Source organism: Vidua chalybeata, chromosome 1 (genome assembly GCF_026979565.1).
Source record: "Vidua chalybeata isolate OUT-0048 chromosome 1, bVidCha1 merged haplotype, whole genome shotgun sequence".
NCBI classification, from domain to species: Eukaryota; Metazoa; Chordata; class Aves; order Passeriformes; family Viduidae; genus Vidua; species Vidua chalybeata.
This window is the reverse complement of record NC_071530.1, coordinates 46951208-47012155: the sequence shown is the minus strand read 5'-3', so window position 1 is coordinate 47012155 and position 60948 is coordinate 46951208. Positions and strand designations below refer to the sequence as shown.

Below are 60948 nucleotides of genomic sequence, written 5' to 3'. Positions count from 1 at the left end.
TCGTTTTTTGCTGTGTGGTCTGTAACTATCTCAGTCAGACTGCAGGCTCCATAGTAAATCATTATAGTGCTAAAGTATAAATCACAGAGAAATACAGCACCTGTACAGTAGCTAAATTGCACCTATGGTGTTCTATAAATAAAAAACCACCCAGGAGTTAAAATCACAAAAGGGTAAGATGCAGAACTTGAACTAGTTGTGCTGTAGCTCTGTTCAAATTAAGATGCGGTCAAGAATTTTAAACATTATGCTACATATTTTATCCAAAGCATTAGGTAGCACACAGAAAACCTCTTCACTTGGGAAGAACCTGTGATGTATTTCTAACCCAAGAAATATCACAGACAGAGTGGTCACCAGTGAAAATCACTTTGGACTCAAGTGAAAGAAAGGGTAAAAAATGACAATAGGAAGCCATTATAGGACACTGGGGGAGGATGAGAAAGCAGAACAGGAAATGTTTATGTAGATAAAGGAAGCCTGCAAAATAGCTACAACAAGAATCATAGGAATTTCAATCATCCTGTCACTGAGTGGAATTGTAATTAGGAAATATCAAATAAGTGTGAAAAGCTGAAGACTAACGTAGCTCTGAATTGTCTTTAGAAAGTTTGTGAAGACACTCTACATATAGAAGCAACAGCCTCAGAAATCTCACATCCTGGCTTTTATCTCCAAATCCAAAATAGTGCAGAGCTGAAAAAATCAGTTTATTGACCTTATGGGTTATACTACTAGCTCTATTTTCTCAGGCCTTCTGCAGATGGTTGGGGGCTGGTATATTCACAGAGGATGTGGTTCATTTAACTTCTGGGGGTTGACTCTTGTCATGTTTGTGGAGGGCATGAGCTAAAAATTGTTGAGAAGACAACTTTGCAAGCTATGAGATGGTAAAGTGGCTGTAGGTTTTTACTACCTGAGTTATTCTTAATTAAAGTTGGTATAAAAGATAGGCAATTTCAGGAAATGTAGTCATTTCTGGAAATCACTATACACTAAATACTATATACTATACTTTTTAGTATACACTAAAAAGGTTAAGTCAAATTTGTATAAAAAAAAAAAAAGTGCAAAATCCATTCTTCTGCCAGCAGTACCATATTGGCTTCTATGAGGTTTAAATTCTTTGCTGCAAAAGTGCATTTAAGAATGGGAGGCATTGGCAAAGCTTCTTTGTGTTGCAGTTTTAAGAAAGATCAGTTAAGTGAAAATTACTTGCTGTTACTCAGGGCCAGCATATAACAGGTGGCAGTTCCCTCTGATACTGGACTTCAAGAGACTTGAGGAACATCGTCTCATACTAACAGGACTGTAGTCAGGAAATAAGAAGAGCTGCAAGAGTAACCACCAAATATTTACGAGAAGTAATTAAAAGTGTATCCTTCTGGGAAGCTGAATCTCTGAAATTTATTGCACTAGACTCAATTTTTGCAAAGATTAATCTGAACAATCATCTGGTATGTTCTAATTCATAGCACATACATCTGCCATTGTATCATTCTGCACAGCAATAATCACTTTAGTATTTAGCTCTGACTTAATTCAGTATTGCTACCATAACACAGAATTTTCCTTGACATCTGCAAAAAAGGACAACATAATTTCACAGTATTTTATCTTTCTGGCCTTTATTTGCTCTGGTGAAAGATGATATAGCCTGATATTTCTCAAGACATAACTGTTGTGTCTGGAGTAATCTTTGTTTGTGTAACAGGGATAGCACTTGTGAGACTTGCAGGGGATTAAAATGAGCATTTATTTTATAACATGATTATAATGTAATTCACTAAGGTTTTGATGAAACTGTGGGAGAAAGTGCATAGTTAATTGTACTTTTCTCTGGCTCCATGTACATTCTGGTCTCCAGAAGTTGCGCAGAGAGTTTCTGAAGAGCAAACCCTAATCAAACCTTTTCATAGGAATTTTTTGTTAGCAGCCTGCAGAAATGCCTGCTTTATTTTAATGAGCATTCTTAGTAGTATCACACAACTGTTTTCATAATCTCAAAACTCTTATTTAAAGAGCTGTGACAATCAAGCCAATTATGCTCCCATAGACCAATTTTTAGTTATCTTTGGTCAGCTTCCACTAAAAACATATTTGTGTCCCCTTGCTGTCAGCTGAAATTTTTTTTTGTAAATCAGTATTATTTATCTCACTAATTACTCTTTAACTTGCTTTTGCTTATTTTTACAAATTTTCTTTTTTTCCCTCTACTAAATTATTTGCTTTTTTTAGGCTTACTACTTATTGTTTCTCCTGACCTTTGGATCCCTGAGCCTACAAGGCTCTGGGATATTTTTTCCTATTTAAAATACAAAAAGGGACATTTTAGTTTCCTTTTCTTTTCTTTTTTTTTTCCCAAATATTTTCTGCCAACAATTCCCTTTCATATGACTGCTTGATTTAGTTTCCTCAACTCATAGAAATTCAGGTTAAAATAGGAGTAGAAGAGATTCTTTTGGCAGCCTGCCTGCTGAACTCCAGAAATGCCACTTCACATAGTCCATGCTATGGATGGTTGAGTGAGCTCCAGAGAATATAGCTGGGAAGAAAAACCTGCAGCCTGAAGCCTGTTAATTTGAGGAGAGGGGAAGGTATCCTGTAAAGTGCTTCTTCTCGATCATCACGTCTGTTTTATTCTGAGCACTTCACGTTGGCAAAGCAATTCATTCTCTTTACTGCTCCATTAGTTGGTCACTGTGAGAACTCAGCCAGCAGGCACTAGTGCTTCCCGTGAATTTTGTGCCACTGACACCCATTTATTAATAAGCCATTAAGATATGGCACACAGACAACCATACAGTTATTAGATAGCAATGACTTCAGACCTGTGCGTAACTGAGCATTCTTTAGGACAGGAATCTAGCAGGGAAAGGATGGCTCTGTTGTCACTTCATGGTCATCTTCCAAACATGACATTCCTAATTATATAATTGGGAAGCCCTAAACGCATTTTGCTCCTTCATAAGTGAAATTAAACTGCCAGTTTACGCTCCATCTTTGCATGGAAAATGTTAGAATTCACAGCAGATTTCCAGACGTCTGCTTCCCAACTGTTTTTAAAATCTAGGTCATTATATATAGGTGGTATCAGATATGTCTCCATGGAAGTCTCAGAATATTTTAAACAGCAAAATGGGTCAGCCTTCTTTAAAGCTTGTAACCATCTAACACAAGTTTTTATATGTGTACAGTCTAAGAAAGGTTAAATATCTCCCTTGACCCCTCATTGAATACGGATTTTTAACGTTCCATGTTCTCATAGGCAGCATTTTCTAGATAAATTCCTCTGCTATTTCAATCTGTATGATGTTTTTTGCCATCCAGTATGAAATCTATGGCAATATAAATCCTATCTTTTTCCAGACATTGGTCATTTATTTCCACATGCTGTGCAGTCATTCCTTGACTGCAGGCATTTTCCACAAGTTGAAAATTTGTTTCTTTGATTTTGTGATTATTATTGTCCTCATTACATTGCCCCAGACTGGGACTGAAACTGTGATTCCAAAAGATGCCAGGCTCCCTGTGTGCAATTTTACACATGCTTGCAAACAATTTTCAGACTAGAAGGCAACACACATTACTTTAAGCAGTGTAGAGCAGAGGTATGGGGTAGTACAGTGCTGGAGAGGGTTACTAGATGGATGCTGCTGGGAAGTAGAAAGGAGATTAATGGGAAAAGATGGTCACCAAGCAGGAGGGAAGCACAGAGAACATCAGACCCATGTGGTTCCAGTGCAAAAGGATGATGAATGAGTAAGACATTGCTGGGTGAGAAAATCAGTCAACGCTCTGACTTGGGCTTTCCAGAGGTAGAAGCTACTTTACCTGTGGAGCAGAATGTTGAGGATCCTGCCATCACTGACAACAGATGTGTCAGCTTTGGAACCTTTATCCTGGTACCCTTGTCCTGGATCAGGTCCACTGCTTAGGGCCATACTCTGGTTACAGACAGGTCATGATTACACAGGAGTAAAGCCACGGGGGCCCCTAACAGTCCAAAGAAAGAACTACAAGCCAAAAGCCTGACACATTTTCCCACTGCCAGCCCGAGTGCCTGAGAAACCAGCTGAAAGCCAGGCCAGCGTGAGAAGGTCCTCACTGGCCTGAGTGAAATGCACAACATTTGGCAGCTCTATGGGCTATTGAAACCCATAAAAACATTCCCAGTGCTTCCAGAGGACTGCAGATCCTGCCTACAGAACCAGCTTTCCTTGCTCCAGGAGCTCAGATATTACCACCTTCTGCACATTAATCCACCTGCATCTGAAAGTGTTAACTATTTCTTCCTGAACTTTTTACCTCTGCTACTAGTTTTGCTGTATCTTCCCACAACTGCCAAAGAATAAACTTGTCTCTTTTTTTCATTTCTTTCCATTGCAGCCAATATAATCTCCTTGTGCCCATTGCAAATTCTGAGCTCTTCTGGCATCATGCTGGCTTGTGTTTTTAGGACAGAGGGGAAGAGGGTTTTGTGTGGTCATTTAATGCATGAGAAAACTCATTAATAGATTTTCTGGGTAACTGAAATGTTGTTTTTATCTGCAGAATAGAAGAAGCCTAACACTCCAAGTTTCCTCCTGATGCCCTGGCAGTCTCCTGCAATTCCAATTTGGTGTGACTGTTTCTTTGGAAGGGAAGAGTAGCTTGAACTCTGTATTTATTCATTCTCTCTGCTGGAGCTAATCAATGAAGCAATTGTACTTTTTCGGTGATGTGAGTGTTGCCATGTTTTAAGGCGACAGGAAGCCCATCACTTGCACAATTACTAGGCCACAAGGTGAGAATGAGAAGGAAACAGGACAGTGACTATGAATACACAACTGAAGAATCTCACAGTCCACTTCTAAACACAGTTGAAATAACCTGTTCCTTCCCAGTGGGGCATTTGTAACCTGTTGCTGTGAAATTATGCTAATGTCAAGAGCAGATAATTACTTAAGCTAAGCTGTATGAAACAGCAATGCATAGATGGCTCAACCAGAGAGTTACAAATATTTTGTGCAGCTAACAAACACCTTCAAAAAAATAAATAGATGAACAATACTGTGTGCAAATTGAACCATTTGGAAACAACGAAGTGAAAAGATCTGCGAGCACTGTCAGTGGCTCCTTGTATCGCTGGGGAAGAGCGCTCTCCTTGGCCGTGGCAATGCAGTGTTGTTCCCTGAAAGTGGCTAGAAGCAACAGAGCCATCTACTGACTGACAAGGTTAATCACAGCATCTCTGTGTTAACTTGCGACTTCCATCCTAAAATTATGGCCTGTGGAGAACTGGTTTTCAGCAGAAGCTAATTACTGAAGCACACAGTTAAAAGCTGATTAGCAACTTGTTGAGGCTCCCTATTACTCACCACTTTGACATCTGGTTAGGTACCTGGGTGAATAAGCACTCCTAAGCATGTGCCATTTATTTTCCCAAGCATGAGATGGCAACACATCTCGTGGTTGAGAAGCAAACTTGGTGTTTGCCAAACACTGATTACTTTGTAGAAGGCAGAGAAACACTCTGGACATCAACACAATGTTAGTGGAGCAACCTGGCAAAATAAGAGAATGGAAATCTTTGACTTGAGAAATATTGAGGGTCTTTACTTGTGTTTAGGAGCTGTTTGTAGGCTGTGTGCTGATGCAGGTGTTTGAAAATGGAGCCTGACATGCAACACCCTGTGTGCTATGTGACCCAAGGGCTCGCATGTCCTAAGACCACCGAGTCTTGCAGGAAGTCCATGTCTTGCCAAAGACTCTCATTAAAGCAAACAAACAAAGAACCTTTCAAGTTCATGCAATTTAAAATGACAGATGTGAAAATGGAATGAAAGTGCTTGAAATACTGATTTTAAAGACCGTTTGTGTGACAGTAACATCTAGATCCTGGATAGATGTCAAGAAGCTCCCTCTTACCAACCTTCTGTTGGTTAATAAACATATAAGGTTCAGCAGGAACAATGTCTGTGCCAGCAAACTGAGAAAATACCTGGCATACTTACTGCACAAGTAGCTGGCTGAACAGTCCAAAAGGCACTCAGGCAAACGCAGTCAAACAGCAGACTTTCAATATAAGAAGTCTGGCATTGTTATGAAATGACTGTAGGGATCAAGACTGGCCAGAGCAACTGACCCTGCCCAAGCACGCTCCCGACAGCTTGTAGAACCTGGTCTTCACAAATGGTGCATGAAGTCCCATGATCCCCCTTGGGTATAGGAGGAGCCGTGTAACCTGCAGTGCTCCTGAGGAAGCTCTAAGTGCTCTGCTAGGAAGAAGGCTGATTACATACACACATAGGATTCCTTGCTAGAACTGGAGCACCCAGATTTACACGGCTAAGACTTCTCTTTGAAGTGTCACTATGAGGAAATTGTGTCTTTCTTCCTCTTGCAACCACTTAAGCATGGCTTGAATTAAATTTTAACTAGTTTTAATCCCTATTGCTTACACAACCTATAGGCTGAATTCACCCTTTGCAATTTTTAGAAAAAACAAAAGCCAAGACATCAAGAACTGCAGGCAAAATACCCCTCCTAGGTTATTTAATTGTATCTTGCTATTGTAAATGAGACGTGACTATAGATTCTCAGAACACAGTGTAAAGCTCCACATATATGAGTAAGGAGCCTTTGAAACTTTAAACTGAGACTCAAGACTCTTCTTATGATATTCAAGAACTTGTAAAATCGTTCTTTAAATAAGAGTGTGATGTTTAGTGGACAGAGATAAATGTTATTATAAAATCTTCTAGCTGCAAGAACAGCATTTCAGACTGAGAAGGTTATATTTTTCAGAGTACAGATGTCAGGATGACACCTAAAAAGACAAACAAGAATAGAAAAGCATTTGGAAACAAAATATTTGGAAGCAAAATCTAAACCAGCTTGTTTCCACTCAAAAATATATGAGAGTGTCATTACAACAGATATGAGACAATAGCTCAGACATAACAAAATATAAATATACAAAATATATGGATTTCCAGGACAACTGGATCTTGTTTCTGTAAATACCTATGCACTGAAATGGATGCATGAAGTTTCGTGGGACTGCTCATGAGTAAAGTTATTAGCGTCTGTAAGTCTCCAGTCATGTGCTGTGACATCTGCAAACCTGTAAGACTGGAACTTCAAAAATGATAAATCGTTCTAAAGAACAATGGTTTCTTTTCTATGGACTGGATAAAACTTAGCAAGCATTTGATAATTCTTGTTATAAATAATAATAAGGCATATAAAGACAAGAATTAGGGAAGATAGATATTTTACAATCATTAGACTGCGCCTTCACAAAGACACATTCGCAGCATTTCACATTCTCCTGCCAATTAATGAATTACTTGTGTGGCTATTTTCACCTGTGTAGCACTGACACACAGAGTGTATGGCACAGGGGGAGAAAGAAATTCCGAGGGCATTGCTGCGAGGGATACTGCCAGGAGGTAATGGCTACACCAGAGTTGCAAGCAGGGAGGAGCTGCCTTGCTAATTCCAAGCATTTTCATCACTGAGCCCGCCACACCTTGTTCTCATCATGACAATTCTGCCATAACCACTCTCCTAATTCTATGCCTTGTCCCACAGGTGCCACTGAAAGAACATGCTGGGCCATAGCATGCACGGAGTATGGTGAAGAAGGCTTGGAACTGGCAGTGCTGCACTGCTCTGCCCTTGTAATTCCCTTGAGTGTTCTGGGAGCTGGGGAGGCTCTCAGCGACAAACACCTCTGTAGTGGTTAGTGGAGGAGCAATCCCTTCTTTCATGAAAAGCTGGGTATTCACCTACATATCTTAATTCTTTCCATGCATGTCCTTTCTTGCCCTCATCCCCAAAATCTTGTTAACACAGAAAACCAGGAGTTTGGTCTTAAGTCTGGAATTTCTGTACAGCTAGCAATCTGAGTGGATGCGCAGTAGTGCAGATCAAGTGATGTCTGTCCTGATAACTGGCCAGCACACATACAAAGATCAACTGTCCTTGAAGTGAATAAAAACCCAAGGTATCTGGAGCATGTCACACTTACTGTGCAGGTACCATTCAGCATTTGTCAGGAGATGCCTGCTTCTGCCTGTGTTGTCCTGAGCTGAAATTATAGATGCTGACACAAACTTTACACAAGAAAAGGTAAAACAATTTTAAAATATCTGATAGAGCTTCTGTAATGTAAATCAGGAACCTATTAGGTTTCAGAGAAACTTCTTCTTTGAGCATGAACAATTTTGGCTACCATCAAGTCTCTTAATTTTTTTCCCTTAGGTTTTTAGCCCTGAACACACTCAAAGAAAAAAATAAGACTATAGGAAGGAGTGATCTTTTCAGTGGCAGTAAATTTTATATTGATGTTGATTCAGATGAGTCCATTACTGCTTCCTTGAGGTGAAAGGGATGATACTCTTATTGGCAATGCTTCAACATAGCTTGTATGCTATGGAGAATTAAACAGGCATTTTTCCAGGCTGCACTTGCTCTGTTCTTAGCTGGGGGCCAAATTACTCCTTTCCTGCCATGAACTATGCCCTTCCCTAATCAAATGCTTCCTGACACTGCCCTCAAAACTGGGGCTTGGGAGTATCTTTAGATAGGAAATTCACAGACTAATTATAAGCTGTTGTAAAATAACTAGGAAAAAAAGGGTCACACTTTGTTTCTTATTTTAATTAAGTATTGCTTTGTTCTCAAATTATGAGAGATCCTTTTGAGTTTACTGCTTCTATGGTTATGGACCCGGAACTGTGGGGCTGCATGGGCTGTGCCATGATGCACAAAGAAGCCCAAGTTCCTGCAGACAGTTATGCACCTCCCATGTTTCATACATGTCCATAAAGCACAACCAGCTTGTTGCTTGGTCTACAGCCAGGCACTGTGGAGAATAGTCTCTGCTCCAAAGGGCTTATAAACCTCAAAAAGAAGTCGAGCAAGTAGCAGAAAACAAGGAAACATTTAGAGTGAGAAACACTTTTTCAGCTCTCAGTGTCATTTTATCATATACTACCCTATCAGTGTCTTTGTGGGAGCTGACTGCAATTTCTTTCATGTGGGCAGACTGACAGGTCTCTTAATGTTAATGGGGTGTCACATGAGTAAAGAATGCTACTGATGGAAGCAGAAGCTGGATCACAGCACTGATCTCATCAGTAGCTTCTTGTGGGCAGTAAGGTCAGAGGCTTTTTCAAAGTTAAAAATCAATTGTATCGGTAGACTTTCCTGTATTTACTGCCTTGCAAAGAGATTCTTTGTAGAAATGCTGATTTGTCTCCAATTTTTCTTCGTAGTGTCTTAGAATTATTTGAAATTTAAAAAGACAAGGAATTTGTTAAATGGAAATAGTATTTTTTACAAGAAGAAATGCTCTTCTAAAAAATCCTCATGATAATAGCCAGTTTTGATAGATTTCCAATGGCCATTTTAGCAATGTTTTAAATTAAGTATTTGAAATAATTTTTCTTTTTCTTTCAGAAGCCCATTTCCATGTTGCCAAATGTTCACCTGCCACCCCTTGCAGACTTGTGGGGCCTTAAATTGTCTCATTCTTTACATGATTTGCAAGTGAAAACAAGTAATTCTGTATTTCCCTCTCAGTCTGCTCTATTTGAATTCTCTGGTGGCTAGAAAGGAGAAAGATTATTAGCTTTCTTATCAGTGAATATGTTTATAAAGTTTCTCTCTCTCTCTCTCTCCTAATAGCCCTGTAGCTCTTGCAGCCTTCAAATAATTTCTGACTGCTACCCCTTGTGATGTTTGATGGAAATTTGCCACTGAGTTAAAAGTTTAGAGGAAGGATCAGCTGGTACATATAGAAATCATAGGTGCATAAGTCCTGACAAAAAAAACTGAAAGCCCATTATTATATTTAAAAACATATGCATTTCAGCTTGTTTGCTTACAGAAATATCAGAAATATCACTAACAAATCACATACTTCTTGTCAAAAGACATGTAGTCAAACCTGTTTGTTAGTGTTGTTAATATAGCAACAAAAAGGCTTACAGAGACATTTTTCCTGATGGAAATCCATTATGGAAATTCCTATAGTACTGTTGGGAATTGTAATATTTCTAATACTGAGGAGATGATACACACTTCCAGAGTGAGAAAACCCATGTGAACATGACCTTTCTCTTAGTTTTCTTAAGGAATAAACCACTCTGGCTGCATGTATACAACTGAACGGAACAAAACCAGCACAAACCCACTCTTTCTTCCCCATCAATCAAGTTTTCCAAGTCATTACCTGAAATGTAAATTCTGTGATTTATGAGAAAAAGTCTTGGCAAGGACTAAAATACTGATTTTCTCAGTCATTTGTTCTGGAGAACAAATGTGGGAATCCTTGTGATTGTTTCATGGTAAGGCAGAGTTTTTAAAAAGTCTTGGAGAAAACTGATGTGTCTGAGCATAGAGATTCTCAAGTTCTTTCTGGTTGTCATCCCACATACAGGTCAGACATTTCACATGACCCCTACTATTAGTATAAATAAAAGAAGAGGCTGAATTTGTTAGTTGCAACTCAGCTTGTAACTCAGCTTGCAACTGCTGTGATTTTACTTCATGTTACAGTGCGTAAGTTGTGCCCTGCTGGCTTCTGCAGAGGTACGAAACAAAGAAATGATCCAAGTTTTTAGACTGTATACTACCTTATCAGGCGATAAATGAATTAATAAAAATAATCGAGAAACAGAGATGGTATTTTACTGCCAATAACTTGAGATTTTGATCTATTCCAGCATGATAAATGAATATCAGCATGGACTGGAATCACAGAATCACAGAATATCCTGAATTGGAAGGGACCCACAAGGATCATTGAGTCCAACTCCTGCCCCTGCACAGGACACGCCAACAGTCACACCATGTGCCTGAGAGCATTGTCCAGGCACTTCTTGAACTCTGTCAGGCTTGGTGCTGTGACAACTTCCCTGGGGAGCCTGTTCCAGCAACCAACCACCCTCTGGTGGTTGCCCAACCTAAACCTCCCCTGCTACAGCTTCATGCTGTTCCTTCAAGCCCTGTCATTGGTCAGGAAAGAGACCAGTGCCTGTCCCTCTGCTTCCCCTTGTGAGGAAGCTGATGGCTGCAATCAGGGCTCCCCTCAGTCTCCTCCAGGCTGAACAAGTCAAGTGACCTCAGCCACTCTCTGTATGAATTCCCCCTCTAGACTGGTCACCATCATCATGGTCCCATTTGGATGTTCTCTAATAATTTTATCATACATGTATCTTCTGTGTGTTAGTTAAGAGCTTGGAGATGCAGGATCTTGTAGGCTATGAATTTCTTCATGGATAGGCTAGTGGCTGTATAAGAAGGCCCAACTCTCAAATCAGGTACCTGCTTTAGACATTTCAAGAGTCAGCAGATGACCCCTCAGTCTTTTATAACCTTTTAATGCATTAATTCCTTTACAAAAAAGAAAATTTTTGGCATTCTTAAAATTTTGCTATAATTTTTCCTCTGAACTACAGAGATGTCACAGATGATATGAATATGTAAAAAGATTACTGTGCATGTGTCAAGATAGGTCAAGCCAGACAAGTATTAAGAATAGTGACATAATTTCTTGCAAGTTAAAATATCAAATGGACTTTTGGTGTCATATGATACTTCACAATGTATATTCATAAGACATTTATGCCCCCATGGCAGGGGTTTGGAATGATCTTTAAGATTCCTTCCAACCCAAATCATTCTATAATTCTATGAGTATCATTTTTTGGAGCATAAATTAATGCTGAACCATTTTTACAAGGTTTTAACTTTTAGTCCTAAAATGAGATTGTTGCAAGTGTCATACTGTCCCCCGAGGGCCTCTGTACAGCACAGGGATCTGCTCACAGAGCTGGCACACCATGCAGCTTCTAAATGCCACCACCAAAGAGATCTTACTGTTCTCAGGTTCTAACTCAGGAGATTTCTCAGTCATCCCAAGTCTGAAATTTTGTATAGTAGTTAAAATGTGTGCTGTAGAAATACTGTGTGTATTTACAGACCACCAAGTTGTCAAGCTATAAAATTTCAACCACTCTGAATGAAAAATTCTGTGGACTATTTGCCTTGCTTTTTGCATATTAATCCTTCCAAGTCCCCTGATCAGCTAGTTGATCCTTATGTACAAATATTTGCCAAGTGTTTGGAAATTCTAGTTTATTCTTGGAGATTCCCAGGAATTCCAAGTAACATGTTCTGGGAGGGAACTGGGAAGCTGGTATGAGCATGTCAAGCTCATTGTCACTGAAGGTGTTGTCAAGTACCAGTTGTCCACATTTACAATTTGATAAACCATCTCAAAGACAACAGGTGCTGTAGGAACACACCTGAGGTCTCATGCTCCATCTCAGACATACAGAAAGGTAATTAAAGGCATACAGAAAGATAATTAAAAGACAATGAACATAAAAATAAGGACTGTTTCCTCTGCTTCTGCAAATTCTAACATTAGCTGTCTGCATCCGTGTTTTATTTAAACAGGAGAATTAGGTCCTGGGGACTAATGATATTCCTTCAGGCTTTTCTTTTTATCTTTCCCTTCAGAAGCTGGAGTTCCTTATGGTCCTCTCTTCATTAGCAAACTTCTTCATGCTTCTCTCCAGCTTAATTAAAGGTCTGAATCTTTGGCATTAAAGGGACACTATCAACTGGAAAAATCAAACCTGTCTGAAACCCTTGAGCCTTCTGTAGCTACATACAGTGTTTGATGACAGAAGGGAATAGAAGGAAACATTGTTTGTTTGTTCAAGAGACAAACTGGGGTTTTATAAGCATTTTTAAATTTCTGTCGAGTGAGGCCAACTTTTATTGTAAAGATTCAGTGGAAGTATCATGAACTGAACTTTTCCCTTATTCATTGTCATTTTATCCATTCACTTTGAAGGTTATCCTTTAAGGTATTTTCTTCCCAACAACCACATTGACGATTAAAAGTTTGCAGTGCTAACCTGGAAATTCAGAAGCTTTTTTTACGGTTTTAGACAGAATTCTTGAGCAACATTTGGGGTCCATATTGAGACAAGTGTTATTTAATATCTCCATTAATTATATGAATAAAGGGACTGAGTGCACTCTCAGCAAATGTGCAGATGACACCAAGCTGAGTGATGCCGAGATGCCATCCAGAGGGACTTGGACAAGCTTAAGAAGTGGGCCCACAGGAATCTCGTAAGATTTAATAAGACCAAGTGCAAGGCGCTGCACGTGGGTTGGGGCAACCCTCGGTATCAGCACAAGCTGGGGGATGAACTGATAGAGAACAGCCCTGGGGAGAAAGACTTTGGGGAGCTCATGGATGAGAGGCTGGACAGGACCCAGCAATGTGCATCTGCAGCCCAGAAAGCAAAACGTGTCCTGGGCTGCACCCAAAGCCAGGGCAAGGGAAGGGATTCTGTTCCTCTGCTCTGCTCTGGTGAGACCCCACCTGCAGTGCTGCATCCAGCTCTGGGGTCCCAGCACAGGAAGGACTTGGACCTGTTGGAGGGAGTCAGAGGAGGCCACCAAGACAATTAGAGGGATGGAGCAGCTCTCCTCGAAAAAAATAGCTGATAATGGGGTTGGTCCAGCACGAAGAAGAGACAGCTCAATCTAGGGTCACCTAGTTGCAGCCTTCCAGTATCTGAAGGGAGCCTACAAGAAAGATGGAGAGGGACTATTTACAAGAGCATGTAGTGACAGGACAAGGGGGAATGGATTCAAACAAAAAGAAAGTAGGTTTAGATTAAATACACGAGGAGGAAATTTTTTACTGTGAAGGTGGTGAGGCACTGGCACAAGTTGCCCACGAAAGTGTGGATGCCACATCCTGGGTACTGCTCAAGGCCAGGCTGGATGGGGCTCTGAGCAACCTGGCCCTACTGCAAGATGTCTCTGCCCTTGGCAAGGAACAAGAATGATCTTTAAGATCATTTTCAACCCAAACTATTCTGTGATTTGGTGATTCTTTGTGATTCAGTGGCCTCCAATCTGGTTATAAAATAGCATTTCCTGACCTCACAGGAACATTTGGGATAACTACACTGCGGCATTCCCACGCAACGGCGACGGAGACAAGACACACAAGCAGCAAAGCTTTAATTCCCATGCTGAGAAGCATTTAAGCTTTCCAGTGGCCGAGACCTTCTTGTGAATGAGCACAGCGACCTGAGCAGCCGGTGACACCCACACCCCGTAGCGCGGCCCACGGCCACAGCCCCCACCCGCCATTGCGGCCCGCGCGCGCCCCCGGGCGCCGCTCGGCGGGAGCGGCGCGGGGCGGGGGCAGCGGCGGCGCCGCTTCCGGCCTCCATTTTACGCGGCGGCAGCGGCCGCAGGCCGAGGCGGTGCCGCGGGTGCAGGGGTTCGGCCCGGACGGGTGTGTTCCGGGTGCCGCGTTGTTTCTTCTTCTTCGGGCGTGGTGGATGAGGTTGTGATCTCCTGTGGCTGCGGTTCTCGGAGTGCCAGCACGGGGATGGGCTCCCCCAGCTCCCCCGGGAAGTTCGCCCCCGGCCGCTGAAACCGCCCGGAGGCCTTTGGACGCCCCCCAAAGGTTGGAGCGGCGTCGTGTCCCCAGGAGGGGGAGAGCGGGGCAGGGCCGGCCGGGCCCCGCGGGCAGCATGGACCAGAGCGTGGTGGAGCACCCGGTGACCCTCATCATCAAGGCCCCCAACCAGAAATACACCGACCAGACCATCAGCTGCTTTCTGGAGTGGACTGTGGGCAAGCTGAAGTCCCACCTCTCCAAGGTGTACCCCAGTAAGCCGGTGAGTTGTTGGCCAGCCCTTTTCCCTCGCCTTGATGGACGTGGGGACAAGTCCCCTAAGGCTTGTTAAATAAACAAACAAGAGCCCTGCTGCTGAAGAGTGTGACCTGCGTAAAGGCGATGGCCGGCCCTCTGCTTCCAGGAAAGTTGGCAGTGTAACAAATATGAAGCTGCTCTTTTACATCGTGTGAGAAGATCGCAGTGTAGCATCCAGAAAGGCGATATCGCTAAAGATGCTTACTAATGCTTCACTTATCTTTTTTTTTTTTTGGGAACTGAGATTTAGGTATCTCAGTTAACTGAATTTGAGACTGATTTTTGTAAATCTAAGAGCACTGGCTAAGAGTTCTGTCTGTTCTAAAGTACAAGCAATATACTTAAGGTTAACACGATCTAGGGAGTTCATTGGGATGTGGAGCAGATAGATGTTTATTCATAAAATTACTTGAAATTATGTAGTTGAACAACCTCCGAAATTATTTCCTATTTGAAAAGCCATTTTTCTTGAGATTGTGCTGAAAATTCTGCTGTCAGGTGTTATAAAAACTTGTATGACAGCTGTGACTGTATTTTGAAACTTAATACCTACAGCTTTTTGTGTTTCTGAGGGGAATACGGTTTATTTTGGAATTACTCTTAAATTGTAAATGTGGCAATTAAAAGGGGCTATGAAAAAGCATAGGCAATAGATGATAATACTGTATATGTGTAGAACGGCAGTCATGCAGAACAGTATATTTAAAAATTTGTTCCAGAGAACTGTATGAGAACTGCAGCAGTATGTGGGGCCTACAACCAGGCTTTAGAAAATATCAGAAGAAGGTGGCATTTATATTTTAAATTATTTTTCACCTAGTTCAGTAGAAGAATTACTGTCATTGTTGATTTTTTGACATAGGAAAATAAAATGGTTGCTTTGTCTCAAAAAGGGTTCTGCCTTTTGGAGAAAGAAGAAGAAAAGCAGCCAGCAACTTGGGCTGGTAGTGACTGGTGTCACTGGTACATTGACATCTGTTAAACAGTTGTGAGAGTTTGTGAATATAGTTACTGCTGTGGGTAATTCTCTGCTGAAAGAGCCTATCTTCTATGGAAGACAAAAATACCACTCCAGCTGATTGCTACTTTGTCCTCACTAGAATTTCCTCCAGGGAGTGTTTGTGTTTAAACATAGTTTTCTTACTTGTCCTATGAGTGATCCTGCTAAATTGAGCTCTTGAATGGAAAGAACCTTAATGAACAAGAGGTTTTCGTGTTGCACTGTAGGCTTTAAACAGTACTATAGTGTTAAATTTCAGTTTCCTGAAACATCTTTCTTCTGTTGAAAATAGATTCCTCAACATACCTCTCAGTATTGCATGACCAGTTCAGCATACTCAAGTTTGTTCTGGGTTAAAGAATGGGGAGTTTCTTTAATTACTGTCTCAGTAATTCCAATTTAATTTGGATTTACTGCACTTGCAATTAAACCAATAACTAAACACAGTATTTTTATTTCACAGGACCTTTCAAATTAAAGTAGTAACATGGGAGAGGAGAAGGGTGTTAAATAGGATGGCTCCTATGTATAGTAAAATTAAAAAGTAGATTTTTGTCTTGATATATTTTGAGTGCTACTGCATTTTTCAAATGTAAGTCCTTTTGCTTTTAGGAGCTCCCCTCCCTTTTTTTTTTTTTTTCCCTTTTAAACTAGATCAGTGTTAAAAGCTTGATTTCTGTGTTCCCTCAATATGATAGGTCCTGGAAATAATTTCTATTACAATGCTGTTTTAAGGTGGTGGGAATACACCAGAACGCAGAGACTACAGGCCTTGCAGTGTTCTTGAAGTCAAGAGTGTAAAATAGAAATCAGTTGCTTTCATTGCTATACATAGTATTGCAAGTTTTCTGTGTGACTTGAACCTCATTCCTGTATGTGCATCTGCAAATTAATCAGTAAATTATGATAACTGTAAGTGTCCTAATTAAATTTACAATTTATGTTTTTAGAAAGTGAGGTGGTTAGAATAGGCAAATGAGAAGTTAGGTCTTGAGGCAATGTTGTTTGGGATTTTTCCAGATTATTTTGTGTAAATTAATTGCCTAAATACATACAAATTTCAAATACAGGCAGATTTAGATTGGTTTAGTTGTTATTAAAGTTGATATACTTTGCAAAGTAAGTACTTGAATAAGCTAAATAGGTTCAGAAGAGTGTTAAATTAGTTTGTGAGTCTTTGCTAAGATTCACATTTGTCAATACTTTTGCTTCCTGTCTGAACCAGTTTCACAGCTAGAGTACTGTAGTTACAATGTCCCTAAATGGAATACTTATGTGGAATAACACAAGGCTGTTGTAAAAACAGCCTGGGTGTCTCAGTCTGGCAGATCCTACCTTCAGTGCATTAGCTGCTGCATTGATTACACCCATAAAGAGTAATTTAAAACTGCTGTTTCTCATTTCCCACAGTACTTGTCATCTAGCATTTGCCTGCAGTTCTAACTAGATGTGGTTGTCTGGATTTTTATTAGCTATGGAAGAATGGGAGTGAGGCTTGGTGAACTAAAATAATACCTGTCTGGTAGCTGCAACTGTATAGGTCAGAGATTGCCTGTGTTCCTACAGAATAGTGCTACACTGACTTAGGTTTGGTGTTTGGTAATGTGCTGGGCATAGCTAGTTTGGACTAAGCATTGCAAAAGAAGTCTTGCATGAAAAATGGAGGAAAAAATTCCAAACCAGTAGCTCTGGTGTTCTTAGTTTTGAATACATACATTTTGGATTTTGATCTGCAAACTGTCTCCCATCTCACTCTAGGTTCTAGAATATTTTTTTTTTCTTATGCCATGTGCTTTCTTCTGAAAATGGGGCTTCTCTAATTATGTGGTTTGAGGTGTTTTTCCATCACAGTTCAGTGTTTCAGCTAGCAGTGAGCATCCTGTTCTTGAAGCAGGAGGTGTGGTAGTGAAATTTCCTCTGGCAGAGGATGAGTTGAGTGCCTTTTCCATTTACTTTGGCATATATGTGAGCTACTGTGTTTCCACATTTATTACCTCTTCTTCCATCTGCATTAAAAAAAATAAACGTCCATTTCAGAATTGCAGGCTTTCAACCTGAGAATTGCAAGTGATAATCCTTTAGTTCTCAGGTAGGTATTTAATTTATGAAGGGAGGAGCATAGGGTTTAAGGCCTCATCTTCCCTATTAAAGTACTCAACATGTGTTTAACCTTTTCTTTTGTGGTTTTGTAGGAAGTTGAAATGCATTACTGAAGGCCGTGTAGTCAGCTTTGAGGGGCTGTTCTAATTTTGCCAGTTTCACCTCTTTAAAATAGTCATATTTAAAAATTACTTGTATCTTGTTTGAGAAGATTGTTTAAGTAGAGGGGATGGAAGAAGGACTGGTTCATGAGGTACTGAAGAGAACAATTGAAAGTAACTATGTAGAAAGCTCCATTAGGAGTGCGGCAGGCAAAACAACACTCTAGTGCTATGCTGGATGGTGATTTAAAGATTTGGAGTTTGAGGGGTTTTTGCTGTTGGGCTTTCCTTCTTTTAAGTGCTTATCTATTCTTATTAATCTCCAGATAATCTGTCTCAGGACCCAGAAGCAAGGATTTTTAAAATTTTTCATCTGATTGCACTGGTCAGTCTAAAGCAAAAAGTTTCCAATTTACAGGAAGTTAAAGTTTTCTTTAATCTTGATGCTTAAATTCTGATTTTTCAGTCCTTTCCCAAACACTTGAATGCAAGCTTGCATTCTGCTGGTAGCCTGTTCCAGCTTGAAGGGAGCAACGAAATAGTATAGCTCAAAAGAAGTTACTGACATGAGTCAGGCATTTTTTGTTGTTTTAAATGTAAATAGAAATAGTACAGCATTGTTGAATGTATTGCAGTATTTTATCCATTTGAGCTGCAAATAACTAGTTCCCCATGTTGGGAGACAAAAATACTGTCCAAGGCCACTAATTAAAAAATCAGAAAAGTGCAGAAGAGTAGAGAAAATTACTCTTAAATAGAAGTGATAAACAGTTCTGTGCAGTATGTGGCAGGTTATTTTTTAAAAAAAAACATGTATTTAATCATGAATGGCTAGTATGGTTTGGGAAAAAAGTTAAGGATTCAGATTTCCTGAGTACTTATTAGCATTATTTGCTTTGAGTATCTCTAGTTTGTTCTAATGATATGACCATTTTTTTCCAGGTTAAAAAAAACCCAAACAGTTTTGTAACATTTCTGTATTCTGCTAAATTATTTGGGATCTGTAGAAGGCTATTGAAAGAAAAAAGTCAAAACTTTTGTGAAAGTGTTGCCTAATCACAGAGATCTGGGGCTCAGCTATTTGTCTTAGTGTTAGCATGAGCAAGACTGTAGAGTGGGCAGTAGAAGGCTGGGATAGGAAGAGGAGAGGTGTAAGGCTTGGTGTTTGCATGATGGGGAAATTCTTCAAATAGTTCATGCTGATAATGCGTGTCTGTTCCATTGCTGTTAGGCTAGGTTTCTTTGTTTAAGCATTTGTTTGTTTTTCTTTATTTTGTTTGACTGATTAAACTCCTTGATTTAGCATACTGGACATCTTGCTTCCAGATAGGGATGTAAAATAGTTTCCTTTAAAATAATTCTGTTACTTCTATTGTGTGGATAAAAAGTTACTAAAATATGAACAGTATATAATTTGTTAAAAAAAAAATCTTTGTTTACAAATTTAGATTATTTTAAACTTGGAAACTGTAAAAATAGGAAAAAAAAAATAGCCAAGTTGGAAGGCTACCTTAAAAAATGCTTTTGCTGCTTCTTGCTTTTTAATGATGTCCTCCTTGTTTTTTGTAATGATGTTGGTTTCAGTTTTTTGGGTTGTTTTTTTTTTCTGCAGGGCGTTTGAAGGTGGGGGAAAGGACTAATAACAGAAGTCCTTTGTTGAAAAAGACTGCAATTTGTGCTCCTCTATGTATTTTAATTGGCATTCCATTGTTCTGCTAACCTTCTTTGCCCCAGCCACTTGTCCATCTATATTTTCAGAAGGTGTATGGGACCAGGAGCAGGGTAAAGAACAAATCACTAAAAGACAGGAATTATTGAATATGTACTCAGAAGTTTTCTTGAAAAGCATTTACCCTTGTGGCTTGTTATGGCACTCTTGCTGAGTGCTTAATAGGATAATTCTTTTTCAGAAGTAATTTGTGAGTTGGACTTGTGAAGCCTCTGAAATGTTCTTAAGTATGTCTGTTGGTGATTGGACTTAGCATTTGCAGATGAGAAAATTCCTTTTATCTCCACCTATATACCTGTGCAGCAGGAGAAAAGCTAAATTACTTTCTTTGTCCCCATCTCCTAGTCTACAAAGGATCAGAGACTGGTGTATTCTGGCAGACTGCTTCCTGATCATCTGCAGCTGAAAGATGTTCTCAGAAAAGTAAGCTTTACATCAACACCATAAAATATTTGATCAAAATTTTTGGGAAATAGGAGTTTATATTTGTTATTTAACTTAAAATTTTCATTGTTATATTGAGAGATGTAACCATATAATGTTGATATGTTCCGGAACATGTATTTTCAAGTATGCCTTGTGTGTGGGATTATGATACTTGTGGATTGAGGAGGCATGTTTCCAAATGGTGAGAGAGCAAGTAGGCTATGCTAAGTCCAAGCAAGTGATATGTTGTGTATCACAGAATCATGGAATGATTTGTGTTGGAAGGGACCTTACAGATCTTCTAGTTACAACCCTCCTGCTTTGGGCAGGGGCACCTTCCACTAGACCAGGTTGCTTAGAGCTCCAGCCTGGCCTTGTCTTGTTTGGACAGTTACCACTGTCGCATAAATGGAATAATACAACATGTTTGTGTTGATTTGAGACATAATTTAAATTCTCAGAGGTTCAAATCCAGAACTTAAGTCAAAAGTGTAAGCACTTGTGTAACCAGGTAAAGACTAATATATTAATTATGGAGAACCAAGAATTCTCAATTCCTGAATAATTTCCTGGGAAAGCTGTTTGTTGTCTTGGTTTTGATTTGGCAGCTGTTAACCATTCCTGATGATGTTTGAAACTTTGTTAGTTTTTGCTCTTTTGATTTCATACTTTTTAAAAAATTCTGTTGATTCCTATTGGAACAAATAATTCTATTAGTCTGATTTTGGATTCTTCAGTCAACATCTAGATCCCAATTCTGAATATGTGTGTCATCTCATGCAGAAGTGTTGGAATACATGCAGTTGGTTTTCAAACTGGCTCAAATAGCTTAGATTGATACCAAGTAATAAGGACTTCATTGAGTTAGCAAAGTTCTTAAAAATGTGTAGAACAAGACATTTAGGTTAGATTATAAAGAACTTTTGTTTCAATTTTGGTGGTGGCAGGAAACATGGTGCATTATGTTGAGTTGTCTAAATTCTTTGTAAACAGCTCAGGATGAACCAATAGCTGTTACTGGGGAAATACATTCGGTCCTTGCACAGTTTTTAATCCTATGAAATAGATGAACTCTATCTATAATACAGTAACTGGCTGTTGGTAAGGATACTTTTTTTGTACTGTATTGAGGCAAAAATTAATATACAGGCTGCAAGAGTGTGAGGGTCACATTTTAAAACTTCCTGTGGAGGAAAGTCTCCAAACACGGGTGGTGCTTTAGTGAAAATGGTCACCTGAATTTCCATATTAAGATGGAGAAACAGATACAGAGGGGTCTTGAGTATTGCTTCAGCAGACTAACACTTTATAATCTTTATTCTGAAATAGATTTTATTAAATGGGACTAAATTTCTTACCAAAGAAAATGTTTGCAGTTTACTATGTATAGGTTTACTAGAAAACTGAAGCTGGGCTATTGCAAACCAGTGTATGCCCTGTACTGTTTATATGTTCAAGGAAATGCTTATGGAGTTTATCTCAAAGCTTAGTTTTGCTTGCTAAGGACAAAATTAAATCTGAATTCCTTAAATTGACTTGGCCTACTTGCGGCATGCTGGCTTTAGAAAACAAGCCAGAAAAACTTTTTTATATGCTGGAGGAGAAACTTTGTAACTAAAGTCTTACTTCACCATACAGGGGCTGTGCTTGACTTTAAAGCATTGGCATAATGCTTTAATGCCATAATGGCAGTTACAGACCTTGGGTGTAGTTAAAGAAATTTGGCGGATTTGGAAACACACCAGTCTTTAGCATAAAGTTAGAAATTTGTGTTGGAAGAGGAGGAGTTTTTGTGCTTTTGAGAGCTTTTGGAAAAATATGATTAAGTTTAAGTTCATTCTCCTTCTCTGCCAAAATATTCCTACTGGATTATCTATAAACTCCTAATATTATCTGAGGACTTACTAAATCGCTCAGTCTATCATTGTGATACTTGCTCCTTGATACTAACCAGTGTCATTTCACCGATACAAAATGCTTCAAGGCTGAAAGTTGTGGCACTCTTCTAGCACAGTGGTGTCCAACACATTACATATGAATAGAAGTATGTTACAATAAACTGCCACGTTTAATAAAGGTGTATGCTGCAGGCTAACCAGTGGTATGCCTACCTTCCCTTGCCTTTCCCTGGGGCATAAATTCTTATCTAGGAAAAAGGTGATTAGTTAGGTTCAAGGCTTTTGACATGGTCAAAGTGCTGATCACCTGTGTGCAGTGCTTTCTGATCCTTGCTATCACTGACTGGTAAGAAATTACACTTAATGTAGCAGTGAGGCTTGTGCTTGGGGTTAGAGGCCAGTACATGGGGAGGAGTTCAAATGACTGAGTGTGCATTGCCTGTGCTAGCAGTAATGCACAGTGATGTATAAAAGCATTTTCTTAGTTTTCTCTATTCCTAAAGATCAAAACCATAAAAATGGGTAAATGGCTGTTATAGCACATTTATATATAGTTTTAAAAAAACCCTCCAAATGCAGATTTTCTGAATGTCATCTCATTAAAAATGGCAGCTTGCCTGCACCATGCTGATTTCAGAAGAGGATAGAGGGGTGTTTTTTTGCTCCTCTTGTTTAAAATTTAATTACTGAGGAAGCTGCAGTGTGCAATTTAAATACACAGCCATGGCTGTTGTGTTGCTATGGCCATGGAAGGGGGTGTTTTATACAGTGAAATAGCTTCAGACTGAAGTTATGGCCTCCAGACTGGGGTTGAGCATGCTCCTGCAGAATTGGCATGGCCTTGCTACATGGCTTCAAGTGGTGGCATGCATTTGCTTCCTCACTTTCAAATATTTAGGGATAGTCAAGCCCCACCTAGCACATTTAGGCATACTTAAGCCCCACCTAACACTTTGAATAGCATTCCCTTAGCATGGAATATCTGCAGGTGCCCTTCAGTTGCATGTCAAGCTTAGCTCAAGCCTAACATGCAATGGTGAATGCAATGGCTGGCACATTGTTCCTGTCTTGGTCTGCTTGTGGAATTCCAGTGTTTACATTTTTCATGTACCCTGATGTCTCTATTCAATAACCTTCTTCATAGATTTCAGTGCAAATGTAAGCATTCTTAACTTCAGGTAAACTGAGCCCTGTAAAAGGCGTGAGATTTTTCCAAAATAAAACTTAAAGCTTGTGATATGCTTCTTCATGCTTCTCCTGAAGCCCTGCCATTGGTTCTGCTGTACTACAGTTTTAGGGAAAACTGGGATAAAGTCAATGTTCCATATGTTATTGTGGACAGCTTCTAAGAAGACGTTTGTTGTGAAACAGTAGGATTCTCTTGTGCTGGTCTCAAGTGTTGCTTTATGGTCTTTTTTGTATAATGTTTCTTTAGTGCTTGCAACTTTGAATTTTTAAGGACTTTTTTTTTACTTGTAAGTTTCTCCAATATTGTTGCTTTAGCTCTTCAATTTCTTTAATTTTTAGCAAGATGAATATCATATGGTTCACCTGGTATGTACATCTCGGACACCCCCAAGTTCTCCAAAACCCAGCACCAGTAGAGAAGGTCACGGAACGTCCACCTCCAGCAGTAGCTCAGTGAGTTTTTTCATACACAGGACGTAAATTCCTGTTATGCTAAGGGAACTTGCCGTTAATTTATCTTTTAACTTTTTATATTGGTCTGTAAAATGGTGTGTTGAAAATAGAGCATGCCATATGAATTTGTACAATTAGATTTTATTATTTAAGGATGTAATTTTATTTAAACAAATATGACCTTTTTCAAATTGTAATAGTTATTTTTATTAGATTATAAAGCACTACTTTTCCTAAGCTATTCTTTCTTTTTAACACTGTATTGACAAGTACACTTTCCTTTCTCTCCATATCCCTGTATCTTTGGCAGAAATTGCAGTGTATTCAGAATTTTAGGAAAACTAAATTGAGATTTGTTTTGTGAAAATTTGAGAGACCAGTCAAAGTATTGGCTGTTGTCATGAGATACAGGTGGAACTTGGCCAATTTTTTTTCTATTTGATAGAAATTGGCCAGTATTTATGTATGAACATGGAGCTAGTCATAGCGTTTGTAAGACAGTCAAAAGTAGGAAGTGTTCTTAACATTTTTATTAGTTCAATTGTTTACAGAACATGTCTATTTATGGTGTTTTGAGCCTTCCCCTCCTCACACCCTATGAAAATGATGATGATCTTTGATGGTATTGTGTTTTAAAAGCAGTTATGATTTCTGTTGAAAACTTGGTAGTTCTTTTTTTTTTTCCAGAATTGGCAATATCACTAAGCAACCCTTGAAGGTTAGTCTGAAAGGGATGTATCCAATACCAGTGTAGGTACATTTCATCTGAGATGTATGGATTGTCAGCATGTGGGAAATAGCCTTTGAAGCTGTCTGTCTTCATTCTGCTGTTGGTAGGGCCTGTGTCAGGCTGCTATGTGACAATCAGAAACACAAGCAGTTCAGACAGTGGTAGAGAGGGTACTGTGGCTGCAACATCTTTTCAAAGGCTTTATTTATATTTCTGTCTACAGGCAGGACACAGGCAGCCAGCTTGCAAGTGTTTTATTGCTGTGTACATTAGTCGTCAATGTTGTATTTGAATGACTGTATTGATGGCTTCTTAAAGCAGGCAGTATGCAAAGTGCTAAGTCCCTAATACTTTGGAGAAAACAGCCTAAACCCAAAGCCTTCTGTTTGTTTTTTGTTTTTATTCCTCCCCACCCCCACTGTCTAACAGTAAATTTTACTTGTGTTCTTTGTAGGGCAGATGGGATATGGATGTCTTAAGTAATTGCACCTCCTCACTTCCTGAGTTGTCATAGTTAAAGAGGATTTTTTACTAAGTAAATATTATAGTAATTCTTAGCAACAGGATTTGGGGATTTATTAAAACTGAAATAATGCATCTCAATGGCCCCATTGTAATCTTGTTATGGTGATGGTTTAGAAGCCAGGTAGGTATCAGAGGTCTGACACTAGTTTCAGCTGTGTTCCTTGGAGCCTAAGTATTTCTAGCTGTTTCCCTATTCCCCTTGATAGCCCCCTTCCAGTGTAAGCGCAACAATTTGGATTGGGCAGCTGGCACAATGAAGAGGGTGAAGAGTAGAAGGGGTAACTAAAGATAAGGCTAGAGGAATGGTATTTTAAGCCACTGTCTCTGAAAACAGTCATATCCTGAAGTTGTAATTACTTCTGTTAACAATAGCCACTAGAATTTTCGTTCCTGCTAAATATTCTTTCAATTAGATTTTAGTTTGCTTCAGCTTTTTGAAACTATGATTCCCAGTGACTTGTGGTTTTCTCTGGAAACTATCAAGTGTTGAGTCTTTCTGAAAAATACTTTCTTTTTTTTTCCCTCTTGCACCTGAGTGCAATTTTGAATTTCTGTTTTTACTAAGGCTTGCCAGAACCAATAAAACCACAGAAGACTTACCCAATATTTACACTCTTAATAAAACTTGTGACAAAACATTAAAGCAAGTAGTTTTTTTAAGACACAGTAGTAAATCTTGTAACTGTGGCAAAAGATCCACAACCTTGATTTTATTTATTTTTAAGAATTTAGACCGTTCTGGATCAACTGCTGCCTCACCCACAAACCAAGAAGCTTCTTCTACATCTTTGAACACTAGTGCAGATGGAGTGAGGCATCGTAATCTTCCACAAGCACACAGCAATCCCATGTCAAGCCACCAGTTCCCTTATTTAATGCAAGGGTAAGTGAGACTGAAGCAATCCCCAGTGTCTGATATTCTTTACAGTGCTTTAAATGTTCAGTTGCAATTAAGTTTCTTTCAGTCTGGAAAACCATCTGGCTAGTTCACCTTGAAGCATAAGTCACATTAGAAAAGTTTTCATATGAAAATTAGTGTTTTTAGCCAGGAGTCAGTCAAAGAGGAAGCGCTCTTGGTGTTCCCCTTCAGGCTAATTTTTTAATATTTTTCTTTATGCTTCCTGCCCTCAATTTTCTTGAACAAGTGCAGCTTTAATATGTCTTGTAGATGTAGTTAGTAATGTAACTGATAGAATTATTACTTCTGGTTGTCCTTTCTGTCCTTTATTTTAGCAGTCAACACTAAATTGTTAGCAGAATACGATGGTTTCTAGTTTTTTTACACCTAAGAGATGTAATTGTTCATTTCTCCGTATTTGATTCAACTGTAGAAATGATATGCAGGTGTTTTGGGTACTTGTGTATCTACAACAGAATGTTTAAGGATTTTCATACATACCAGTGAAAGGTAACCAGATCTAGATCAGGTCAGTTATTACATAACTATTAAAATTCTGTCTTTTCTTTTTGTGCTTAAGAAGCAGCTTTAGAAATTTTAAGCCATGTGACCTTAGCAGCTGCTTAAACATGTTTTTGTTGTTAGTAGCAGTACTAGTAGCTTCTTCCAAGGGGAAAACAGGAGGATGGTGTGTTCTGAGATGATAGCTGTCATTTCTTCAGGGAGCACTTTGAAGTTTCCTTTCTGACAAGGTGTTCTCCCAGTACTGTATAGATTCTAGAAACCTACTTTGGAGAATGTTGAAACAAAATCCCCTAAAATATGAATGTGCTAACAGTAACATTGTTTCAGTTGCTGGAAAGAAAACAGATGCCAAGAGCTGTTGAAACTTGAAAAAGTTTTGGTTTAATTTACATGCTCTCATTAGAGTTAACTGAGTCTTTACTGTTCTTGCTAGTTTTCATCTTGAATTTGTTAATTTTTTTTTATCATCTGAAATGTACTATCTGCTGGCAAGAGTGGGTGGAGACTTACATTATTCTGATTGAATGCATCTTCATAGATGTGGTCATACTTACCTTTCTGACAAAGCTAGGTGACACCAGGTTGACTGTCAAGACTGCTGTTGGTATAATGTGAATTAATTCCAGAAGCAATTTATTATGTGCTGTGTGAATGACTAATCTCTAAGATGTTTTAACATTTTTCTAATTAGCTTTTCACGTAGACATTCTGAGTGAGTTTGTTACATGTGGTGAACTGAATAGGCTGTGGACTTCAAAAAGGCAGCAGAACCATTTAGTCTTTGGGCTGAATTAATTTGTGTCAGTTTGGGAGACATTGCTGTCTTGGAAGGAATAACTTATATTAAAAATACCAAGTCTATGACTTGCTATGTCTAGCATGTAATGTGGATTGAGAGGAGTGGATTTGCAGGCTGAAAGAAGTGCTGAGAACCTGACATGACTGTACATATTTTAGTGGTTTCAGTCCTACTTGGACTATTTCTAGCTTGATTACCTGGAATAGGGTCCTGCTTGCGTTTGTGGTGCATTAGCATTAGTGCACCCAAATCACATATTTCAATTTTGTGTAATCCAGAAGGAATCCAGATGGTGTTCCAAGAGCATTCTGTGGTGCAAACAGAACTGTAGTAAGAGCAAGTGACTGGAGGTTTACAGGAGTGCATTCCTAATCTGAACAGAAATGCCAAAATAAACAAACTCTAAATAATTCTAGGCCTTTTTCCTTTTTTTTTGAAAGTATTTTAATGGAATGCTGTCAGAACTTGAAGTAGATCTTTGTAGACTGTTGGGTATTGGCTCTGCTCAACTTTAAATAATCTATGCCCAATGCCTGCTGGAGCCTGCTTGCTTCTTTAAGAACCCTTTTTAATGCTTCAGTAATCTTTTCAGATGCATCTGCTTTTGATTTTAGGCACTGCTGCTTCTATTCCAGCAGTAAGAAATGCCCTCTCTTTTTTTAGCTGTCACTTAAACATAATTTGGGGCAATGGGATCTAGCTTTAATGTAATTTATATGCAGATCAAGACTTGTTAGGAAAGGGAAGATTCATAGCTGAAACTGGTGTTACTTTGTTGATTTTTCTTTTAATTTTCATGACCAAACAATTTTTATTCTAGCTGCATGATGAAATATAGGCACTATTGATAGGGAAGGATCTCCAGCTGTTTGATAATTTATGTAAGGGTCAGTTTCCTTGGGTATTTTGCAATACTTGATTGATTTGTACAAATAAGTAGTGTGGATGTTAGATGATTAAATTACAGTTTTGATGTTTCTTCAGCTCCTGGCTTAAAGCTGCAGTGTGAGAGTTGAACATACTTTGGGAAAACAGCGTTTAGTTCAGATTGTTGAAGTATTACAGTGGAAAAAATTAAAACCTTCTGTTGCTTTTAAGCTTTTGCAAATGCTGTTTTTAAGAAATCCAAATTTTGAGGTGGGACTGGACAAGTAGTTTATGTATGTACCAGGTGAGTCTTTAGCTGTGAGGAGCAAGCACAGCATTGTCTGCCCCTGTGGACTTTGTTGGGATCAGGGCCTGTGCTGCACATGTACCAACAGAACACATGGGCTCAGCCCTGACAGGGTTCGCATTTGAGACTGGAGAGCGCTTGGAAGCAGTAAACAGACAAGAGATATCAAGGCAGTGAAATCATTTGTCAAGTGTGGGTGGCCCATCTAGTGAAATGCTTTTGTATTGTGCACACAGTAATGTTTGAAAGCAAACAACAAAATAACATACTGACAGCATGCAGTATATTCTAGCACATAAATACATTGCTGCATCAGTCACCTTTGGCTCTGTATTTTCTTCTAAGTAGCAGATATCATGGTGGAGGATGCTGAAATACCACCTGAAATTGATATCCCAAGCTTTTAAGTCTGAATAAAAATTCTTGTTTTTTCACTAGTAGTGAGCAGTATCTTTGTGATAGCCTTACCTTCAAATTCAGTGCAGGTTAGTTCATTTGGTTGTCCTCCATAGACAAAAAGAAGTCGTTTTGTACTTTTTAGCCATCCTGAGGAGCACTATGTGTCTTTTCAGAATATTCTGAAGCTACCTCTACCATTTGAACTGTTTTCTGGCTTATCCAACTGTTCTTCTATTGTCTGCTCTGCTTTGTTCTCCAGTCTTGGAATGCCTGTACACATCCTGTCTGCTTCTTTGTTCTTACACTGCTGCCATTCTTTTGAAATACTCTGCTTCCTACCTCTTTCTCCTCCTTTTGGAAAAAGAGGAGGAAAGTATTGTGCTACTTTACTTTTTCCTTGTACAGCAAACTGCCTTGCTTTGCTGAGAAGATCCTTTTCCTCTGTGGAGGTTCTTCTCACTGAAATACATTGTTACAGTGTGAAGTGATGTTTCTGAATTTCATAAGCTTACTTAATATCATGGCAGCTGTAATAGCTGTATAACTGACAACATCTGCCTACATTTGATTTTTGATAAGCAAACAAAATACTGCCGTACTAGTTGGCATTCTAAGCCAGAAGCCAGTTGTAAGCGAGTCTACTTTTGCTCAATTAACAGAGCCAAGTCTTGAAAAATCAAGTCTTGCTTCTCAAAAAGTCACGTCTTCTAGAAAAGCTGTTGGGGAAAAAAAAATTTAAAACCCACCACAATATTTGAATGTGAAAGAAAACATGACACAACTGAACTTCTGTGGTTTGTCTTGTTTGACTGGCTGCTTAATCTCCTATTAATTAAGCTTTGAGACATCAAGAAAGCAGCTTTCAAAAGAGTGAAAGAAAGGCGAGGCTCAAATCCGGTAATATTTCTAAAAGATGTATCTGTGAGGGCAAGCTGTTAGATAAAGGCCTCTCAACTTTTTTTGAGGTCAACATAGCAGTTACAAGGAAGAACCCTAAAATCTGTATCTGATGAGAAAAGGAAGTGGCAAATTCCTTCAGAACTCACCCTGGCAAGTTGAGTAGTATTGCATTTTGGTGACTGAGGTAGAAGTGAGTGATCCTGCCTGTTCAAAACCTCATGTGATGCTCTACCTGCTTGAAATTGAGACACTGCTCAGTGATTGGTCTCAGCACAGTACTTAATGACACTCATGTAGAATATTTAAATAATCTTTACATTTTGAGGTCAAATGTTTTGTGAATTTTGGAGGAGGCTTACCTGTCCAAGTGTTTACCAGTTCCAGGGATAGAAAAACACATTCTTATAGCTTGCAACTGTAAATCATGATTAATGTTTTCCAACAGTAGTTTCATGGCATAGCTGTTTCAACATGTTAATTATGCATAAATAAATAGCATCAGCAGGGCTGCTAGTTAACCCTTTCAGCATTTAAAATAAACCTTGAATAATGCCTGTGAGTGTCTTAGTTTGTGTTTGGTATCAGGAAAGCACTTTTGCTTTTTTTTTCCCCCTAAACTGCTGTCAAAACAGATTATAGCTAAATGCAAACATAAGTTTTAGCACAGGTCATGGAGTTGCATGGCAGGTTCTTGTTGATAATTACAGTGAAATACTTACTCGTGTGTAACATGGAAAAAAGATTTTAATGTCTTCCTCCCATCTTTCTTTCTGGGCATGTCGTGTATATCTGAATGCCTGGTAGACTAATGAAATCTCTTGGTGATATCTTTGCAGGGAGTGCCTTACTTAGGGAACAGGTGTAGTCTGCAGTACAATTACAGCAGTCTCAGCTTTTGCTACCTGCAGTCTGAATAAACTTTTCTTCATGCTTTATACTCTCATGCTGTCCTGAAAGATGTCCTGGTTTACTACAGTTCACTACATCAAAATCTTTTGGGAAAGAGTTGGAAATCTTGCCAAAACATGCTATATGCTCTAGGAGGTAAGAGAGGATAAGAAGTCTAATAGCAGACAAAACCAAACATAAAACTTAATGTGCAGGACTTTTATCTCTCTTGCATGTGAATCAGAATCACATATGCTCAAAATATTGAAGGGGGGAAGTAAATCCTTTACAGCGTTCTTAATTGCAGTCTTCAGAAGCTGTATCTGAAAGATTAGTTTGTTGTTTTTGCTTATGTTATTTCTTCACATCTCTGATCACAGTGATATTTCAGGTATTGCTTCTAAAAGAAAGCTATAGAAGATAGTAAGTTTTCCCTTTTGACCTCCTGTAGACCTTTAAGGATGATCTCTCAATTTAAAAGGAATTGTATGAAAGAATTTCTGCAATTAGCACAGTCTTGAAAAATTTCCAGCATTGTTTTGTCCCAGAGATGCAGCTAGTGACATACTAAGTACAGAACCAAATATTCTTCCTATGGAAATAACTTTGCTTATTCATTTCTTTTATGAAAATGTAATGCTTTTTTTGGAATGGGTTGGATGATGTCACTGTTATTTCAGTGTGTTATTTTAAGGGAACAAATGAGAGGAGAAATGCTACTTTAATTGTTTTTTAATAATAGCACGCTTTTTAAGTGTCACAATTCAGAGCTGAATATTTTTCTTTAAATCGTTTTCTAGCAACATAGGCAACCAGTTTCCAGGCCAAGGTGTTCCTGCTGGATTTTCTGTGTATCCTGCATTCAGTCCCTTACAGATGATATGGTGGCAACAGATGTATGTACGTCAGTACTACATGCAATAGTAAGTCTGCATTACCTTAGTACTGAGCTACACTAGTGAAAAGAATATATTAAATGTTTTTTTTCAGGATCAAAATGTCTGTGTTTATTTTGTCTAGCTCTGTTTTATACTTAGTTTTGTCCAGCAGATTATGAAATCTAGTCTTGGATTAGAATTAAATTAATGTCTTAGTAAATAAAACTCAAGGGAAAATACAGTTTATTTTGACATGTATTACATCTGGAACTGTAGCAAAGAAGACAGGCTTAGTAATTATGGTGCATGTTTTTTGACAAACCAGGTTTATGTTTAAATTTTTAGCCAAGCTGCTGTTTCAGCCCAAGTGACTTCCAGCACTGAGTCAACAAGATCTGCAGTTGCCCAGGCTGTAAACTCAGAACATGCTCCTGCAAATGAGCCTGCAGCAGTGCCAAATGTAGCCGTCCAGGAAAACAGGCCTGTAAACCAAAATGTTCAGATGAATGCACAGGGTGGCCCAGTAGTGAATGAAGAGGACTTCAACCGGGACTGGCTGGACTGGATGTACACGTTCTCTAGAGCAGCAATTCTTCTGAGCATTGTATACTTCTATTCTTCTTTCAGTCGGTTTGTCATGGTAATGGGAGCCATGCTGCTGGTTTATTTGTGAGTACAACAGTTGAGTATAGCTGCAGATCTGAGATGTGAAGTATGGTGCTAATGTTTATTCCATTTAAAATAAAAAAATATCCATAGGCAAAAATTCACACACTGCTCCTTTACAGTAGGGTGTGTCTGTTAAAAAAATAAATTTAAACAAGTAGAGAAACTGATGTGAAGAAAGAAGTAATTATCAAAATATTTTTACAGTGAGTTGGATACCTCTTATATCTGAAACACAATGTTCTTGCATATTGGTGATATTAATAGATCACTATTGTTGAAATGTAGCATTTTGGGATGAAAACTTAGAAAGCAGGGGTGTGAGGGGAGGGAAACTCATATAGGTCAAGCATTTACTTGAATAAACTTAAACTTTCTGCTTGGATATGAAATTGCAGAGCACAGCTCATATATATTTCCAAAATAACTTATGGGATGTGTGCAGTAAATTTTTTTAGGCAAAGTTAAGGTAGTGGTGCTATAAAATGGTGGTGTCCTAGATCTGGTAGAATTACAGAGACATAAATTTTTTTTAACTGCACATCATAACAACCTAAGTACATTCTGTGTTTAGTTAAGAAATACCAGTACTGTTGTCATCACTTCCTTTTGCATATGAAGGTACCTTGATGTAAATAGAAGCGGAATACAGAAGTAATGCTTGGTATTTTGGACTGATGTCAGTCACTGAGAGTTTTCTTACATTGTAGTCTCAGTCCTAACTGGGACTGTTCTTTCATACAGGCCACGGTAGTTGAAATCAGAATATAGATGCTTGGAAACATGGGAGAGACTTACTTTATTTACACTGGTGATGTGGTTCAAGCATTAGCTGAAATTTAAATTGCTATTTTTTCACAGAAAATTAAATTTAAACTAAGAAATTTAAGATTTGCTTTGAAAACACTTCAGTACTTAAAAATGGGGCGGAGACCCATATTTTACATATTTAATCACCCAATTGTGGTACATTATTTGTCTTCTGGAACTGAGGGCTGCAAACAGCAAGACCTTAATGCAAACATTGAAGAATAGCCATTCAGTCTAGAAGGATGAATTACAGAAAAATAGATGTAACCTCATTGATTTGAAAATACTTACAGAATTTGCTGCAATAGTTAGCTGTAGAAGAAAAATCTTTTTGTTCTTTTCAAAAGAGAGGTTTTCAACTGTTCCGCTTTCTTATGTAGACACCAAGCTGGATGGTTTCCCTTTAGGCAAGAGGGAGGCCAACAACAGGCAGCCAATAATGCAGAAGTGAACCGTGATGGGCAACATGCAAATAATCCTGATCTTGAAGAGATGGTGAGTAAGGGCAGACATGTCTTTTGAGACTCCTATGTATTATATTGTAAAGTATGCTGTAGTGCCTGGACACAAAGCCAGCTTTTGTGGAATGGAGTTGGCTTAACTAGAAGGCTTTCAGCATTGTCCTCAGGTTGTGCCTGCTGCTTAAATTCTGTATTTTTCCAGTCTGAGAATTACTTACTGTCTCTACTTCAATCACAGACTTTCTTCATGCTAGTTACTTCAGGAGGTTGTTCTGAGAGAAGTCACTTAATGTAGGAAGGTACTGCTGGTTACCTTATGTCAGAATTCTGAAAAGAAGCAGTTGAATTGCTTCAATTTCTGTTTTTAAAGGAACGACTTATGGATGATGGGATTGATGAAGACAACGGAGAAGATGCAGGTGAAGATGGCAATACAGAGCAGCAGCCTGGATTCATGGCTTCTGCTTGGTCCTTTATCACAACCTTCTTCACATCACTGATCCCTGAAGGGCCTCCACAGGTTGGCAATTAAAGTGGAAAAGGAACTGTGTCAGGCAGCCTCAGTAGCCATACGTAGAAGTGGAGCAGATTCTAGAGAGTGTTCTAAATACAGTGCAATTTCTGAAAATTTATAATGTTATCTTTTTGATCATGGTGTACAAAAACGTGTATTTTTTTTCTTTTGGCTTTCTCATGCATTGAATATTTTAAGCACAAGTGGACTACTAAATGCTTTCTTTAAGGTTCTTCTTTTTCTGAAGAATAAAATGTAAAGATACTGGTCTTCCATGTTTTGTTTTAATTTCAAATGTGTGTTACTCTGAGGCAAAGAGCTTGTATGTAATCTGCACCATTACCTCTTTAAAGAGCTGTTAAAAGTATGAATGTTGACAGACCTTTCCAATGCTCTCTAGTTACTTGAATAACAGATCTTGTATTTGATGCAGGGTATGAATTCTCACATGGGGTTTGGAATTTACATAATTCCTGAGACAATGCAGTAACACAAGGGTTACTTGTTAATGGCATGTTGTCTTCATGTCAGAACGTAGTAAGCTTCTTCATTTAAAAAGCTGAGAGCTTTTTCTTGAGACTGTACTGACATTGATTAAAGTCTGAGGTATTTGACAGCTCTTCAAAGACAATTGGCAGTGATGGGATAAACCTTAAATGTTTAATACATACAGTACTTTTTAAGGAGAATATAGCTGTGCTGGGGCAAAACATGTACATTAGGTTTTTTAATAAAAACTGTTATGGTAACTCTTTTGGATGTTTATATGCATATTTGAGTGCAAATGGCTAAATTGTGCCTCCTTAAGGATGAGGATATGATTAATTTGAGAGTGTAATAAAGTTATCATGGTGGCATTACTGACATTGACCAAAGTGATGTGTTTGTAGCAGTGTCTATACAGTTAAGAATGTGATCTCAACAGCAGACTATCTGTATTCTTTAACATCATTAACCTAATTAAAACTGAGAAAAAGAAAATGGTACATGAAAGAGTAGCAGAGTGCTATGTCAAGTTTTTGGTTGCTTTCCTTACATCATAGTCAAGAAGGTACATTTGCATTTGTTCTTAATTCTGAAGTTATCGCATGCTCTCTAACTTAAAAATCTCTGGAAAGATTCTCTTACACTACCACCAAAGTAAAGCCTGTTTGACTTCCAAGTACAGGGTAAAGCTCTTGAATATTCTGAATGCGTGATAAATATGGATTTATTTTTCACTTGCTTATGTTAAACTGCTATGTAGCAAAGTTTTAAACCCAAAGAAAACCTTTTAAGTTTCACAAGTTTGTCAGTGGAGAAATAGGGACACAAGTCTTAAAAGCATCAATTATGTTATTTGCTGTATAGGTAGCAATGATGAATAAGTCATTTTTAGTTATGATGTTTTCTTCCCATTTTTACTACGGAAAGCTGTTCTCAGTTTAAGTTCTTTACTAGATATATGTCAAATGTGTAGACCTTGTCCATGAAACATTACCTTTCTAGTTTGGCAGATGGATCTAACTTGAGTAATATTTAAGAGCTGCTACAAAAACTTATTTTTAAAGGAGTGTCACAAGTGTCTTGTATTCACAGGCCTTACTTCTGAAGTACATTGAAGAAGTTTCATCTGTTTGACCTGTGTGTTCTCCCTCTCACTTTTACCAAAGTTTTTCTTTTACTATTTTTCTTTTTGTCCTTATGTTAGCATGCCTGTAAGCTGTGCAGTTATGACCTGACAGTGTGCAGCTATCAGCACCCATTTGTCGCTTCTTACCAATGTTATTCAGGTTGGTTTATTTTCCATGCTGCAGGAAGCAGTTGGTGGCAGCTCTCTGCTGTTAGCAGACTAGATTAAAAAAGCTGCTCTCATGCTGCTAGCCATGGTTTGGTTAAAAGGTGTAGAATTGTCACTGCTGATTTGTATTTAGACAAGGATAAATTTGATGGGTTTCACAAGGTTGAAATAGTGCAATGAGAGATTCTGGTCGTTGGTTGGACATTGAGGAAGATGTTTTGTGAGCTTTAACCAGAACACAGAGCTGAAGTGGTGCATCAGAGCGGCCACACTTCTGTGAGATCATTAAATCTCCCAGCTTCCACAACTTACCAAGGTACAAGCAAGGAAAAGCAAAAATATGGCTACTGAGGAAAGTGAGTGAGAAATAACAATGAGATAGGAAGCATTACCAAAGAGTTGGAGGCAAAGGAAAGCTACTGGCAGAAGCAAAAATAAGATAAGATTGTGATCATTATTAAATACAAAGCAAGCATTGAAAAGCAGATTGAGGTAAGAAATGTACAGTTTTTAGAAAAGGAAAGAAAGTGGTGAAAATTAGACAAGGTTGTTGTTGCATGTTTTTCTGAGCAATTTGCGTGTAAAATTGAATATCATATGAAGTGACAGTTCATGATGGGAGAGAAATTAAAACCCTAGGAAAATTGTTGCTTTTTCTTAGTATATCCTTGTAGAAACTGTTCAGTAGCATAAAACAAAACAGTTATGTAGTACGTGGTTCTAGGCAAAGCTAGACTCAGAATGGTATTAAATCTGTGGCACGAAATGTATCAAAAGGCATGAGGATGAAAGCACCATAGGATGTGTCCCAGTTGACCTGTAAGTCATGCACTTTTACAACTTTGCATTTGGAAAAAGTGATTAAAATTGATTCTTTCCTTTACTTTGCAGGAAGACGTGAAATGACAGATGCATTTAGATTCCTCTAAATGTAGATTAATAGTGAATCTGTGGCATTATGTGCAATACCTTCATAGTGTGTTAATGTAAGAGACTCATATCAGAAAGAGACACAAGTGTAGCACATTCCCTCCATAATACTTCTGCTGTGAAGACACAGATCAAATCAGCAGTGCTGATGGAGCAGGTGTATGAAAAGAGCAACAAAGAGCTATTCCTTAGCATGATTTCTTAATAGTGCACTTTGCAGCTCCTGTGTATCTATACATACACGTGATTGACTTCTACAACCCAGCTTACATTGAGTTTAGCAGTGCCACTGTTGGCTTAAAAAGTTGTCATAGTTTAATCCCAGTGGGCAACTGTACTATGCAGCTGCTTGTTTCCTTCCCCCTTTCTTCCCTCCCTCATGGAATGGAGAGGAGAATCAGGAAAAAAAGTAAAATTCACGGGGTAAGATAAGAGCAGACTAATAATTGTGATAAATTGAAATACAATGGTAATACTAATAATTGTAGTAAAAAGGGTACAGAGAAAACCCAAGAAAAATGAGGCACAGTTGCTCACCACCTGCTGATGAATGCCAACCTCTCCCTGAGCTTCACATGGCACCATTTGGGATGGCTTCCCCCAGTTTATATCCTGGACATGATGTTCTTTGCTTGAAATATTCATTTGACCAGTTCATGTCTGCTGTCTGGGCCATGTTTCCATGCGTGCCTGCTCCTGGCAGAGGGAACAGAGGAGAACTTGGGAAACTGAGGAGACCTTGGTTTAGAGTAAGCACTGCTTCGCAACAAGAGAAACATCAGTGTGTATCAGCATTGTTCTCACACTCAGTCAAAAACAGCACTTCTTAGTACTGGCTAGTAAAAAGAAAATTAATTCTCTCCCAGCTGAAACTGGGACATAAGTGCAACATAAAGTCAAACTGGAGAATTCTTGGATACAAAATAGTGGACAGAGGGATCTTTTTTTCTCCTATTGTGAGCTTGCCATCTCTTACTTATGCTACTGCTTGGTTGGGAGACATTGAGAGTCAAAATTGGCTTTCCAGTTATTCCCTGTTGCCCTTAAATTCAGGTGACTCATAGAGACGTTACCACCTCATAGTCCAGGAAAAGTTTGCTTCAGTCTAAGACAATACTACCTTCTTACTATTGTTGTAGCAAAGAAAGAAGGGAAAAAACCCAAACCATTGTCAGTGATGTTTGTAATCTTAATAGTTTATGCAAAATGACTGACACTTCTATCAGATGGTATGATTAGTCATGTTTCTGCTGCTTGTTTCCTGTACATACTGAACATTTTCTAGTGTAATTCGTATTTAGCAGCCTTTGCTGTTGACAGGAAGCAGTTCAGAATTTATCCCAGTGAGTGTGAACTCTGACTCATTTTTGGTTATATTTGGGTGAGTGCAGACCCAACTGCAGCCCAGCTGGATGCACCCAGGTTAGTAAGGCTGGGGGCCTGCCTTTACTCTGGTGCCAGCCAGCTGCCAAAGCCTCCAGGGTGCGATGGGAAAGATTTGATGCTGCTGGCATTCAAGTTAAGGGGGTTAATGCCAGCGTGGCTGTTTTGTGGGTGAGGTACTGTTCTTTCAGATTCCAGTGTTAGTATAGGTGGGGCGATGCAAACTGGGAATGAGTTACTTCATCCATCACTCTTAGCCTTCGTTTGTTTCAAATTTTTAGTCAAACTAAAAAGGTAATATAAAGTTCCCTTTGTAATTCCCACCCTCCAAAAAAAAAAAAAAAAAAAAAAAATAGTATTTGACCATTCTGCATGGTGGTGGCTCTGCAAGAATGCTGGATCTGGAGTTCAGCTGCAGCTTCTTGGCTGGATTTACTCACTTGCAGCTGTCTATGCAAGCTCTTGCTTTTGAAGGAAGCTGGGTGACTAATGTGAACACTTACCAGTTTAGACTTATTTAAAGGACAAATCAACCTAGTAGCACTGATTTCCGGGGAGGAGGGAAGCACATACTGCACCTGAAGGGACTGTCCATAAAGAGGCTAGGACTGCCTAGCTTCTTTTGCATTTGCAGAGGCAAGCAGTGTCCAGTGGGAGAATTCCCATGGAGCAGCATTTGCACTTCTTTACCAAGACAATTTTTCTCCTTTTTATCAGGATTAATTTGTGCTTGTTTTAGACTTTGTTTAAACAACATGAGGAAATGTTGCTATATAACAATAAGTATTTATATTTTTTTCCTTTCATGCGTGTCAGTGATATTGATGGATGATTCTTGCAGAGTTTTAGCTGTCCTAGGAATAAACTGCAAAATTACTGGTAATTTTTGGAGTAGAGAGCTTATACCAGGGCAGCTGCAACTAGAGTTTGCTCACACAGTGGTGAGGTGTGTTTAAGCAGGGGAAAACTTACAGAGACTGTAGACATATTTTTCCCTAGCCTTGCAGAAATCTAGAGAGGGAGAAGCTAGGTGTGAGGGGCTCGTGAGACAAACGTAAATTAGGTAGTGGATGCCTTCAGTTTTGAAAGATGAGGGGCTTTTTTTGTGCAAAGTATGCACACACAGTTTCTTTATGGCTTTAGAAAGACTGCTGATCTTAACTGCCGCTTGGAAAGCCAAAACCTGGTCTTTGTGTCAAAATTATCGTATTTGGGTGGCTTTCTTGGAGTGTTTTGTTTAGTAACTTGGTGCAAGGTCAAACCGTAGCTATGAAATAACCGCAACAATGTGAAAATACGCTGCTGTAAAAATAAATGAGCCGCTTGTCTAGCCGGTGAGCCACTTGACGCTTTAATTTGTCAGCCAGAGATAATTAAGGAAATGAGTAATCGACAAAACAAGAGCACGTCATTGGTGACGGGGTAACTGGGGTTGTTGAGGGCAGGGCCGGAGCCTGCGCGGGGCGGTGGCGCCAACAAGCTCCAACGAGCCGCTAGATGGCGCCGCCGCCCGGGCTGAGGGGGCTCGGGGGCAGCGGGGCCCGGGAGACCGCGGCTCCGGCTACTGCGGCTCCGGCTACCGCGGCTCGGCTGCGGGCCAGCCCTTCGCTGCTGCAGGCGGAGACACGGGGCTGCAAGTGCGGCTTGGGCCGCGGACGGCGGTCCTGGGTTCACTTCGTGTGTAGGAAAGCCCGTTGTGTGCTCGTCCCGCGGCAGCAGGTCACTGTGGTTACTGAACGTGCAGAGCAGAGGTTATGCGCTTATAAAGGTTTCTTTTCACTGTTACCAAGACTCCTTGCTAGCAGAAGTGTGGCATTCACCTTCAGGAGACAGCTGATGCTGCCAGGGAAAGCTCGGTAGCTTTCCCTTCAAAAAAATTGCATCCCTAGCACAAACCCTCCTGCGGTACCCTCAGCAGAGGTGAGTTCCTGCAGCTGGAATGAGAGCTTGCTCACTCCATGAGTCCTGCTTGAGATAAGTGGATGAAGTATTGCGAGGGAGCTGCCAAATTGCTCCCATTGTTAAAGCTTTTCTCTGGCTCGAGGGCATCGTATTCCAAACATGCCTCCAAACAGCCGTGTCTGTAGCTTGCCTGTTCCCGAGCCGCTAGATTCTCCCATTCAGGTGCTTGTGGTAATGCTGCTTGTGTGGTGAAGCAGTGCTGTAACAACCTAGGCACCCTGCTGTCTCCATCTGGTTGAAAATACCCAGCCTCCAGATTATGTGACACAGAACAGGGTCTGGGAAATGTGGAATCATCAGTTTATTGAGTTGTAGGCTAGTTTTCCAATGCTGTTGATTTAAAAGAATTTTTTTGCCCTGTGGCCAGAAGGTTGCGGTGCAATACATAAGTTGCAGCATGAATACTGTTAATTAAAATGATTATACAAGACTTGGCTTTGATATATCTTAAATTAATTTTCCTACCAGCTAGATGTAATGCAAAAGACATTGTGGGTCTTCCTAGTAAATAAGCTCTGATGTAGGGATCCATTTCCACTTTATAATAAGTATTTTTTTTAATTGCTGAAGCAAACATTTGTCTTAACTCATCTGAATCATTCCCAGGCGCTGCTGTGGAGGACAACTGATACCTTCTTACTGCTGCTTTGCCAATTGCATTTCTCTAGTGTGGGCTGGAATTTCTATGGCCTCGGCCCGAGGGCTTTTGGGGCCCTTTACTAAGTCAGTTGACAGGATCTGCAGAAATCCAGTACTGCAATACCGGTGACATTACCCAGTGACATCACAGCACAGCACTAGGCAGGGGCCAAAGCTTGTAGAGGTAGTCAGCTCATAAGGGGATCAGTTCTCTGGTCTCATTCCCAGCACAGGCACATGGAAAGCTCAGCTGGTACAATGGAGGGGGCAGCATGATGTGTCATGAGAACAATATTCAGCAGCAATATCTTAAGGGGATGTTGCTGTCAAAGATTCTGTCTCATGGGACTAGAGTTAGCGTTCCAAAGTCCTCTTCAGGAGCTGCGAATGCACATTTTTAATGCACTTAACTGGCTGGGACAGCACGTTGGGTTTGAATTTCTAGGGAAACATGTAAGAGTAAAATGTAGGCAGAACCCTAAAACGGTTGTCCCTCTTCTTCATCTGGTGTTTGCACATCATATGAAGCCAGTTAATAAGCTGGGTAGATTTGGGCCTGTTTGCACTGCACAAAGATTTGGCCCCAAAATTATCTGAGCTATTACAAGCATCATTTTACTTGCGTATGAAATATGTTATATCATGTATCCTTCAGTTTCTCTCTTCCTTGGTTTGTGTGTGTACAGTGATCCAATTTCCTTTCATTTTTCTCTGTACTGACTTCACTCCCCTTTTTGTGACTGCACTTTAAGGAGCTTCCATGTGTAAAATGTGAGGCATAGATTAATGTGATAACCATTCACCTAAAGTTTGCTTTTCTTGTTTTGACATTTCTTTGCTTCTGGGAGAGTGGTGTAGCATGAAGATGAGCAGTGGTGAAAAACAGATGGTGAAGCTCAGGGAATACATTGTGAGGAAAAACTATTGGGAAGGTCTCTTCCTCTTTTCTGTGTGTTTATAAACATTCTGAAATGCCTTATGTTTGTTAAAGAAGGAGGTAGAATTTTAATATTTATTGAAGGGAAATTATATCAGATTTTTTTGCTAGCCAAGCTAACTTTCACTTCAAGTGGTAAAAGTGACCATCACTGAGGGTCTGCAGTGTCCCAACAGTACAAACAATAGTAAGATCACAAAGACAAGTGAGTTTTCAGATCAGATACTTGAGAGCACAATTAGCATCATTGAAACGGGTTTCAGACAGCTTTGTTGATGCCATGAGATTTTACTTTGTTCTTAAGCTGAGAGAGAGCCTGTTGCCTTGCTATCCACAATGCAGATGATACCACATTATATTCTCTAGCCCTTGTGATGCCAGAAGATAAAGAAATTAGGTCAAAGAACATCAAGGGTGAATTATCCTGATTTTCTAAGTTTTCTGTAGAGTTTAGTGCACTGCCCTTCTGTCTGTGTAGGATTTTCCATTTTTAAGAGGAAAAATTGGAATTGCATGCATGGATAATGGTCATCTCCAAAATCAATTTGATTTTGATTTTAATGGCTACACTAATGTTTTTGCCCATTGTAACTTAATAGCTATAGTGATCTTCCTTGTAGGGATAACAGACTGACTCATTCTGTATATTCACACAGACATGCAAGCACCTTCAGTCACATGTATATCCAAGGAACTACTACTCAGTTTGGTACAGTGTGTTCACCAGCAGGATCTGCTGCAAGATGGTTTATGTGTAGGAGAGGAATCATGGGTCCTAGACTGTCAGATTTTCCCCCAGGGCATATGTATATGCAGTATAATGTATAAATATACAAGCCTTTCAGTTTTTTTTTTAAAAGACAACCATCATGTCAAGGACAGCAGGGTATTAACACAATAAAATCATATGAACTACCAGTAAAGGACCTCAGTGGGATTGCAAGGAAGCTGGGTTGGCACTTTGGGAACAGAGATGATAAAAGAAAATCCGATGTTCAAAGAGGTGCACTATTCAGGACAGATTAATAAAGCTAAAGGTGATGATAATTCTCTTTTCACAGTATGACAATGAAGGAAAAAGGCATAACGCTAGTGAAATGAACACACTTTGGGTTAAAAATTTATGGGAAGAATGGTGAAATAAAAAAATCTGCTGGTATAATGCTTTGAGTCCTGCTTGCAGATACTCAGCCTTAGATTTACAAACAGGTGGGTTTCTATAATTAAATTTCATCTGTAAAATCTAGGTGGGAAAACAGTATCTAGGACTAGTAGGATCCAGATAGTCTTGTGCCCAGTAATTTGCAGATTTCTTTGCTAGTCGTAATGGGAGTCTGATATTGGTACTACAGACTCCAGCAGCAAAGAAGTCATTGTCAGAATCAAACCAAACTGCTTGGATTGACTGAATACCCATGGAGTTCTTTTAAATCAAAAGGTTGTTAAATAAAACTAAGGTGCTTTATTTTAGGAGACCAATCTTTGTGAGTAGGAATGAACGGATCAAAGGGAACTAATGAGCTCAAGGATTTGTTGTCAGAGGTGTCTTAGAGCTGCTGACATCAGAAGTACAGAACTTGCCTTGACTTTGAATAAAGACAAAATTTTTGTAAGAAAGTGCTGGAGAGACAATTGGAACATGAAACATTGTGTCTGGCGGACCAGATTTTATGGTCCTTTGAGACAATTTATTAGTTTAGATGGTTAAGATAGGGATGAATACAAAAGCCAGATAAAGAAGAGATAATGGGAAGCTTTGCTGACGGGGGGTGGGGGAGGGATTACAGGGCTGGAGACGTGTTTTAAGCATAGCCCTGAGGAGAAGAATTCATACTGAATAGTTCAGTTAATGATCTTGCATAAAAAATAGCAGTGTTTCTAAGGACAGATTACCATGGGCAGTGAGATGGTAACGGGTCACAACCCTTCCCCGTGGACTTTTGCAGTGGTAGGTTATGGTCATAGTACTTCTAGCCAGGGCACGTCTGTGACCGGGCTCTGGAGTGCCAGTGAAACTTGGTACTGACATGAAGTTACAAGGCACCAGCAATATGAAGAGGATGGTGATAACAAGAATTACTCTTACAAACCAAAAGCATAGCATTTGGAGACAGCAAAGGAAGAGTATATAGGACATGGTTCATGATCAGATGTTTACAGGGAGTTATGGGTACAAAGTAACCAGGAAAAAATATCTACAATCCTGATGTCTTAAGGTACCTCAAATGAGGAATTGGCAGAAGGGTAGGAATTACTAACTCCACCGTTCAAGGGGTTAATGTACACTGCTGTGGGTAGTTACACGCTCTCATTTTCACCACAGATAATCTGCACAGTGGAGTGGTGTGGAGGAAAGAGACATCTGAATGACCAGGAGATTTTAAATCATCTAAGAAGGTGAAAAGTGAGAAATGATGAATGTTGCCTATGAACACATCAAGGAGATAGCAGCTGTCAGGAAGAGCAGCTCTTTGGCGTGAAGGACAAAACTGGCCTAAAGAGAAATGGTTGTAATTTCCAAGAGTAAATTTGGGCCAGAATATAATTATTAATCATGGAAGTGGTATCTTCCCAAGAAGAGTGATGGGGGTGAAGACCACGGGTAGGTGTAAGGTGGTGCTCAAGGAATCCTGTTACAGGGTGTTGCATCCTGGGATTGGGTTTTAGGGGTTCTTATTTGTGTTAGTTAGCCGAGTCCTGTGTACCCCTGCGCTTCCCCCGTGTCGTTCCCCCCCCCACAGTTTCTGACCTCATGCTGCCTGCCATTGGGCAGCTCCTGTAACCACTCCCCTGTCCGGCCCCAGGAACCCCATGTCCGCCACCCCATCCCCACAATCCCACTCAGCCCGAGGCTCGGTGTCCGCCTCTGTGGTTCCCTGGTTGGTTGCTGTCTTACGTCATCACCGCGGCACCCGCATGGATTGGGGTGGGTGTCTGCCCTTCCTATCACATCCCCTATATCATCCCGCTCCCTCCCGGGTCCCAGCACCATCTCCCCCACGTGGAGTGGGAAGCGCGGGTCGCTACCCCCCCACTGCAGCTCTCCGCGACAACAAAGCCTTCCTCCTTTCCTTCGTGGGTCATTTGGACATTCCTTCCCTCTTTGCCTCGGACCCTCACGCGGGCGACAGAACCTGGCAGACCCCGACCGGCATGCCAGCAGCAGCGGCACATGGGAGAGAAGCGGCAGACCCGGAAGTCCAGGCGGGGGTGGCACCAAAGGGCGCCGGAGCTGCCCCGGACCTGGGAGAAAGAGCGTGACGCCGCACAGGGGAGTTCCCTTTCAGTTCTCTGATCCAGTACCCTGTTACCAGCATGTTTTTTCAGGGTTTGCATTTTGTGAGGAAGCATCCAAAGTAGCAGGACAATAATGTATTGATGCAGCAGTGCCATACAAGACCAGCAGGTCCAGAGATGTGATACTTCTTCTTTGCTCTGCTCTTGTGAGAGCCCACCTGGAGTACAGACTCTCGCTCTGGGGTCCTCAGCACAGGAATGTCATGGATCTTTTGGAATAGGTCCAGAGGAGGACTACAGAGATGATCAGAGGGCTGGAGCACCTCTCCTATGATGACAGGCAGGGAGAGCTGTGGTTTTTCAGCCTGGAGAAGAGAAGGCTCTGGGGAGCCTTGGAGGAGGTTTCCAGTACCTAAAAGGGACCAACAAGAGAACTGGAGAGAGAATTTTTACAGGGATATGTAGCAATGGGACACAGGGGAATGGCTTTAATCTGAGAATAATTTTGATTAGATATGAGAAGGAAATTCTTTGCTGCAAGATACTGGAACAGGCTGTCCGGAGAAGTTGTAGATGGATGCCCCATCCCTGGCTGTGTTCAAAGTCAGGTTAGATGGGGCTTTGAGCAATATGGTCTAGTGGAAGGTGTCCCTGCCCATGGCAGGGGGCTGGAACTAGATGATCTTTGAGGTCGCTTCCAACCCAAACCATTTTATGATTCCAAATCCCACTGAGCTCTCAGGGCACATGTAAGAGATGAAGTGTAGTTATCAGACTTGGAATCTGTCCTCAGCAATGAAAGTAATGCTTGCCTCTGTGAAAAATAAAATCAGATTCCTGAAGACTCTTGGTGAGCTGGACTTTATTTTTATACCTCTTCCAAATAATTAATGGTTGCTTTGAAGACTTCAGGGAGCTCTCATTCCTTATACTATCGTCACTTTCAAAAGAAGAAAATTCCACTGGATGAGTCTGGACTCTCAGATGCTTAAGAAGAAAACATATTGGATGCCAGCAGTTTAAATTGGGTCATGTCTGATCAGAAGATTTATTCCTTGCAGCAAAGGCTATTACTAATAATACTGTGAATGACTCCTATTATACTTTAAAATAGTTTCCTTGGTCTTTGAAAAATGCAGCTCTCAATGTCTTGGAAGTATTTTCCTACCAAAATGTTCATAGACAAATCTCTTCTTAGGTGCAATGCCTATGATCCTCTATCCTTAATTCACCCATTAACCTTAATAATCTGAATAGAAAGCTGGGTAGAAAAAGGTGGATGCCTGGCTATTAATATCAGAATTGCAATGCTCTTTAACCTCCTGTGTCTTAAAACACTGAGAATAACTGAGATTTCACTGAGATTGCACACTAAACTTGAACCATACTGCTTAAATTGTTCAAAGTTTAGAGCTTTTAGTAGAGAGGGGTAAACCTTGCAAATAATCTTTGGATTCTGGAAACAGGAGTGTCCCCACTCCACTGGGCTGCACATAAGTTGCAGACAGGGCTCTCAGACTCCTGCCACCATGTGCCTGTTTGTATAGGAGCTCTCTTCCCTGGGTATTGAAATGTTGCTTTAGAGGCTACTGAGGTGATGGAGTCTTGTGTCTCAGACACAAATAAGAAAAGACACAGATAAGGAAAGCCAAAGAAACATAAGAGACAAGAAGGATGTAAAAATGCCATAATGAACTCGTGTGTCTTGAGAAAACCTCTAATCTAATGAGAATGGATTTTGTTTGAGAGATTGTACTGGTACAATTAATTATTCATGGCAGCGACATCGTTAGGATTTCATTTTATTTAAAGGCCTCTAAGTGACTTGGAAAATTGGGTTAAGCTAAAAAGGAGTTTGAGGAGAGAGACAGGGGAAAGCTTTTCCTTTTATTGTCTTTGTCTAATATTTTTTACATAGCTATTAGAAATACAAACACAAATTATACTCAATCTCTAGCATTCCTGCATTGAACGTGGGCATAAATTTGAACCACATAAATACAATATCTGGGCCAAATGGGAACCTAGATGGCTTTTTGTGGGACAAGTTAGATACCATTAAAGTGACCTACTGTCACTTGTTGGGGACTTGCTATGTTTCAGCTCTGTACATTAACACCAGCCTGTGATTGGTGGCTGCAGACTTGGGCTTCTGGTGGAGAGAGGGTCTACATGGATTTTCTGTTTGTTCTGCAGCAGCATAAGTGTGGACACAAACAGAGGTTCATGGGGCCATTGTCCTAAAACTGGAATGGCTTTAACTGAGGTACATACATACAAAAGACGCAAATCTTCCCCTTGGCTGCAGTAGAAAGCAAAGGCAGAAATGGCCCTAAAAACCAGTAGTAACCAGACCTCCCCTTCATGTGCAGTATCTAAAGCTCTTTACACTTGACCACACCACCAGGCGTATTGCCCCTGTTGACAGACAAAAGCACTTTTCAGGGTGGTTTCTCACCTCTCTGGAGTGGACAACCTGTACGCCAGCCCACATGTGGTGGGGTGGTGTGCCTACAGACAGCCCTGTTTTATGGCCTGAGACCATGTGCCCTGCAAGGCACAGGTCACGGGAACAGGTCAGGGTACTCCTCTCTCCCTCCCCTCACCCCTGTTAATCCATACCTGATTCCCAGATAGTTACACAGCCCCAGAGCTGCTAGATCTTGTGCACTGTTGAGAAGATTGGGTTTTTTTCTTAACACATGAATGCTTAGCCTGGGAACTATGCAGGCATCTGAGTGTTTAAAAAGTCTGGTTTCTTTTTCTTTTCATAATGTTTATTTGTTCCTTCTCTTGTAATTCTCCCTGTTAACTCATGGACATCATTCAGGGACAGATTTAAAATGAAGCAGACAGACTCCAGTTCTGCTCCGTCCCTGAAACAGTGGAGATTTGTTTAAAAGTGCTATCGGGAGCACACTTGGTATGACTGGAATGCTTAGGGCTTTATTTTTTATTTCACATCACTTGCAAAGTAATACAGCTATAGATTGAGATGTTCATGTGGCCCTGGTGGTACCATCTCAGTCTTGGTTGGCTGAGGGTTGTGTAAATTATTTACAGCAGCTTTACTGAGGATGCTCACAAACAATGGACTGGCCACTGGGAGGAATGTGAGAGCCATTGGGCAATGGGTCTTAAAAATGAAAAAGTATGTCTGCAAGTACTGGTCTGGATCCAGTTTCAGGCTTGCTCTGAAACCCAGAAGCAATTACTCTTGCTTAGATGTCTGGAAGGATTTGTTTCACAACATTTCTATCTAGTTGACACTAGAAGGGAAAACTCCTATTGAAATTTTTTAATTAAGAAAGAATTTCAATAAGAAAAATGCCATTTGTTCTACAATGCCCAAGTGTAATCTTACACAAAAATCCACAACAGTTCTAAGCTCCCAAGCTCTCATTCACCTGAAACCTAAGCTAGGTTGCACCAAGGTTTTGGCTGGCATGAGTGGTACCACCTACGTCATCTTGAATCACAAGAAAATGTGGCAGTTGTCGTTGTTTTGCCAAAGCTGTGGCTTGCCAGCAGCATCTCCCAGGTGATGTCCTGGGCACCTTGGAGCTGCAGCCTAGACAGGCTGGGAAGTCACAGCCCTGCAGTCCTCCCTGTTCTCCTGTACTTCTCTGTTGGTGCTCACTGCTCCTCTGAAGCTGGATGTGCAAACACTTCCCAGAAGGGCTAGAGGCCAATCCTTCTGAATTTTGGAGTGCCTCTAATTGTTGCTGCAATAAAAAGAGACGGAGAGTGAAATCTACACCTCACAGATAGAGACTTTGCATAACCATGTGGCTGCCTAAAGCATGTGTAGGCAAACATTTTGTACTGGTGGTTAATTGATTTCCAGTGAAGAGCTTGAGATGCCTCAGCTAAAGGAATTTCAGGTGGTATTCCCATTGTTATCTTGTGTTCTGTGGTGTATATCATGCAAAGGTGGAGGTCTCTGCTCCTTTTGGCAGTGTACTTATGACTACTTGCTTTCGTCTGGCTGTATCTGGAGAGCACTGGAAACAGCTTCCCACAGAGTCTCATCTTAATCAGTGTGAATGGGTGATTATGTTGGGCTGTGAAGCCTCTCCCTCAATTCCTTAGGGCCCTACTCTTGCTGCTTACCAAGAGAAAAACTTAGTTTCTCTTTTAACACCGGTGTCTGCCACCTCCCCAACTTCCAAGAGATGAAATATGGCTGCAGCCCAAGTGTTTATTTAGACTGAAAGAAGAAAGAACCACAGAAGAAAAAAATCTATTCAAATAATAAGACTTTTTCTCCTGATGGCTTTTTGATGACGTTATTTTGGTGGCTAGATACTTGACTTTACAGTATATAAATATTCATTTGCCTTCCCATATGAGACGAAAATACAAGTCAAATAAATTCAAGTCAGTTTGATACTCTCATTTCTCTCCTTTTAAAAAGTTCTTTATTGTTTTTGAACTAAGTAATATATATTTGACTAACCATTAATTTTTCCCACAAGTAACCTTGGATAAATAAAATAATTTTTAAAACAGAGGTGAAAAGTAACTTCTCGGTACACAGAGAATTTCTTCTATCAGTCATTATCCACCATGGCAAATGTAAAGCTTCATACTGTATGTGAAAGCTGACTGGTCAATCCTCAACTCATGAACATAGTTTTCCTTTGGTACTGGTTCACACAAACTTGAATTGCTCTCCCTGGGACTTTAGTGGCACTATTCAAACTGTTGAAATGCAGCAATGCTTTTCTAATCATCCATTATTAAATCCCAGTCATCCAGATCCTTGCTAAGCAAAACTTCTGATGATGTCCTTTAGCTGTGGCCCAATTTTTATCCAAGCAAATTTCAAAACCCCTCTTCAGTTTATTAGAGCACTGTGTTGGCAGCTGCATAGCAGCCTTGTGGCTAGGCAGTGCTCAGGGCAGTGCAAGTATGTGCTGCTTTACAAACATAGATACAAACTCTACTACCAGGCTTTCAAGGGCTTGTGTTTCTGGGCTCAATCATCCTGTTAGTCAACTTCAGGGAAATTTGCACCCTTAGATCCTGCTGACTTCAGTGAGAAACAAATACCTGCCTTGGTGTAGATTTAACATTTTTCCTTCATTTGGGATGGTTTTTGACTATCCTGACCTCTGAGTGGTTGTTTAAGAAGACAACCCTTTCTTTTGGGAAAAAAAGAGGCTTTGGGATCTTTTGTCTTAGTGCTTTGTAAGGAAAGATAGTAGTTCCTTCTACATGGTGCTCCCATCAAAGGGGAACACCATGTTGTTCTAGGGTGGGAACTGGTGCTTGCTTTGGTTCCCTTCAAGGGTCCCCATACTGCAGGAATTTTAATCTTTTTTCCCTAGCAAATCAGGAAAAAGCCCTTTTAAGGTTGACACCGTGTGTTTTTCCTCAGAAGAAGGAACATACGTGTCAGAAAAACGTCATCCACTAAGTTCTGTTGTCCTCAGTATGAGCTGACTTGAAGCAGCATCAGCTGGGAGAAAGCTGGTTCCAAGCTACAGCTGCTGTGAATTAGCACAGGCCCAGCAGGAGCCCAGGGAAGGGCTGTGAGCCTTGGGGGGCTGGTGGGAGAAGGTTTAGTATTCTTAAGTTTGCAGTGGCTGTTGGGTCAGTTTGGTCTGAGTTAGTGTAAGTGTAAATAGTCAGTAGCTAGGAAGATCCTTGTCTTTAAGGACTGTGTTGGTAAATACAAATTTTGAGCATGTTGAAGCTCCCTGAACCAGCAGTAAATACAGGAGTGCTGTGTAAGAAAGGATAGGTGGAAATAGCTAGATGCATCTTTTAATGGATGCTGTTCCTGTGTTTTGGGTGGACTGGTATGACTACAAGGAAAGTGATCTGTGGCTAAAAGGTAAGTGAAAAACTGACTTGCCTTCATAGATGGTGATAGGAAGAGAGGAGTGAAAGTTTCAGTAAAAGAAAGAGGGAAAGATTGTGTGCAGCAAAACACTATTGAAGCTGAGAAAGGAGAAAAGAGATGTCAGCATCCCTAAGCCAGAATCGCTTGCTGAGACCTCTTGAAGGCATCTGGATATCTACCTCCCATCCCATCTTGATGCCTTGAGTAGCTAGTGAAAACTTCATACTTGGGAAAGAGCAGCTTACAAAGCTGTGCTGGGGGCCATTCACTTTGCTTCAGTAGAGCTAGCTGCTAAAACATGTCTTCAGTGAGCTCTGTTTGGGCTGCCTCCTCTCCTGGGAGTTGTGTTGCCTGTGCTGCACTGGTTGAGTGGTTCCCTTGTTCCTTTCCCTTGACTTTTGCAGGCTTGGGCCTTTCCACAGAGCTGGCTGCTGTTTGTTTGACATCACATCCCTGCAGTGATAAGCATGTATCTGGTTGTTTTGTTTTGTTTTGTTTTTTAACTGGAGGTTGTTTAAATACCATCAGTGAAACACTCTCTACTGTGGAACAGGAATAACAAACTTCTGAAAGCTCCAGACTCCTGCCTGGTGCCAGGAGAATGAGCGATGAAGAGCTCTGCCGGCAAATCCCAGCACTAACAGGGCCTCTTGATTTGGTCCAGTGAGTCTCTGTATGTGGGTGTTTGGTACGGTAGCATAATTTTAGAGGTGTGAATTGATTTGTCCCATTTTCCCACCACATGTCCCAGGACACTGGGAGAAGAAATATTAGCTATTTGAAGGAGAGTGGGAAGAAAAAAATTAAGTGGCTAGATTTAATGAAAGCACAAGGCCTGTTACTTTTTCTCCATCCTTAATTATTTTTTCTGCTTGTTCTACTCAATTAACACATAGGAAGGGCTCTGCAATTTGGTTCCTGAGTCTCAAAAAGTTTCAAAGTAGGCTTCCTCAGTAAATGTTCTAAAGCTTTACTGTACAGATGGGTAGCCTATGTTGCTTCCTGATGTTGGATGTTGTTCTCCTAGTTCAGCACATAGATCTGTGTAGATTACTGTACATTTTGTACTCTTAGCAGCTAAACATTTTGTCCTGAGAAGTAATCCTTCTTCTCAGAGCCAATTCTTTTCCCAGTTGGACCTCAAAGCTAGACTTCAAAGCTTCATAGAAATTGGGTTGAGATCCATCTATGTTATTCTTAGATTGTAAGAGCTGCTGTATTTGAAGTAGATGGCAGCTGTTCTTGAACTGTAAGCTGCCTATCCAGGAACCAGCAGAGTTTAGGTCAGAGCTCAGCAAAGTCCAAATGCTGAAATTCTGTTACTCAGCTGAATTTTAGGTTGAAGTACCTCTGCACTAAGCTGTGGTTACAGTGGTGACTGTAGTGTAGGCATAACACAGACATTCTTGAGTATCCTATTAAGCATCAAATACCATCCAAATTTTGGGTTTATATCATCTGGGCACTTTTTGTGTCAGAGCCATGGTGCTTTGAAGTTCCAAGAAAGCCTCACAAGGTTAATGTAAGTCTTCAAACTCATTGTATATTTTGCTTCTAAAGTGAAAAGGCTGGGGAAAGGGGAATTTGATGTTTTGGCATGGCTTTTCTGTGTTGGTTTGTTTTTTTTTTTTTTCTCCCCAGTAACAGGGTCATGTGCAAGAATAATGAGTATGTTGCTTTAGCTTTGTGTGAGGGAGAGGATCTGGCTGTCCATAGCTGTGTGGCCCTAAGGATCAGTGTACCTATGCATAGCAATGCTGTGGAAGTACCACTCGTTCTTTTTAGGTGATCTTATCTGGATGCTGAAGAATGGGGTCCCAGCTTTGGTTTTGAAGCAATAGCATTAAATTGGATCTCTTTGAATATAGCTCATATCTGGCCAAAATTTGGTGACTATTTCATAAAGTCAGTGTGAATTTGTGCGTATGTGCACCACAGTTTGTTGTTCCACAGCAGAATCGCTGCCCAGAAGGATTTGAGTTATGTACCAAGACAAAGGTAAATAAATGCATATACACTTCATCAGACCTGAATTATTCTGTTAAAATATGAGCTGCCTCTTTTTAGAATACCACCAAATTGCTGCTCCTCTTCTAACTTACTTAAGAAAACCATTACATTATACGGAGAGAAACTGTGTGTTATTTCCCTAGTTGACTTCTGGCTAAATTTCTTTGCTTGGTTTGTACCCTAAACAGCTAAATGCTTAGTCCTTAGAAATAATCCTCCCTCTTGGAGGCAAATGCTTTCCTTTCAACACTGTTTCCTTCATAACAAGGCAAGGGTGGGATTCTCAGCCTCAGGCTGATCTGCAGCTCTAGACTGAAACTAAATACAATGCCCTGGGACCAAGTCCCATCATCTGCAGAAGCTGGGCAAGAGGAAATGTTTCTTGTATTAGCTCAGCTTGTGGCCACACTGGGAGAATTTGTTTTCACACCAAACAGCTGGCTGACTTCTCTGCTGGGGGGAAAGGAGAATCAAGGACTGATCTCTGAAAGAAAAGGTTTTGCCTTAGCAAGAGTACTTTCCACAGGCATGCTGTTATTTTTCTGTTGGTATGCATATACAGGACTTGCCTCCCTGAAACACAAGCGTAAATGTTTTGCTGGTGGTGCACTTCTGGGTGCAACATCAGGGTTCAGGAGAGCTACTTGTATGTGCTGTTTGTTGTCTTTAAATCATTGCACAAGTAGAGTGGTGCTTGCCTAGCTTTTATTCCCAGAACATCAAATTTGATGGCCCTGGTGACAGGGTTTGTGTAACTTATGAATCCCAGCCTGTTTGCAGAGTGTCGCTCAGCATGTACTTTTTTTTCAGGTTGACTTCCAGGTTCAAAGAACAACATTTAAAATGCTGGTTTGAAAACACCGTGCACCCACTTGATGATTATTCTTTATAACCTATTTCCCCTGAGTAGTTCAGTGCTTTCTTGCCAGGAACAGCCTCTATTTGGTTCAGGTTTTGACCTCCCATTGTGCAGGGAACTTAAAGTCCTCTTGGAGTCTTGGAGCTCAGCCTGGCATAAGCCTAAACACAGAGCCTGTCTCTATGTGGGGTAAAGAGACTGTCACTCTGGGCTTGTAAATCACCACCCATCAGGAGCAGAAGGTGAATGCTCTTGTTGTTGTTGTAGCAAATATTTTGAGTGAAGCTTTCACATGTCCTTCTTGAGTGATGAGAGAGGATATTAGACATGCTTGGTTGAATTCTGTGTGTATGGGGATTTTGGATGCCTGCCGGTTTGCTAAGCACGTTCTTTAGCCTTTATTTTTTAAATTATGTTGCATCTATGCCAGATAGAAAGTACTAATTTGTGCATCATCATTTGGAGTATCAGCAATTCCTGGTTATTTGTGTAACAGATAAAGTATCTGGGGATGGAAAAGTATCTTCTTGAGATGAACAAGATACTTTGTAATAATTGGTTTCCTATGAAAAAAAGCAATAGGATGACTGGAAATTGTGACAAAATATTTTCATTACAATGCATAATGCCTTCCTGAAACTACAGCAGTGGTTTTCACTGGTTTTGTTAAAAACATTGCTGTTAAATCTTATCCATTGGGTTAGATAACAAAGCTGTGTAGTCTGTAGAGATTTCTAATTTTTCAGACTATATCAGAATTATTGCTGCCTTGTTAGAATGTAGATCAGTGAGAATTTGCTGCGTCTAATAATGACAAATCATTTCTAGTAGCTACTTTCTACTTTTTGATAACAATTTTAGACTGTCTTCTTGACCAACAGACAGCATAGCCACTTCCTAACTCTAAATGGTACAGTTAAAGAAGAAAATAATCTTGCACAGCCTTGTAAAAGCTACCCTAACTTGGACATGGCTCTTGAGGTCTGGAATACTGAGCCACAGCTCAATGTCAAAATCCTGGCCTTTGGCATAATGACTTATAAGAAAAAGGTACTTAGCTAAGAGTAAACAGGAGACACATATATGGAAGCTGGCAAATGTCTACTGCCATTCCACTCCTTGCTGGCGGTGAGTGAAAATGCCTGTGAATGGTGAACAAGAATGGCATGTTGAATATAGGTTCTGCAGTCACATCCAGTTTCTGTTTTTTTAAGCTTTTAGGGGTGTATTATTTTTTGCTAGTTGGTATGTATTCAATTTCTTCTATTTCTCTTCTAAAGTCTGCTCAATAAGACCACAAACTACTGCTGAAAGAAAAGGAAGACTGAGTCAGTTGTTAACATTAATTGTCTGCTGTTTGATATCCTTAAGCTTATTGCCTAATGGCATGTATGTGGGTTTTAGAGGATAAGAGGGATTGTGAAGGGAATAAAATGGAAACCTCCATGGAAATAAGATTTAGCTTTAGCATTCTGGCTGAGGAAAGAAGAAGTGATCATATTAAAACTTTTGCTCTTCAATCTCTGTCTTGATCTATCATATCCACCACTTTCTTTGCAATGATACCACCTGAAACAAGTATTTTCTGAGTAAATCCATGTAATGTTGATGGTAGAATAGAGCAGAGCCCAGTGTGATGCTGGTTCTTTAGCCACACCGCCTGTCAGTTGTCTGTGCTCCACTGGGTTCAGTGGTCAGGACTGTGAAGTGCTCCCCATCAGCACCTGTGGGTTTGGCCTCATTAGGGCTTCTAGAAAGTTTGTCAGTCTAACATATAGCTTGTGTAGGATTTTGGAGAGCTGACCCTTCTTGAGACCAAATCCTTCTGGGGTGACAAGATACATAAGCACAGCTACAATCAAGATATCTGTAACAGAAATAGCACTCCCTTGCAAATTTATCTGGGAAAAGCACTGAAGTAAAAAGCAAAGTATCACTCTAGTAAATCTATGCCAGATGATTTCACTAGGCTTTTACCAACAGTGGATTTTGTTAGGGCTTTGCCATAGCAAGTAACAGTGCTCTCAGACTGAACAATAAATTAGCCAACCATTGCAAATATGCAGGTGTATTAACTGCCTCATCTGGGGAGTAACTTCTGATTGTCTTGGGGAAAGTAAATGTGTTGATTGCTCCAAGCAGTGAGTATTTGCAGAGCAGTTATCAGCCTCCTGCAGTTAAAGCAGAACAGGTTGCTGAGATGCTTGGATATTGTCACATGATCTGTACCACCTACACCTGGTGCTTTAAGATGGGAAGTGTGGTGTTTCAGAACAGGATAAGAATAGTCTAATTCTGGCATGAACTCTGTCTTTCATTTTCTTCTGTATAAGAGGAAGTGAGATTTGGAGGAATTAGAGCAGAATCTTCCTCCCCAGTACATTCTGCCAAGCTCATGCAGGCAGGATAACTTGTGGTTTGGCTTTCCTGGGAGCTGAGCTGAAGGCAGGTACCATGGTAGACCATACGTTGTCTTAGACAGTGGCTGGCTGATGCCCTTTCTCATTATTTCAGCACAGACTTGTCAAGATGGACTTCTGCCGTATGAAGAAGTAGCTGTGTATTTGATCCGTGGGGAAATAAGTTGTTAGCTCCTCTTTTGCTTTGAGATTCAAGCCATAACCAATCCATAACATCAAGGAATGAATTAGCTTTAAAGAACCTCTACTGAATGCAATGCTCAAAAGCACATACAGTTGAAGAAACTCACACTTAATGCAAGCCTTCCTTCTGAACATAAGAATTTAGGAGGTGCGGATGGTTCTGATATGCAATTATAAACAAATAGGTGGACACATGTTTGAAAATGAAGTTTGTGTTAATCTGAAGTTAAGCTTTTATAGAGATATGGAGTTACATTTTACACCTTGCTTTGGTTTCTACAAATATGTTGAATATTTAGTGCAGCCAAGTAGCAGAAGTGCCAGCCATTAAATATAACTCCTTCTAACTTGTAGTTAATTTAGTTAAGCACAATTCTTTCCATCACTTTCCTTTTTGTTTTGCTGTGGGGAGAGGCTATACTGGTAGTTAGTCGTGAAATGGGTCACATTAAATGGTTCAGTGTCAAGGATCAGAAGTATTAGAAACCTAGACTTGGGTTCTGATGAATTTTGTGAAGCTCTTCTACAGGAGTTAATGCACTCTCCTGCCAAGTGTAATGTGGGCACATTTTAGGCTTGAAGCTTCCAGGAGCACACCACAGCAGTTCTCTGAAAGCTTCTGCTTTTGTAAAAACACAGCAATTCTTTAGGGATGTGTAGGAAGAGTCTATGTTTAAGCTAGCACTTAACACTGGAGTAGCCCCTGCTTTGAGTTTTTATTGTGTTTAGGGACCTACTGTTCCTGCAGGCTTAATAGCTTTGAAACTTAGTCTAGAGTGTCTTGAACTCTGCCCTAGGTAGGAAAGCCAAAGGTGGCACTGAAATGTTCATTTTCTATATATTTCTAAACTTAACAAAATAAACTACAACCTAGATAGATCATTGGTTTTATGGCTTGCAGCAAAATATAATAAATGTAAAAAAAATGAATAACCATAAGCTTTAATATTATCTCACACAATTGTATTACTGCCCAATTACTTTTTTGACCTCTTTGGAAACATGCTTCTCTTAAAACACATTCAGTCTGCAGTTCTCACTGTCCTCTCTGTGTCTTTTATGTCAAGCAAATTGATAACTCAGTATTACATCATGCCCTGGCTCCAGTTTGTAGGAGCACAGCAAAGTGAAAGGTGCTGTGTGTCTTGAACAAAGAGTTTGGCTGCTCAGTGGCTGCTTGCTCAATTTCTTAGACCTGAGAGGGCTCAAGACAGCTATCTATTTTTCTGAAATTATTGTGCAAATATGACAATTCTCATCTGTCAATGGCTGAGTTTTTGAAGTTAATAGGTTGTTCTTGTGATAAATTAAGCCTTCTGAGCTAATTCTGCCACCTCCTTTATTTAGTCCATCCAGTCAATAGTGCTAACAGATACCCTTCACTGACTTTAAACAAGTATGATGAGATGCTCCCTGGCTCTGATTTAGGAAGTAATTCCATGATCTTCCTGGTTGTTTTCAGTCATGAAAATATTTTCTACAGTTGCTTTGAAATGTGCTGTAGGATTTTTGTTAGTCCACAGCGGGTACAGGGCTGTTAATCTTGTCCTTATGTGATACTGGACAAAATACAGACCCATATTTTGTGTGGCTGCACAAGGGGCCAATAAAGAAGAATTGCAGGTTGTTTATATGGACTAAACAATCCTGGACATCTTATTTTATCATCCTAGGGTTAAAGGCTCAAACAAGATCTTAAAGGTCTGGAGGATCAGATTTACGTGCTGACCATCCACAAATCATCCTAGGTTTATTGTACAATCGAAAAGTACTGCTTGGCACTCACTTGATCAGACCTGGAAAAACCCAACCTGTAACTGTATTAAGGAGTAGAAGTTACATATTGAAGTCTTGAAAAGGGAGATTTGTCATTCAGTCTGAGAGCAAATGTATCTCACAGGTGGTATTTTAAATGAAAACTTCCTTCCAAATGCCAAGTCCCATAACATTCTAGGCATTTCTAAAAATAATGAGGGAGAACTCTATTAAGAAGTATTTATTTTGTGCAAGACATCAATGGAATATATAATGCGTTTTGTGGCATGTGTAATATTAGTTCTCAACTTTTAGTAGAGAGCTTGAGTGCTATGACACCCTCCATTAAGTCTCATTACTGTCTCTGAAGCTGTCCAGCTAAGAACCAATTACCATAACCAGAAAGTCTTTTCCATGTTGATAGGCAGAGATGCCCGTGCTGATGCAAAATGTACTACTGGATATCCAAACTCTACGGCATGTTTCAGGTTCACAATTTTATGTACATCTCAGTCCAGTCTTCTGTGTTATTTCAAAATATGGTCCTGTCAGACATTTCCTAATGGGAAGACCCCACCCTGAAGGTGTCAAGACCACTGGAAATGAATGTCTGCCTCTGCTCAGTAGCCTCCTTACAGATAAAGAATATAGGCTTAATAGGGGACACTGGTGTCTTACTGGACAAATGCTATCTAGTGTTCTAGCTCATTTAACTGCTTAAATAAAATGTTTCAGAACCCTCTAGTTAATAGAGATACTATTACCTTTCCAGTTAGACATCTTTTTTTATAAATAATCATTCATTTACAGATAGAAGGGTCAAATTGGAGTGCCAGCATTCAGTGGGTTTTTTCCCCTAGATATGAAAGGAGAGGCTAGACAGGGTGAAGTAGCAATGGACATGGACTTCTCAATTAATGTTGTTTGTAACTGAGATTTTGAGAGCAGCTCTAAGGCATTGAGGACTGGGAATATCTCTTTCAGCTTTAGCATTTTTGCCTCAGTGAATAATAGAAAGGGCAAGATTTGGTGTGTGTAGATGCTTCAGGTCTCTTAAGACAGCATGTCTCAAAACTTGCTCGCTTTTTCCCAACTGTGAGAGTTGATCTCTTACATTACAGTGAAGAAAAAAAAAAAAAAAAGGGTTTAAAAAGAAAGCAGCAGGGATGATTGCAGTGAAAGAGAAATATTAAATGTAGTTTAGAGCTGGGGGCAACCTTTGTTTTGCAGATTATTTTCTGGCATTCAGCCTGATCCAGGAAACCACTTCTATCAAGAGAATGAAAGATTAAAGTAAGAAATTTAATTGCTTAAGAAAAAAGATTTACTACCCATGAGGTTCATTGGCATCCAAAATAAGGCCTGTTCTGTAGTGTACACTACATCTCAACCACACAGAAAGCTATCACAGAGAAATAGAAATCCTTGCAGCTCCAAGAACAGGCTTCTAGTTCCACCACAAGAAAGTGATTGCTCAATACCACTGGAATGTGGTTTCTAGTACAGAATTTCTGCTTACAATATTCTTCTGTCATCTGGTGAATTTAAAGAATGAAATTATAAAGCAGGAAATATTTTGTTATTATAGATCAAATAAATTAAGGCCCAGTTAGATGAATAGCTTGTTGAGTTATCCATAAGATGCTTTATTTTTCTTCATGTCTCATTCATATAAAGTAGTATAAATGTTGCTCTTCTGGCTATTAGCTTGTGATGCAACACATACTATGTCTTTGTGCTGTCTAGGCCAATGCCAAGAAGATAGCTCTTCTAGTGCAAAATGGAGCAGCCAAGAGGCTTTAGAAATGCCAATTCAGTATTTTCTGAGCTGTGCTCTTATTACAGTGATTATTATGAAAAAGAAAAATAATAGTGTGGTTTTAGCCTTTCCAAAAAAAAAAAGTCCCCCAAAAAATCCAGCAAAAAAAATCCTCATCACCCAAAACCCCCAAACTCATGCTCTAACCACATGTGTTAGCACTTTGTATTCTTAGTTACCTTGCTGTGGATTACCCGGCTAGAGGGATAAGGGCTTTCCTTCCTCACAGGACAGGAAGAGAGGTAATGGAAAAAAAAAAATCCTGAAACTTTTCTGTGTTTTATTCTTTCTTATTGTTGTTGTTGGTTTTTGGTTTGAATTTTTTTTTTCAGCTTGGTTTGGGCTTTTTTTTTTTTGTTTTTGTTTTTTCATTACCAGAGCATATAGAGCCTCTAGCAGGAACTGCAATCCCTCAAGGAGTAGAGGGCTCAGATAAAAGGAGGGAAGAAAAACTGTGGGATAGAGCAGTAATTTGAGTATCTTGGGTATTCAGTAGCTATAAGATCAATTGATCAACACTGAAAAGGGAGGTTCTGGACTCCCAGTCCGAAAGCATACACACTCAGCTGTGCAGTGTCTGTCTCCCTCCATGCACTGGGAGGGAAGGCAGGGACTGGACTCTGGAGGAGAGCTGGCTCCAGCATATTTCCATCAGGAAGGATTGTGCTGGAGTGGAGCCTCTTGAAAGAGGAAGGAAAAGGGGGAGACTCTGTGCTCAGCTTCTGTACCCATGGTTCAGTTGTGAGAGAAATGGATCTGAAGCAGCACTGAGGTGAACCTACAGCTTCAGTCAGTGGAGAAAGTTGTCCTAAGGGGGTTTCTGTATTTTCGAGTGTAGTCCCCTTCTCTTGTGCTTGTCACAGTAAGATCACCAACACCCTTTTGGTAACAACCTTTACTAGAAATGGGCAACTTGGGGAAAAACCTGAACCTGGAGTCAAGCCAAGGCATCTGGTTTACTTCCACATGTCCAAACACCAGTAATACTGCTAAAGCTATCTGCAGGCATGTACCATACAAAAATGTGCCAAATTATATACATTGGAAAGTGGTTGCCAAGAAATAATGACAGTAATTATTTTAACTGACTCTTTATTTTTTTTGGCTTGTCCACATCTGTGAGCCAAGAAATAAGTCAAACCCAGGCAATGTGCTGGAATATGAATTTCAGATTAACCACCTTCTCAGCATCCCTCTGGCAACACGTTTGCCTCAGTGGCTGATAGGCACTGCGGTTCCTCTGTGGACCACACCAACTGGGAATTGTGGCAGAACTTACCTTACCAGAATTAACTTGGGGACAGGATCTTCTCTGGATGGGGAGGATGGAGGATTGCAGTCCAATTTACAGGTCAAGCACAGAAGGAAA

The 60948-nt window shown here is 40.0% G+C and overlaps 1 protein-coding gene across 3 annotated transcripts; it reads left to right on the top strand.

Annotated features, from left to right (window-relative positions):
- Nucleotides 1-14251: 14251 nt before the first annotated feature.
- HERPUD2 (HERPUD family member 2) lies at nucleotides 14252-34678 on the top strand. Of its 3 annotated transcripts, none has more exons than XM_053958796.1 (8): nucleotides 14252-14717; nucleotides 20028-20105; nucleotides 23534-23647; nucleotides 25628-25785; nucleotides 31286-31408; nucleotides 31709-32032; nucleotides 33247-33334; nucleotides 33671-34678. In XM_053958796.1, exons 1-8 carry the CDS (start codon nucleotides 14571-14573, stop codon nucleotides 33830-33832), a joined length of 1194 nt encoding a protein of 397 aa, XP_053814771.1. In that variant the 5' UTR covers nucleotides 14252-14570; the 3' UTR covers nucleotides 33833-34678. The 3 variants fall into 3 exon arrangements, with proteins under 3 accessions (XP_053814771.1, XP_053814761.1, XP_053814780.1); XM_053958786.1 differs by having other exon boundaries at nucleotides 33220-33334; XM_053958805.1 differs by lacking the exon at nucleotides 20028-20105 and having other exon boundaries at nucleotides 33220-33334.
- The last annotated feature ends 26270 nt before the right edge of the window (nucleotides 34679-60948 follow it).

What these genes read in the sequence shown, in the direction of transcription:
- HERPUD2 (XM_053958786.1), top strand. Translation starts at nt 14,571, where the DNA reads ATGGACCAGAGCGTGGTGGAGCACCCGGTGACCCTCATCATCAAGGCC. An exon ending in AGGTGTACCCCAGTAAGCCG is followed by an intron (nt 14,718 to 20,027) that starts GTGAGTTGTTGG and finishes CCCATCTCCTAG; the next exon opens with TCTACAAAGGATCAGAGACT. An exon ending in TTCCCTTATTTAATGCAAGG is followed by an intron (nt 25,786 to 31,285) that starts GTAAGTGAGACT and finishes ATCGTTTTCTAG; the next exon opens with CAACATAGGCAACCAGTTTC.